The following is a 72,089-nucleotide window of genomic DNA, read 5'->3' as shown; positions in this document are numbered from 1 at the left end:
ATTTTCAATAATATCTGTGCAATATAAACTAAACTTTAAAAAAGTATCCCAAGGAAATTAGCCAGTAATTATGCAACCATGAACAACATACAAAAAGCGTACACAAGCGAAGAAAAACAAACTATAGAAAATCAATACATACAAAAAAGAAAAAAAAAGAAAGAAAGACAGAAAAAGTAAGAAAGAAAAAAGAGAAATAGAGTAAGATCACATAACAAACGATATGTAACAATTATGTAACTCCATATTATAATTATGTAACGACAAACGATTGCATTATGTTACACTTGCTACAATTATGTAACTACAAACGATATGTAACAATTATGTAACGACAAACGATTGCATTATGTTACACTTTGCCAATTAACAGTTGCATTAACAAGATGTAACTTTTATGCAACTTTAACTACAATTATAAGGCCAAGACACTTATGTAACAGTTGCATTAACAAAATGTAACTACAATTATAAGGTCAACACAATTATGCATTACCACAATATTTTGTAACAATTCATAAAATGTTACAATTATGTATTACCATTGCACAATTATATGCGTATGTCTGTTATACATACACATCTCACAAAATGTATACAACTTGTTTAAAATGTAATATTACTAAATAATCACTATTTACTATAAATATTATATGTATACAATATTCATACAATTATGTTACTTTTACAATATTATGTATTTCACTTAATTAGCTTATAAGTTCATTATAATGTGTATATCATATGTATTAATATGTTATGACAACTGTCGATGGTACGCCATTTTCGCGCAGCCGAGCATATGTTAGGACTCCATATTATAATTACAAATCATAACAGATAGATAGATAAATAGATAGATAGAGAGACAGATAGAAGCAGGGAGTCAGATGATGAGAAGGTATTGTGTCTGCGAGAATCAAGCAATGCTAAACATGCTTACACACTCTTAACTCAAGGAATGCTTTGTAGGCACACGACAGCACCTAGTGACCATACACACACATACACACATACTCACACACAGGCTTCTAGAACTTTCCACTCACAAGGAACACACGTGACACAACCTCTGCTACACCAGAATTTAGGAAAGAGAGCTCAGAAGGAGACAGGCCATAGAACAGGCAGGTAGTGGGGAGAAGGGATTAGCAACTTGAGAGAGAGAGAGAGAGGGAGCAAGAGCGAGACAGAGAGATAGCTAGCGGGACTCTATACTTCGCTCTGTGTGAGAGACTTGTTAATATTTCCAAGACAAATAAAAATAGTCCCATACTATTCTTTACCTCTCCTGTCACTACATGACAAATGGGAAAAAAGATTAGCTACTCACGAAGCTACCCCAGTATAATAACCGCTCGTCCACAAGTCTAATATATATATATAACTCAACTACAAGTAACCACAAAGGAACTACAAAGTCTTTTATGACATTCCTATTTTAGCAGGGGTCATGTCACGTGGAGTATACTGATGTGAAGTTTCTAGAAGCCTGTGTGTGAGAATGTGTGTATGTGTGTGTATGGTCACAAGGCGCTGTTCGTGTGCCTATCAAGCATTCCTTGAGTTAGAGTGTGTAAGCATGTTTACCATTGCTCGATTTTTGCTGACTCACTACCTATCTCATCCCCTGACTTGCTGCTTCTATTTGTCTATTTATCTATCTATCTATCTATCTATCTATCCATCATGCTATCTATTATGATTTGTAATTATAATGTGGAGTCCTGACATACGGCGCCTCCTGGTTCTCCACCCTCGACCTCCAGTCAGGATATTGGCAGGTCCTGGTGCGACCGGAGGACAGAGGCAAAACTGCTTTCTCGACCAGCAACGGGAAACATTATGAATTTAATGTTTTACCCTTTGGCCTCTGTAACGCCCCCGCCACCTTCTCAAGACTAATGGAATCTGTCCTCAACAGCCTCACATGGGAGATCTGTCTAGCCTACTTGGACGACGTCATCGTTTTCAGCAAGACCTGGGCCGACCACCTTCAGCACCTTCACTGGGTTTTCACCTGAATCCGACATGCAGGCCTCAAACTCCGGCCCTCCAAGTGCGTCCTGGCCACCAGAACCGTCTCATTCCTGGGACATGTCATCTCCCAGGCTGGCATATCTCCCAACTTAGACAAGCTCCACACCATCATGGACATACCCCCACCACAAGACGTTCACAGAATTTCAGCCTTCCTCGGCCTAACGTCCTATTACCGACGTTTTGTGAAGGGGTTCGCTCACATTGCCAGGCCACTCCACGACCTGACCCATAACTGAGAGCCGTTTGTCTGGACGGACGAGAGCCGAGCCGCCTTCCAACAACTTAAGGACAAAATCGTTTCCGCCCTAGTCATGGCATTTCCCACCTATGCCTTCCCATTCCGGTTCTACACTGACATTTCTCTGATCATGATCGGCGCTTTGCTGGCCCAAGTCCAAGATGGCTACGAGCACATCATTGCCTGCAGCAGCCATACCCTCAATCAGGCAGAAGAGAATTATACTGCCACTAAGAGGGAGTGCCTGGGCATCATCTGGGCACTCGAACCCTTCTGGGTATACCTATCAGGGACTCAAGTTACTATCATCACTGATCACCAGTCCCTCCAATGGCTGCAGCAGTCTGACACCCACGACACCCAGCTCATCAGATGGCGCGAAACCCTGGAGGAGTTCAACTATGAAACCTCCACACCAATGCAGATGCTCTCTCCCGGCCCCCCATCAATACCGTCCAGCCAGAACCAGACCTTCTCCAACAGTGGCATCATAAGGAATGACCCCCCTGGATCCCCCAGCATCTCTTCAAGAAGCTATATCACCAGGGTGACCACATGGTCACTCCGTCCGGACATATCATCCTAGCCCCTGACACCACCCTTGACACCCTCCAACACCTGCATACCCACAATGGCATTCACCTGGGCACGAAAAAACTCCTGCAGGTCTTTAACGACACCTACTGGGCGCCCAATCCCTCCACCCTAGCCAAGGAGATTATCCAATCTTGTTGAGCGTGCACCTTGGGTAAGGACATCACCTGTACCACCGGTCCATCAGGAAACATTACTCCCCACAAACCTTGGCAGCTGTTGACGATCGACATAGTGGGACCTCTACCCCCGAAATCAGGCAGTCAGTACGTGATCATGTTCATTGAAACGTACTCCAAATTCATCATAGCCTGCCCAGCAAAAGAACGCCATGCTGTCGCAGTAGCTGATGCCCTGACTCAGCATATGTTTCCATACTTTGGTATCCCACAAGCAATGCACTCCGATAATGCACCAGAGTTCACCAGCAAAATCTGGGAGGAGCTGGCCCACATATTTGGATATAACATCTCTCACTTGTCCCCTTACTGGCCCCAAGGATATGCCATCTGTGAACGGAGCCATCGTACATTGATGAATCAACTCCGTTCCTGGATAGAAGCCACCAAAGACGACGACTGGCCCACCCATGTAAAAATCATGCAATGGGGCATCAACTCCTGCCCCCGAGAGGACAGAATTTCACAGCATGAGCAAGTGTTTGGGGAAACACCTCTCCTCCTACTCCTCTGGCATCACTTACAGCCCCCCACCTCTACTCCCACATCTGACCCACTACACCATCTCAAACAGCAGCTAACCCACCTTCAAAACAACCTGGACCTCCGCCCCGACACCACCTCCAACCCCTACAAGCCAGGCAACACTGTTATGATAGCGCAACTCCCCACCCCCCACAAACTCGAGCCGCTCTTCATGGGACCCAATACCATCATTCGCATCCCTAACCCCAACCAGGTAACAGTCGAATATCACGGCACTTCTTGCACTCTCAGAAACCATCACATATGCCCCTTTCACCTCCCACCTCCCCTGCCCCTGCCCCGTGCCCTGCCCCACCCACTAATCCCGCTCCGCTTCCCTCTGCCTCCTATGACTGTTACATCTCCCCCTCACCATCTCTCTCTCTCTCTCCCCTTCCCCCGCCACCTGCACCTCACCCCCCGCCACGCCACCTCATACCTCACCTGACAGCTCACCAACACCACCCACTTCTGACCTCTCCCCCACCTCCTCGCCGCCAAAACCACCCCATCCCCCACGCCCAGCACCACGTGCCCCGTCCACACGCTTGCACCTCCTCCACCCACCACACCCCCGCCCCAATCATCGCCCACCCCTAGTCCCAAATCTCCCCATCCACAGCCCATACACACCCCCTCAACCCCGCCTGCTTCATCCCCCACACCTGACTCCACCTGCGTTGCCCACACACCCACTACACCACCACCCACTAGGCCTACACCCCACTCAACACCCTGTGCCACCCCCACTCCTACCACCCACATCTGCCCTTGTACACCCCACACACCTCACACACAAGCTGACACAGCACACCCACATCACCGTCCACACCCACCCTTAACGCGCCCCATCCCGTTGATGTATGGGTACGTTGCAACATTTTGCATTTGCCAGTCCCGGCAACGTACTGGTACATCGTGCAATTGCAAGGTCCCTAATTTGCACAATTTTCAATTTTCGCGCGTGATTTTTCGCACGTATACACGGGACACCTTCCTCTATTCCTCTACAAGATGCCAAGCAGGGACAATGCCTTACACCGCATATCCTCCCCCCTCCCCCCCTCACGCCATTGTCTCAGCAATTCACCTGTTACCAGTGACCTGGCCAATAAAGACATTCAGGGCCAGAGTGATTCCCCAATTGATGACAATGTGGAGGACAAAGTTTACATAGCATCAGAGGAAGAAACAGTCAGAAATAATGATCAGGTAATGTGGCAAAAGAAGGTCAGGTATGGTGATGAGTTAGTGAGTGAAACAATGCTTATAATGCCTATATTACTGTTTGAAAACCAATATACAGTACTCTCGTACTACATATAAATTCGTACCAAGTAAATAAATAAATACTGTTTATGAGTGGTGTGAAATAGTTACCCTCCCATAGAACTCGTTTTCTTTGGTGCCAGCCTTGTTAGAAAACCCAGTCAGGTAAGGAGGTACTGGTACCTGGATCGAGTATTTTAAACCTCAGGTGATCGATTTCTCTATGAATTTTCGATGTTTCTCACCAAAAGCGGAGGTTTTAGCCAAAAAAAAAATTTTCAAAAATACCTCGGGACTGGGGGGTGTCAGAGGTGCGAAAGAGCTCGGGACGTGACGGGTTCAAACAACCATCACACGCTCCGGCTGCCTCTCCTGCCCACCCGCCTGATACACCAACATTCCCACCCCACCCACCTTGCCACAAAATCACACCCCCCTCTCCTTCCCTAAATCATCTCACACCCATGCTACACCAGGCCCAAATCCCAGCCACCTACACTCCCGAGAGACATCGCACCTCATCACTTCAGCATAAAACTCCACACTCGGTGTCCATCTCCAGCATTTAGCACACCCCTGCACAGAAGACAACACCTACCACCATGAGGATTCACCGAGCCGTATGAGCACCGCACTTCGGATGAAAACATCAAGTCCATGGACTCCCACCTCCTACAACTCCTCCGCTCCTCCACCGACCCATCCACCCTCTTCATCACCTGTGACTCTCAGCTACACGAGAATCCTGCCACCACAGCCTGGCACGCCCTCCTCCAACACCTGCAGCCAGTCTACCACACCTACAACACCAAAGTTTACCACCTCCAGTCACAGGGACATGACTTTTCCCCAGGAGACAGTGGCAAAATGCAGTGCAGTCTCACAGAGGGCAACCCAACACCCCCAGAAGGAGCCTACGGAGGGGCAAATACAGTGCAACTGGACTCCGGGCAACAGGGACATAAGTCCACCCAAGCCGCAGGCCCCTATGAACCAGAGCTCACCTGCCACCACCATAGCAGGAAAGCGACACTACCTTCTGGGCAAGCCGACCACCAACAACCATGGGGTGGGGCTATTACTCTAGCTCCAGTCAGCACCTCTGAGATGGCCGGTAGCTGCTCAACGCTCCTACAGGAGACGGTCTGCAGCTGCTCTGGAAGTAACGAGGAGATGGCCGGTAGCTGCTCCCACCTTCGTCAGGAGACGGCCAGGAGCCGTTCTGAAAGTGCCCTAAATGAGACGGCCTGTAGCCATTCGACCCTCCTACAGGAGATGGCCTGCAGCCGCTCCTGATGTAACAAAGAGATGGCCGGTAGCTGCTCCCGCCTTCGTCAGGAGACAGCCGGTAGCCATTCTGAAGGTGCCCCTCAAGAGACAGCCAGTAGCCACTCGACCCTCCTACAGAAGACAGCCTGCAGCCGCTCTGGAAGTAATAAGGAGACAGCCAGTAGCTGCTCTGAAGGTGCCCCTCAAGAAACGGCTGGTAGCCGCTCGACCTTCCAGCAGGAGACGGCCGGTAGCCATTCTCAAGGGAATTAGGAGATGGCCAGCACCCACTCCGGAGGGAATAAGAAGACGGCCAGTAGCCACTCCTGCCTTCATCAGGAGACGGCCGGTAGCCGCTCCAAAGGTGCCCTTGAGTAGGCCTGTAGCCGGGCCTTTGCGATGGCTGGTAGCCGTGCCCCTAGAAGGCCACGGCCAGTAGCCAGGTCATACGGCAGGAGACAGCCGGTAGCCACTCCTCCGTCAGGTGCTGACTCCTACCCACGAAATTATGACCCAGAGGGAGATCCCAGCCTGGAGGTGTATTGGAGAGGCCCTGTAACTACCATCGGGCTCTTCTCACTGCAGCCGGTTCCTGAGAGGACTCGCCTGATAGACCCCAACGTAGGCCGACGCCGCAGCCCAGTCCTGACGTCATCCCAACTGCCGGAGACCACAGCCCATGGGACCTCCAGACCCCCCCCAGGACCCCCGGGTGAAACATCCCTACACCCCAACGCCGGAGATCTTCTTCCTCCATCAGGTGCCTGAGCGAGAGGTTCACACAACTGTTTGGCCCCAGCCTTGAGGGCCAGACTCCCGCCCCAAGCCCTGAAAGTGCGGGACCCTTCGCCACCAGCAGCCCCTGACGAGAGAGGGCGCCCCTTCTCGTGATCCCGTGGCCCCTGAATACGGCGGAACTCAGCCCCGTCAGTAGTGAGGCTGAGCCGTCCCCGCCGCCCTTGTACCTGCCCACCATTACGCCCAGTCCCGAAAGTGAGTGTCAGTGAAAGCACAGTGTCAGTGATATAGTGAAGCGAGGGCAGACCAGTGAGTTATCCGAATATGGGAAGTCAGTGAGAAAAGCATCAATAGTAATATAAAAGGGAGGTGGAATAAATAACAGTGAAACAGTGAATACAGTAGGGCAGTGAAATAAATGTCTGTCTAAGAGAACATGCTACCATATAGTGACACTGCCTCACCTTAAGAACATACGGAGGCCCCAGTGCAAGAACAATAATTAACGACACGACAGACGAACCAGTGAGACTGCCAACATTGAAAACAGTGCCACGAACTCCACCCGATATACAAAACCTAGACTTCCCCAAGTAATAGTGTTTAGCTTCACAGTCCTAAGACTCCTGATTGTAGTGCTATTCACCTTACCCGATCTTGTCCCAAGTAGTATCCTGTGCAATACTAACACTCATAATCTAGGCCTTAGGATTATGATTGTTCAGCATAATGACTCTTCTGACATCTACCCATTCCACTATAGAATTTAGCAATACACATGTAAGGTTGTTACCTTGAGTTTTTGTGTCTGCCTCTTTCTTGTTTGTCTGAGCTACGGTATAGAAAGAGAACTCAGCTACACACTAGGCGTTAGAGGGACGGGAAGCCGACCCTAAAACACCTAGCATTACAAGTAAAATAGTAGAGTATTCCTCCAGAACAGAGGTTATTACCCTGTGGTTCGCACGGGATACTTAAATGAGTGACGAAAAGGTATTAAAATCTACTGAGAGAGAGAGAGAGAGCACGATAGTTATCAATGCGGGTATCAGGTTGGTTCATGTTCAAGCAGCAGTCCTGAGTGAGGATGGAGAGTACTGAGTAGTCTCACAACAGTCCTCCAGCAGCAACTGATGCACATACTCGTTGCCCCACTGTCTCCAGATATTTTTGTTTAACTAAATGAGGGATGCTCATAACATTTCTAATAGTGTGTTGGTGGTTTTGATAATACGATGATATGTATGCTGGTCATTTTTTTTATATAATAGGGTAATGAAATCATTACTTAGTGATTGCCATTATAGCACTTTGAAAACTCATGTTTATGATCACCGTCGTATGTGTAGCAACTCAGCAGCAAGTCATGTATTTTATTGGTGTTAGTGAGAGTATGCACTCACTAAGTGCTTTCTAGTTACTGTTGTTCTTTTGACAATGGTGGTTATATGACTGCCTGAAGTTGTTTTTGCTGTGACCATACGGCGATGGTAATGGTGCCTGATGATGTTTTTACAGTTCAATTCTATGACGGTAGTGATATTATTGTTATCCTCGGTTCCAGACACGGTGAGGGTCTGGGTTCTTTATTACCGACCGGGTCAGTATCGGCATGGAAGGAAAATACAAACACCACAGGTCAAAAGCACACTTATATATTATCACAAGTACACACAAGGTTCTATGATCAAAACAAAGGAACTGCAATGACTAAAAATAACAGATACAATAATTACTCTACCTAGTTCAGCAAGTCTTTACCCTTTACACGGAATTAAACTTTCCTGATACACAGTGTTACAAGCAAAGCTTCACAGGAATGTCAGGCAACGCACAGTGTATCCTCTCTCTAATGCGTATGTCAGTGTATCTCCGGTCCTTAACCCTAGGTATCTGCGTGACAGTTACGAGATCCTAGCTAATACAATGTATCTGCGTGACAGTTACGAGGCCCTAGCTAGTCTTAGTCCTTCCACACTTTCCGGGGAAGAGGCTATATAATGTCTGGCGCTAGGCACGACAGGTGTGTAACGCCTGGGACGATTATATATCCTGACCCCGAAGTCTAGGTGTCCGCGTGACAGGTACGAGCCCCTAGATAATATAATACACCCGAATGGCCTGGGTAGTGTCCTAGCTAACCTTATTCTACACACGCGGTTCAGGGGACGGAGGTACATGCTACCTTGCACTAACCGTTATGGGAGGGGGGGGTGGAGAGTATGGGGAGGGCGAGTACACTGGGGAGAGTGGGACGGGAGAGGGACGTGGGCACTGGGGAGGATCACACTGGGGATTGCGGTTCCATGAGGGAGCGAATAACACTGGGGGGGACAGTCACTGTAGGGAAACTGTCCCGTATATGGGCATCGGGCACTATGAGCAAGTAATAGAGTTCACTGTGGCATACTGGGGGTGAGTCACACCGGGTAGGGTTGAGAGAGTGTCTTTACAGCTCGAGGACAGGGAGAGGACCTTCGTGTGGACCGAGACACTGGGGAGGGATTTGGGAGGGTCACAAACAGGAATCTAGCCTACTCAAAGTTCTGGCGGAGTGGAGGGCAAGCCCATGGGGCAGGAAGGCCTATTTCAGGAGCTTCAGGTGTCACCCCGGCATGGAAGGTGGGGTGCCCAGTGAGAAGTACAGGGGCTGGTGTTCCACAGGGTCGCCACAAGTCCTCAGGGAGTAAGTGGGTGGTGTGTGGGGCGGCTCCCTAGCCGCTGTGGCCCGGCAGACTCTCGGGTCTGGGGCTGAAGAGGGCCAGGAGGTGCACTGCTCGGCGCTGGCCCTTCATCGTAGTCGGGGTCCTGGGGGAGGGCCTGGGGAGGCTCTGGGTTGGGGTTGGGTGTGGAGAGGGCGGTGCCCGGGGCGAGATGCCAGGGCGTCCTGCTGGGGCGGCCATCCGAGCAGGGCTGTGGTCTCACCATAGGGAGGAGGCCATCAGGGGTGAGCTGCGGCCTCTCGTCCTGGGGGAGTCCGTCAACACTGGGGGCTGCAGAGACGGGACACCGGCTCTTGGGGATATCACATCTGCTCCGGCCTCTGGTGGAGTCCCTGAAACGAGACAGGAGTCATCTGCCAGAGGGACACCTCACTTTGCCACTGGAGGGGTGGTCTGGGTGGGAGGTGCCTGTCTCTACCGGAGCCTGGAGATGGACTGGGGGAGGGCAGCCAGGGATCAACTCTCCAGACTCCACAGGCCCTGATGGCGGGGAGTAGACATCCGTTGGATACGCCCAGCTATTGTCACAGCTCCGACAGGGGCTGTACTCCGGCCGTTGTCCCGAAGGTGGGAAGAAGGTGCCTGATGGATACGCCCGGCTATTGCCACAGCTCTGACGGAGGCTGCTCTCCAGTCCTTGGTCTGGAGGCAGGGAGAAGGCACCTGATTGATACGCCCAGCTCTTAATACAGCTCCGAAGGAGGGTGTTCTCCGGCCTTTGGGTTTGGGACTCTTGTCCCGGAGACAGCACTAATGGACGATGATGACTCATCTGCTGCTCCTGGTGGGGGATAGCAGCCCTTAAGGCTCCTCCTGAGTCCTCTGTCAAACAGGAGACTGGTCCAGGGGACTCGGCATCTGAAGGTCTGCTTGGGAGCTTGTCTTTACAAGTCCCACCCTGATTCTGGTGAGCGTTCCCTCTGCTGGAGTGTAGTGTCCTTTTCCTGCATACTGCCGGGTGGTCTGGCTGCGGGGAAGAGGGTCATCGGGATGCAAGGGATATAAGATATTCTCACCCAGAAGCTGTGACAGGTGAGCCAGCCTCCCTGTCATCTCCTAGAGGGGTGGGTATTGCTCCCTCGGACTCTTCTCCTGGGGTGGTGGTGTCCGACTCACCCCGCCACACAGGTATTTCATTTATAACAGTCTGTCAGTGTCAATGACTTTATGTATGGCTTTGGTTATATCAGTAGGCCTATTCTTATTACAGTTCCAGATACCGCTATGGCCTTATCAGTGAAGAAACGTCAGTGCGATGCAAGCTACATTCTGAATGGAGGCACTACTGTCGTCAAAAATAGGTGCGAATTTTCATAGTGTTTTATGCCACAAAGTCTTATCACTGGAGTGCATAGGACCAAGCTTTCTCAAGCGACATTTGACTAGTTGTCATCCGAATCTGAAAAGTAAGAATGCTTCCTTCTTCAAGCAAACGGAAGGACTGAAGCGAGCACACTTTGATCATTCGGGTCAGTTCAGTCAACAAAATGAATTTGAGTTATGTGCATCGCACATGGCATCACTGAGAATTGCACACACACACACATACACACACACACACACACACACACACACATAAAAAAAAACTCAACATATTGCAGAGCAGCTGACTGTCCTTTGCTGTAAAGATATAGTCTGCTGGGGATGATGCTGCCAGGTCAATCAGTACCCATCTCAAATGGTAATGTCCATTGACGAATGCTAGATATATCTGAATATATCAGACAAGTGGTTGCTGAAATAAAAGGGACATCTTTAGGAAAATTTGCAATCCAGCTTGATGAGTCCACTGACATAGCAGTTTGTGCCCACCTCCATTTATACGATACATAAATCAGTGGTGGAGATTTCAAGGAGGATTTTTTGTTGTCTTGCTGTGAGTCGACTACAAGAAGTGAAGACATTTAACATGAAGTCCCAAATTATTTTTAAAGTCTGAAGGACTTTATTGGAATAATATAATTTATGTGCGTGCACAGCTGAGAGAGCACCAGCAATGCTCGGCCGCTGATCAGAGTTTCGAGAAAGAGTGAATGAGGGTGAAATACCGGCCATGGCAACTGAGAACACCACTACACCCCCAGGAGGAGACTACAGAGGGGTATATGGCGTGCGCACAATGTCCGTACAACACACTGGGCCACGCGCTCCTATTCCTCGGAGTGCACCTGGCGCAACCACCCCAGTCTGAGTGCACTACCTTTCGGCGGAGCTAGCCCTCACTAGGATCGGGATGGAGCTGAAAATACAGCTCCAAGCAGCACCCCAGTGACGGCTGGTAGCCGCGCAAATCAAGAGATGGCCTGTAGCTGCTCTAATAACAAGGAGACAGCCTGTAGCCACTCCAGTAATAAGGTGATGGCCTGTAGCCATGCCCTTGTGACAGCCAGTAGCCGCGCACAAAAAAGGCAATGGCCTGTAGCCGTGCCTCAAGAAAGGAGATGGCCTGTAGCTGGTCCAGGTGCTGCTGAACTCCCCTGCAGAACCCGTGACGGCCTGAAGCTGCACGTGGGGAGAGAACGGTATGCCCCCTCTCCTTCTGCAGTTGCCTTGGAGGGCACGACACCGGCGACAGCCTGTAGCCGCTCCTTGCCTACATGTCACCCTCCATGCAGGACTTCGGCAATGGCCTGTGGCCATGCCCATAGGCAAGTGATGGCCTGTAACCGCGCTTTGTCTGCAGTCCCATCAAGAAGTCGGGCCCTGGCTACGGCTGGAAGCTGCACCGACAGGGAAGGGGTAGCCTGTAGCTGTTCTCTGTCTGTTGCCCAAGGGACCTCGGCAACGGCCGTTAGCCGTGCCAGGGAGGGACATCACCAAAGTCCCTCACCCCCTGTGACTTCACAACGTGAGGATGACCTGCAATCAGCTCTGCCTACTGGTGGAGGCACAAGTCGCATCTCTGTCCACCAGGACCGAGGCAACCGCCAGGAGGAGGACTTCCACCCCGAGGACTGGTGGAGAGGCCCGGTTTTATGCCCGGGGTTGTTCTTCATCCAGTCAGTCCCCGAGGAGGACCCCCACCTGACTGACTCCTGCCGGAAGCAACACTGCAGCCCCATCCTGACAGCAGCGCAGCAGGAAGGAGACCGCAGCTGATGGACCCTCGAGGGAACCCTCAGGACCCCTGGGCGAGACCTCTTCCTCCCCAGCAAAGGCGACATCCTTCCCCCACCAGGCACCTGTGGGAGCGCCTCCAGAAGCTGTTTGGCCCTAGCCCCGAGGGCCAGACACCAGTCCTCAACCCTGACAGTGAGAGGCCTTTCACCACGCCCAACCATAGCCCTCGACGAGAGACGACGCCCCTGCGAGTTGTGCCGTGGCCGCGGGACGAAGGGACTCCTAAAGGGACTCCACCTACTCCAGGCTGACAACTGTGAGTCCCCAGGCCCCCCCTCTTCCCCTTGCCTCGACCAGTGATTGTGATACATAGTCCCCACAGACAGAAAGTGAGAGGTAAAGACTGTGCAGTGCAGATAAGCAGTGAATTCCAGTGCTAGTGATAAAGATGCTTGTGACAGTGCATACCCACTTCGTGCAAAACGAAAGGCAAATCTCGGTGTCATAATAATAACTCTTGTGACAGTGCATATCCACCTTGTGTAAACCGAGAGGTAAAATCCAGTGACAACATATATATATATATATTCTACACTCATAGAAACAGAGTCAGTGCCAGGATAAGGACTCTTAGACAATCCTATGAACAGTAAAACCCATATTTCACCCTCTCACTGTGAAACGAGCCCCACATACAAGGACTGTGAAACTGTGTATTGCCTATTTACCCAGACTAAGCCCATTGTCTATCTTGTATCCTGCGCGATAAACGTAACCCATCCCCCGGCCTATATATTACCTTTGTATGGCATATCGTGTGAATTGTCTTCCCGTTCTGTAGTAGAGAATTTGGTATTATACATGTAAGGTTGTTGCCCTGTGTTTTTATGCCCTGTTCCTCTCATACTGTGTCTAAGCTCCAGTCTAGAAAGGGAACCCAGCTATACCCTAGGCATTCTTAGGGCGGGAAGCCAGCCTAAAAGCGCCTAGCATAAAAGAGGGGATTCCTGAGACAAGGCATCTTTATTGTATGTTTCACAGCTATGCTCTGGCATTTATTAAAAAAAAAAAAATAGGGTTAATATTAGTACTCGATGATGTGCACATGGTAAAGGTAAATACCATTAAGTCCAGTGCCCTAAATACAAGACTTAAGCCTACTGTGCCAAGAGTTTGGAGCAGATAAGAAAGGTTGCACTTTCACGCTGAGATTCGCTGGTTGTCACAGGGAAATGTGGTATCATGAGTAGAGTCACTGAAGGAGAAGCTTTCTGAATTAAGTTCATTACTTGCTTTCAGTTTCTTGTGAGTACAAATCTGAATATGAGATTTTAAGCAGATAAATTACATACACTTAAACTGTTTTTCATATATTCCCATATATTCTTGTACAATGCATATTTAGTAGTAAATATTAGATCAGGTCAACTTCAAGCATTTTCAGAGCAAACACCTCTCTCACCCCCCCGTGAAATTTCTTGTCATACGCTTATGCACTCTGACAATGAATGATTCAAACTGGGGATGTGCAAGAACCCTGGCTTGCCTACCAATTATATTTGACAGAGTATATTAAATTTAAGAATTTATGTGATACACCAACCCTTCCCAGCATAGTCCATAAAAGTTCGCTGTTGACTGTCAGAAATCATGGGGAGATCGATAAAGGGAAGGTAGAGATCACTGTTATGCTCTCGACATTTTTCTTGGATCTGGCTGGCCCCAGAGATCACATCTCTTGTACTTCTAGTCCAGGCCCTTAGGGACTAAATTGTGCAGATTTGTCTACAAGCACCAAATTTGGCTCAGATGTAGACCAGAACATACTTATTTCATTTTTGGAGAGCGCCAAGCCCAGCGCTCACTCGGGCCGCCATGTTGGCCAAATCCAAAATGGCTGCCAGTCGATACATGGTTGTATCACAACTTCATAACCAAAAGTCGTAGAATCATGAATGAACTCACTTTTTATAGGTTTTTGACCTCAAGGATTCCAAATCTGACCTCTGTTTTGACATTCTTGGTCATTATAACCCCCCAATGGCATATAAAACGTCAAATGAGATCAAAACTAAGCCAAGTAAACACAAAGTTTTATTTAAATCATTTAATGTTCAACTCCGGAAATACTCCAGGCCCTATATGGCAGATTTGTCTCCAAGCACTAAGTTTGGGCCAGTTGTAAACCAGAACAGACTGATTTCAATTTTGGAGGCCTTTGCCTTTTGATGTGAACAACATAAATGTGGGCACTTGCGAGAATGCTACCGCGCAAGTGTGTTACAAGGGTGCTGAGCACCAATCACATAGGAACTATAAGAAAACATCACTACTGCAAGATCTAATTGATTCTAATCTAGGTATCGTCATTGTTCACACATCCACCTTCACACTTGCACAACCCTGTGCAGCGGACTCCAGCCCTACAGCATTTGCAGTTTCCTGTGCAAGATCTCTCACAGCCACAGTGCAGGAGAATGGAACATGCCTTACTAGCATCTGCGAGTGATGTCCAGTATGGTAACCAGATATCATTGTCATCTTTCTCAGATGACCCCAACCATCGAACGTATCGATGCCGTGTGGGATAACTACCCCGAGGACAGCCTCAAAGCCCTCACTCATCAGCGACGTGGTACAGGTCCACGGACAAGGGTTGGGGATGGCAGCACACGGATCCCAAAGTATGACTGGAACAGTGGGTTCCTCAAACATGAGGATAACAAAAAGGAGCTATTCTCCTTCCTCAGTGAGGAGATTGTCAAAAAAGATGTGGGTGGGAGGCTCCTTCTCAGTACAAAGTTTGAGAATGTGCTATCCAATAGACCCTGTGATATTTCAGCTCTCCAACCATGTAACCACTCTGAGGCAGACACAAGGATATTCCTTCACCTGGCACATGCTGCAGCACAGGGTCACAGGACAGCTTATGTTCGTACCATTGACAGTGATGTGGTGGTTCTTGCTGTATGCTTTTTCACCACACTTGCACTTTCACAGATGTGGGTGGGCTTTGGTAGTGGAAAAAAATTCCGTGACATTCCCATCCATTATATCTGCTCTCACCTTGGACCCTCCAAGTCTCTGGCACTGCCACTCTTCCATGCCCTCACAGGATGTGACACGACATCACAGTTCATTGGATGTGGCAAAAAGACTGCCTGGGCATCTTGGCAAAGCACCCCAGGACTTACTGAAACACTGGTGGCCCTCACCCATGACCCCAAACTCTTAACCCTTGAGTCTTTGCACATGCAGAAGCTGGAACGATTTGTGGTAATCATGTACAGTAAGGGTTTTGGTTTGGCCAATGTCAACGAAGCCAGGCACCGTCTTTTTACAAGTGGTATAAAAAAGCTGGAAAACATACCACCCACTCAAGCAGCGCTGTTTGAGCACATAAAGAGGGCTCTGTTTCAGGCAAGCTTTTATTGGAATCAAGCAACCTCAGTTTGCCAGGAAATCCCCGACTTCAGTGATTGGGGCTGGCAGAAAGATGACAATGGTATCTGGTTACCATACTGGATATCACTCGCAGATGCTAGTAAGGCATGTTCCATTCTCCTGCACTGTGGCTGTGAGAGATCTTGCACAGGAAACTGCAAATGCTGTAGGGCTGGAGTCCGCTGCACAGGACTGTGCAAGTGTGAAGGTGGATGTGTGAACAATGACGATACCTAGATTAGAATCAATTAGATCTTGCAGTAGTGATGTTTTCTTATAGTTCCTTTGTGACTGGTGCTCAGCACCCTTGTAACACACTTGCGCGGTAGCATTCTCGCAAGTGCCCACATTTATGTTGTTCACATCAAAAGGCAAAGGCCTCCAAAATTGAAATCAGTCTGTTCTGGTTTACAACTGGCCCAAACTTAGTGCTTGGAGACAAATCTGCCATATAGGGCCTGGAGTATTTCCGGAGTTGAACATTAAATGATTTAAATAAAACTTTGTGTTTACTTGGCTTAGTTTTGATCTCATTTGACGTTTTATATGCCATTGGGGGGTTATAATGACCAAGAATGTCAAAACAGAGGTCAGATTTGGAATCCTTGAGGTCAAAAACCTATAAAAAGTGAGTTCATTCATGATTCTACGACTTTTGGTTACGAAGTTGTGATACAATCATGTATCGACTGGCAGCCATTTTGGATTTGGCCAACATGGCGGCCCGAGTGAGCACTGGGCTTGGCGCTCTCCAAAAATGAAATAAGTATGTTCTGGTCTACATCTGAGCCAAATTTGGTACTTGAAGACAAATCTGCACAAAACCCTCCTCATAACTCCCTAAGGGCCTGGACTATACCGTCCTTTCTGAATCCACATTGTGATTCGAGAAAGATTCTCAGTATGGTGTTGTGTGAACTAAAATTCAAGTAACATGATTTTGGATAAAAATTTTCCGGCAACTACTACGAAGGAAATGTCTTGGCTGTAGCCACGGATTGTTTTGCCAACTGTCATAAAATATTATGATGTTTGGATCTTTTAGTCCTGGGGTACGATCTCTGAGGCCCATATGGTGAGACTTAGATTATGGAGGCATCGAGTTAGGTGAGGTCTTCCATGCTTGTATGACGGTGGAATACCGTCAGATCCGACACTCTTGTCATTGAGACCTTTGACTGCAGTTTTCACCTCCTCCAGGAGTGGGGTTTCATCCAGGGGGTGGGGAGTTGGCAGAGGTGGAATGTTTTCCATTGCATCAGGTGTTACTGGAATCTCCTGGTTTAAGAGTACGTTGAAATTTTCAGTCCATCTTTCAGTAATCTTTTGACTGTCTGTAAAACTCAGAATAGCATTTCTCATTTGTGGACCCAAGGTAAACTTTAAGCGCTTAATAAAATCCACGAGTATTAGTGGCCTTTGTAAAGCCTTGGATTTCTTGTGCTTTATTTAAATTCACCAGTTATTTTCCATACTAGGAAGTATTCTTTATAATTCAGACCTTATATTACGTTAGTCGGCTTGTGACTGTGGGATTTGATAGAAGTGCATTGTGAGCAAGGTTTTTGGTTCTAAGGTAGTCAAGAATGTTAGAATATCAACCAATCTTGGTGACGTCATGTAGAGAAGCCTAGCGTTTCCTCTGCTACATCACTTATTGCAGTTGTAATTTTTTCCATTCATTTGCAACTGTGTCTAGGTCAGTTATTTCATGTACTGTGTGTTTTTCGTACATTTTGTTTTTAAGAGAGTTGGAGGAGTCAGGATTGTTGAGTTCTCTGATACTGAGTTTGCTCCTAAGGGCTGGTCTCGGTTTTTGGAGTTGATCTTAATACAAAGCTTGGACCTTATTAGCCTGTGATTCTCATGGTCCATGTAAGTAGCACTTCTTCCTTTATGTCATTTTGATGGACAATAACATGATCAAGGATGTGGCAGTGATTAGATCGAGGATGTTTCCATGAAACCTTATATGTTGTTTTCATCTGGAACAGAGTTTGTGATCGTACAGCCATGTTTCAAGCACAGTGTTTGAAGCCGGAGACCATTAATATTCATATTCCCTGCGCCATGCATACCAGATACTTCATCTTACATCTGAGTCAACTCTGGCGTTAAATCTCCTCGAAGCAGAATTCTATCCGTCGATGGTACCGTTTCGAGAGCAGATTCTAATAAGCTATAGAAGCTGTCCTTTGTTTCTTTACCTGCTTCAAGAGGGAGTGTGTATGCTCTGATTACACTAAAATAGCGCTTTCACTAGTGGCGTGCGTCATATCTTAAGTTTTTCATTTATTCCATCTGGCGTCTCTCGTATATTGTGAAGGATACAAATCTTTTTACAGCAAAGGCTACACAGTGACTGTGACGCATAACTTCTGGCAGATCCTTCAATAAATTGTCTTTTTTCTTATTTTTTCTTTTTTTTTTTGCTTATTTCTGTTAAAGAGTCCTCTCCACTTCGTCGAGTTTCGCGAAGTTTAGCAAGATCTATGTTGTGCGACTAAGGTAGCTCTTCTCCTGGATTTTTCAATTTCGCCTCTGTCTGTTGTTACGGAACAGAGAAAGATAATGTACACTTTAAGTGAGAATACGAAGAGTCACTACTGTCCCGTAAAGTTCCAGGTTCAAAACAAAAGAGTTAGGTAAAATTACAAGTTAAAGTTTAATGCTTAAATTAACAACAAAACATTCAGGACTCATAAGGATAATGTAATGGCAAATAAACAGGTTAAATGTATGGTTAACTGCAATAGCCTCTATTAACACGAAATTAGCAAGAGTAAATTTTATCTAAGTCAGCCCTGATAAAATGAGATACCAGATAATACTCAGTGAATGCCAGATAAATAATTACAGATACAAACTATTATCAAAAATGACTGACATAAAGAACCCCACACGAATTACAAAAAACTTCAATAGGCCTACAAATTAAACTTATGCTATACAGTACAAGAAAAAATGCAACAACAGTTATACTCAAATTACACACAGCTGCTAGATGGTTGGAGACTTCTTGAGCACTCACAATAATAATATCTGTACAGGGGAGGACAGAGATGTGAACAAAATGAGGAGCAGATCTAAGTGGCAATGATGCAGAGACTGAGCTCATTATATAGGGGCCGGCAGAGCTTGATACAACTTGTAATAAGGACGCGCAAATGAAGCCATGGGGACAAAAAGATGACAATCCCGCACTGAATAACAGAAATGTCGACTTACTCTACTATAACGGTAGAAGGGGGGGACTGAGGCAGAACACGCTCGTGATCAAACATGCAGCATACTGTGCGTTAAAATTACACAAAGGATGATGAAATCATAGGCTATGTAACACCTCCCCACAAAGAAAAAAGAAATTTACAAAGGAAATTTCTTATTACTCTAAAACAATCTGTCTAAAGTCTGGATGAGCAATCTGCAATAACATTTTCTTTCCCCTTGACATGTTGTATGTCTAATGAATACTCCTGAAGAAGTAGACTCCATCTTGTCAATCTCTGATTTTTATCTTTAAACTTACTAAGGAATTTCAGTGGGTTATGATCGGTATAAATGACTATGGGGTCAAAACCAGAACACAAATAAAATGAAAAATGCTGTAAACCCAAAATCAAGGCCAAAAGCTCTTTCTCAATAGTTGAGTAGTTCTTTTGAGGTGGAGTGAACTTCTTACTGTAATAAGATACAGGATGTTCAATACCCTGATCATCCTCTTGCAGCAAAACAGCCCCAGCTCCTGTATCACTTGCATCAACAGCCATCTTAAAAGGCTTAGCAAAATTTGGAGTAGCGAGCACTGGCTGACTTAATAGAATAGCTTTAAGTTTGTTGAAAGAGGATTCACAGTTATCGGTCCAGACAAATTCAACTCCCTTTTTCAGTAGGTCTGTAAGTGGTGATACAAGAATAGAAAAGTTAAGAACAAATCTCCTGTAATAACCTACCATTCCCAAAAATCTTTGTAGCTCTTTCCTACTTTTAGGTCTGGGAAGATCACTTATAACCTGAACCTTAGCTCCTGGTGGTGCAACATGTCCATCACCAATTACATACCCAAGGTACTGAACTTTAGCTTGACCAAACTCACACTTTGATAAATTAGCTACAAGATTAGCATGAACTAAACGGTCAAGAAATTTACTGACATGGCATAGGTGATCTTTCCAGTTGTCACTGAAGATTAATACATCATCAATATAAACAACACACCCTGCCAAACCCTCTGTTACAACATTCATGAGCTTCTGAAATGTGGCTGGTGCATTCTTCATACCATACGGCATTACTGAACATGCAAAAGCCTTTCCTAATGTTACAAAACATGAGATCTCCCTAGCACGTTCAGTCATAGGTACTTGCCAGTATCCCTTTAACAAATCAAACTTACTTATGTACCTAGCCTTTCCGATCTTGTCTATGCAATCTTCCACACGAGGGAGAGGGTAAGTGTCTGTTTTGGTTATCTGATTAACACGTCTGTAGTCGATGCAAAGCCTCTGTGACCCACCTGGCTTAGGGACTAGAGTGACAGGAGAACTCCACTCGCTCTGACAGGGCTCAATCATCTTGTGGTCCAACAGGTAGCCAAGCTCCTTCTGGATGAGAGGAACTTTCACTGGGTTCACACGGTAAGGAGGCAATTTAATTGGCTTTGCGTCTCCAACATCGACATCATGCATCAACACAGTGGTTCTTCCTGGAGTGGCACGGAACACTTGCGGGTACTCCTGCAGTAATGCCGAAAACTCCTGCCTTTCCTTGGGTGGTAGATGAGAAAGCTTAGTCTGGAGATCATTCATGATATCAGGATTCTTCCCCAAACTATCACTCAGGCTCATACTGCATGGGAGAGCTTCACTTGCAGACTCGGGTGGAACAGCTACAGTGCAGACTGGATTATTTTCGTCCCGCCTGTGATATAACTTTAGCATGTTGATGTGACATAGTTGCTTGCTCTTTCTACGATCTGGTGTGGCGATGACATAGTTGACATCACTGAGTTTCTTCTCCACGAAATAAGGGCCACTAAACTTGGCTTGAAGAGGTTGCCCATGAACTGGTAGCAGAATCAAAACCTGATCTCCTGGCTGAAAGTGGCGTAACCTGGACTTCTTATCATACCAAGTCTTCATCTTCTCCTGAGCAGCTCCTAAATTCTCTCTCGCCAGCTGTAAAGCAGTGGACAGCCGTTCTTTGAAATTCATCACATACTCCAGCAGGTTGACGTCATCTTCCTCCGACAGCCAGCATTCCTTGAGTAGCTTAAGGGGTCCCCTTACTTCATGGCCAAACAGTAGTTCAAAAGGTGAGAAGCCCAGTGATTCATTTGGAGATTCTCTTGCAGCAAACACAACGAATGGAAGACCTTTATCCCAGTCTTTCTGATGTTCCAAACAGTATTTCTTGAGCATCGATTTGAGTGTTTGATGATATCTCTCCAACGCTCCTTGGGTCTGGGGATGGTAAGCTGAAGACGTGATCTGGGTGATGCCCAACTCTTTCAGAGACTGCTTGAAAACGTTTGACATGAAATTACTTCCTCGGTCTGACTGTACCTCCTTGGGCAGACCAAACTTTGTGAAGAACCCTAGCATTTCCTTAACCACGTTCTTTGCTGAGATGTTTCTAAGTGGAATGGCTTCAGGATAACGAGTAGCCATATCAATCATGGTCAACACATAAGAAAATCCTGAAGAAGTCTTAGGAAGAGGGCCCACAATATCCACCAACACACGGGTGAAAGGCGCCTCAAAAGGAGGAATGGGAACTAGAGGTGCAACCTTTTCGGTCTGATTACACTTTCCCACAACTTGACAGGTGTGACAAGACTTACAATACCAGGAAACATCCCTGAAGATACCTGGCCAGTAGAAGTGTTTCAAAATGCGTGCCACAGTCTTCCTCACTCCAAGGTGTCCTGCCAAACTGGAATCATGAGCCACTCGAATGATATCCTGCCTACAAACACGAGGGATGACAACTTGATGTACAACCTCCCATTCACAGTCGGCTGATGCTGTTGGGGGTCTCCAAATCCTCATAAGTACTCCTGACTTTACATAATAACAAGTAGAAGCACCGGCTGACTCTTCTTCACTGTAAGCAGAGTTAGCTAGACCTTTCAACTCAGGGTCAGCAACCTGCAACTCAACCAACTCTTGACGAGACAAATTATCAACACTACGGGGTACTGCCTCATCTGGTGAGTGGTCCAAATTAGCAAGAAAAGTGTCAGCTAGGATAACATCATCATCATCATTATCCTCTAAATCACCAGTAACTTTAGACTTAGCCCTAGTGACAGCACATGCAGGGAACACATCAGGGACATCACAATCCCGGGACACAGCCACTGGCTCACTAGACAACTGAGGAGCTGGACACACTTGACTTCCACCAATATCATTTCCAAGTAAGAAAGTTACACCTGACATTGGGAGTGTCTCCAACCAACCCAACTATAACAGAACCATTAACAAAACCAGACTCTAAATTCACTCTGCACAGAGGAACAGAGAAGTAATTATTCCCTACACCTTGTAAGATTACAGTTTCATCAGAGGAATTAAAATTAGAGCCTAGAACACTGGTCAGCATAAGGGATTGGCAAGCACCTGTATCACGATATATATGAACTGATTTCCTGTCATTACTGTCCAGAGGACTGACAAAACCATCAGACAGGAAATTAGCACATGAACTCTTGAGAGTGTCACCCACGTTACTGCTCAAAAGAGGAGCTCCATCATGAGAATTTAAGTTACCCCTCAAAGCAGGTTCAGTTAACTCAGTTAAAGAATTCTGGGATCTCTCAAGAGTGGACACTAGACCAATTGACTGAATATTTAAAGACTCCTTTTTGTTCACATCACGCTGTCTCCTGAAACATCTCTCCGTAGTATGACCAAGCTTACTACAATAAGTACATTTACTTTTCTGAAATCTAGAGGTGAAGCTGGTATTTACTTCCTGAGAAACATCATCCTTATTCTCTTTCCTGTTACCTGTACTCTGAGTAGAGGCAACGTACTTACTCTCAGCTTTCCCTTTTTCTCTAGAATATCTTTTGTGAGTGAGAACATACTCATCAGCTAAAACTGCAGCATCAGACAAATTATCTATTCTTTTCTCATCAAGATATAGGCTTACATCTTTACTAATACACCTTTTGAAATCCTCCAGCAAAATCATCTGCTTAAATTTACCAAAATCAGAATCCACATTCTTAGAATTTAACCACTGCTCCAACAAATCTTCTTTGATTTTTGCATACTCAACATGGGATTGCTTATCTTGCTTGTAAGTTGTCCTAAATTTTACTCTATAAGCTTCAGGAACAAGCTCATAGGCCTTAAGAATCAAGCTCTTAACTACATCATAATTATCAGATTGATCCTGAGGCAAAGATGCATAAGTTACTTGAGCTTTACCGGTGAGAACAGTTTGAAGGGAGTACTGGCCAATACTCCTTAGGTCAATTAAAACCTGTAGCTACCCTCTCAAACAACTGAAAATACTTTGTTAAATCAGATTCATTAAAAAGGAGGGACAAGTTTAACATTTTTAGCCACATCAAAATCATCAGAGCTAGATGATCCAGTTCCACCTTGTTTCATGCGATACTCATGGTCTGCCTGAATCCTGGCAAGTTCAATTTGTGCCTGAGCCTGTACCTGTGCCTCTTCAATACGAGCATTTGCTTCCTTAACACGAGACTCCGCCTCCTTAGCCTTAGCCTCCTGCAGAGCTAGCTGTAACTTAGCTAATTCAATCTGCGTTTGCTCATTTGGAGGAGTTACATTAAACAAGCTTTTATTAATCATGCCAACAATTTGATCTTTAGAATGATGAGAGTGAACTGCAATTCCCAATTGTTGAGCAACAAGCTTAAGTTCATTCTTTGTTCTGTTTTCTATATCACACACTGTTTGCACATTTGACAAAAAATCTTTGGCTTCATCAAGTGTAGAAATAGTAGCCATCATGAATATATCACAGTCACAAAATATCAAACAATATCCTTATGATAATATCCTGAATATCATGATATGAGGTCGCCAAATTTATGTTACGGAACAGAGAAAGATAATGTACACTTTAAGTGAGAATACGAAGAGTCACTACTGTCCCGTAAAGTTCCAGGTTCAAAACAAAAGAGTTAGGTAAAATTACAAGTTAAAGTTTAATGCTTAAATTAACAACAGAACATTCAGGACTCATAAGGATAATGTAATGGCAAATAAACAGGTTAAATATATGGTTAACTGCAATAGCCTCTATTAACACGAAATTAGCAAGAGTAAATTTTATCTAAGTCAGCCCTGATAAAATGAGATACCAGATAATACTCAGTGAATGCCAGATAAATAATTACAGATACAAACTATTATCAAAAATGACTGACATAAAGAACCCCACACGAATTACAAAAAACTTCAATAGGCCTACAAATTAAACTTATGCTATACAGTACAAGAAAAAATGCAACAACAGTTATACTCAAATTACACACAGCTGCTAGATGGTTGGAGACTTCTTGAGCACTCACAATAATAATATCTGTACAGGGGAGGACAGAGATGTGAACAAAATGAGGAGCAGATCTAAGTGGCAATGATGCAGAGACTGAGCTCATTATATAGGGGCCGGCAGAGCTTGATACAACTTGTAATAAGGACGCGCAAATGAAGCCATGGGGACAAAAAGATGACAATCCCGCACTGAATAACAGAAATGTCGACTTACTCTACTATAACGGTAGAAGGGGGGGACTGAGGCAGAACACGCTCGTGATCAAACATGCAGCATACTGTGCGTTAAAATTACACAAAGGATGATGAAATCATAGGCTATGTAACACTGTTAAATTCTGATGTTCCAAGTTCCAATGATGAAGTAATTTTTGTGTGTTTTTTCATGTTTGTTGCCCAGACAGCTGCAGCATCCTTCCCCAGTTTGATGTAACAGTATTTGTTTGGGACCACGTTTTCTAGGTCCTTCCAAGCCTTGGCAAGCATTGGGGATCTGCTTGTCATGATGGAAGCAGTTTCAGAGACACACCCTTTAATCCCATCTCTCAACGACCATCAGTTTGCCACTGCCTACGTGCAGGTCGGAGCTAAACACTCAGCCTCATCCTTGACCTGTGTCCACTACTCTTTCCTATCGCCGCAGGACTTTAGCATGATGGAGGTGAGGAGGTAATGATGGATGGAGGAGCAAAGACCTGCGTAGTGAAAGGACCTGAGTGGAAGAGGTGGTGCGCAAACACACCTCCCACTATCTTGGCCTCCCTTAACACGTGCCAGACTGCCAGGGGCTTTATGAGCTCAAGATGACCAGCTGCTGAACAGGGTTGCAGGAGTCTACCAAAAGTAGGGTTCGCTGTGCTTCGTCTATTATGTGACTCTAAACACAAGTTTTTCGTTAGGGTTTACATTACACCATCAACTCCTAAGGCAGTGGGATACTCGTTGGCAGGTACCAGGGCACATCCACACGCCAGTGGGCCTGCACGGCATAACTCTGGAGCCTAATGCTGCGCCAAGATTCCCTGGTGATTAAGTCTGAGATCGCAAGACACTCAGTTACCGTGTGTAGCCATGAAGAGGCACAACAGAAGTTCTGGTGATGGAGAGGCTGTGTACTGGAAGAAGACTTAAGCACCAGCCCTTTTCACCAGAGAGGTCCTCGTAGGAGTGGAACCAACTGTACCAGTACTAACAATCTCAGGCTCGGATGACTCACTAACAGCTGGTGTTGGGTGAAACAGTGCTCAAAAGTTTTCCCAAGCATCAGCGTTAACAGGAGTAGGTTTTTAAAGTGCAATGATTTTACACAGCAGCTGCCACCTAGCAGGTAGTAATGGTTGCCAACCGGTTTTCCACAGTGGTTGCCAAGTGGTGTGCCACAGTGGTTGCCAAATGATGAGCTGCAGTGGCTGCCAACCAGAGTGTCGCAATGGTTGCCATTTGGTATACCGCAGTGGTTGCCAGTTGGTATGCCGCAGTGGTTGCCAGTTGGTATGCCGCAATGGTTGCCAGCTGGTATGCCGCAGTGGTTGCCAGCTGGTGTGCCACAGTGGTTGCCAGCTGGTGTGCCACAGTGGTTACCAGCTGGTGTGCTGTTAAACACTTAAATGCCGTAACAATCAGCCAGGTGCCCCACACAGCAAGGCACCCTTTTAATGAAAGTATGACCTATAGCTGCACATATCTAAGAATAGAAAAGTTTCATGTCAACCATAATGCATGCTTCGTAAAATAACAAAAGAAACAGATATTACGTACGAAGCTAATTTTCCAAACTGTTTTTGTGTTAACATTTGAAATTAAAAAGAATGCTGGATATTGAAATCACTTAAAGAAATACTCTTGATATGGAAATACCAACTTTAATTGGGAAAGAGGATTGCCTGTGTTCCGTGAGCGTTCATTCCGCTTCAAATACACTTTTTTTTTTTTTTTAAATCACTGAATCAGTATTACTACCGACCTGCAGATAGTCACTATGAAATTTTTCTGAGCTTGCCACTACGTCTTTTAATCGATCCAGTTCTTGTTATTAACTATACAGTCCGTCCCCTGAAACTGACTATCAGCTGATGAATGAAAAATGCTTATTGCCGTTTTTAATTAGCCACATAACAGTTTGAGCTGCTTATGAACAATATGTTCCGCTGATGCAAGAAGGATGTATGAAAAGTTCTGGCGACAATGTAAAAACATGCCACGGAACCATAAACGATTCAGTAAACATAGAGTCATTCCGTTCCCGTGGCATTTGCTGTTTCGCAGGAGGCAGCCGATGTGGGAAGTTACCGGTGCTGTTTTGCAGATTTTATGGGTGATGTGTTCTGCACTTGACTCCCTTCCTGCAAAGGACCATTTAGCGTTGCCATTCCTGTCTCATCCCGAGTTGTGAATAATGAATCATCATCATGACGCTTGAACAAGATTCGGAACATCCACTGGTGACTGAGGGTAAAGAGGAAAGAGCGGCGCTGTGGCCTGGTAGGTTGTGCATGTAGGAGACAGGGGGAGAGGGGTGCTGGAAGAACTGGAAGGAGAGGGAAGAGAGAAAACAGAAGATTAAGCGGGAACCTGTGTAGAGACCTGATAATTCATAATATAGAATGAAACCATGTTAATCTGAAAAAAAAAAAAATGTTAACTCCTTCATGATGAGGACTACTTAATATATTTCTGGATAATACCAAACGATATTCATTTAACTGGGACGTTAGAGTTGAAGGGATTAGAATCAGTCTGAATCAGTTACAACCAAACATAAAATCTACTTTCTGGTTATATTCTAGTTAATGCCAGGCGATTATAATTAGCCACATGGTTGAAATAATTGAAAAAATCGATTAAATCATACCCAGCTGTTATTTATGTACGTATTAATACTGTACATACCAAAACTAACACGGGTTGTATTCCATGTTCATGCCTCTGTTATCGATGATTAGTAATGGATATATTATCAGAAGATACGATCTGTCTATTAGTTCTACCATCTAGTCCTTTTCTCCCCATCAAGAGCGTTGAATCCGAGGGCTAAGCGAGTGTGAATAGCTTCACCGTCCCTGAGTGGCACAATGTGAGCAGTATGAATTATTTTTCAGATATGAACCCTTGAGCCCATCCAGTCGGAGCACCTTGCCGCTCTAAACCGCTAGGCATCATTTGGTTATATGGTTTCCATCCAACGTTGTAAATAGTTTCCTGTATTGCAGGAAACCATTTGGCTTGTCACTCGTTGTACACTGACTGCGCTGCGTCGAGTGAGTAGCTGGTAGGCGCCCCATCTGACGTATGAGATATGAGAATTAACCAAAATACAGCAACATTATATAATTTCTTCTCTTCCTACACTTGCATATGCTGCCACCATCATTAGTAGACAAGCATTCGTCTGTATGCTGTGTTCCAATGATTCTTAAAATGTAAAGCCTGAAATTAGGTGTTGCTTTGTGTGTCAGGTGATGTGAGATGGAAAAAGACATGGGTTATGTCCTGTCCTCTGCAGAAGGGACTTTAGGGCAGACAGTCACATGCTAAATGCCATTCTGCTCCTACAGTGTGACCCCCAGCAGTCAAATTTATCTCAGGTTATAGGCATTAATATACCATATGTAACAGTTATAGATATGTAATAATTATAGGCAGTAGTATATACCACATCACAATATGCAGTATGTAGTGTCTACTGGAGACATACACAGCTTCTTTTCACCAGGAATTCAATCCACGTGATATATGTCAACAATCCTGTTGCCCCGGGCCATCAAGAATGTCAGGACATACAGTGTATCTCAAACAATCTCTAGTTCAGACGATACAAGAATTTCGTGATACGAGCAGTTTAGCCAACTTGAGCCAGTTATCTGACGTCATGGACACTACCCACGAAAATCTACCAGACACTACAGCCCTTACTACAGCCCCACCAAGCCGTATATATTCTCAGCCGTATATAGTCTTTGATTTCGGAGGGCATAGTCAGAAAGCCCGAGAGATCGATCGAGGACAGAAGCTAGGAGATAGGGTCAGCTAGAAGGTTTACGCTGTCAATCACATCTCGATATAACTGTGTACAGTGAACTACGTAACCCAAGAGTGCCAGTAACTCACCTCATCAACGTTACAAGACAGACAGAGAGGCCAGTGAGACAGAGCGGCACCTACCCCGCAACGAGCACTCCAACGCCTCACGATTTTATCAAGAGCTGCCCACGTTAATCTCCACTTCCTGAGCTACGATTATCTACAAGGGCAGCACTAGCAACACTGGTGGTTGCTGCGATCTGCGGTACATCTACGATACACCTACAATCTCTCTCTAATTAACACCTGGACTACGTCTGTCAACAAGGTCACCAAGTATACTACAGTACTACTGCAGGTAAACAGAGACATGGGCCAAACACTCTCTAACAGTTGACCGGCCCAGCACACGAACTCAGATCCTCTCGTGTGTGTGTGTGTGTGTGTGTGTGTGTGTGTGTGTGTGTGTGTGTGTGTGTGTGTGTGTGTGTGTGTGTGTGTGTGTGTGTGTGTGTGCGAGAGAGAGAGAGAGAGAGAGAGAGAGAGAGAGAGAGACGGGGGGGAGGGGGAGAGTATAATATAGTGCTTTTCGTACCCTCGATGTTACCAAAAATTTCTTCTACGAGTAGATACGTAACTCGTACATTTACCCAAAAGTACTAGAATTATCAAAACACTCTCCCTGATTATACTGTATTCGCTAACACCAAGTAACGGAAGAGTACCGCATACTAGCCAGAAGCTTTCTCATTTTTGACAATATAGTTTTTTTTTTTCTTGTAAATTTAGAGAGCCATACGGCCATTTAAGAGTTTATCAACGTCCTAAACTTAATAACAATGACTGTAAGGTAGGTGTGGCAGGCAACACAAAAGTACAGTAGGAGCATCACAGGAAGAATGGTACGGCATGTGCTACATGTAAGAATGATCTAGTGACACCACTTAGAAATCTAACGTCACCAGACTCACAGGCCACGTGTATTTTAGACGACATTGTTTATAAAACTGAAGTGCATATAGAGTTTGTAGGTCTAAAACAATTAAATGTCATTGCATGATCCCATATCTTTATAAATCTGTAGAAATTAATTTGGTCTATATCTTTCTTATATTTGTACTTATATACATATGTTTATTATGATCTATGTCGAGAAATCACATTCTCTTCATGTGAACTAATGGAACACTATATTTTTGAAGTACAGCTTATACGTAACCATGCTTATTGGGCAGATGCGCTCACCGTCCACTCACTCGATGTAGTGCTGCTTTGGGTGTCTGCTCTTTCCTCTCTTCCATCCTTCCTCTTCTGTCTTTCCTTCACTCTTTCTTCTGCCTACGGGTGACCTTACACTCCCTCTTCTGTCTTTCTTTCCCTCATTCTTTCCTCTTCCTTCTGCCTATGGGTAACTACACTGAGTGACAAGCCAAATGGTTTCCTGTACACCAGGAAACCATTTAATACGCTGGGTGGTAACCATATAACCAAGTTATGGTGCCTGGTGGTTTTGTGGATAATTAAGGCGGTCCAATCGGACTGAACCTGTGTGGGTTTACATCCAAGAGATAGTTGGGGTTTATTGCTCACGTAATGCCACTCAGGGATGAGTGAGGCTGGTCACTCTCATCTTAAATGTCAGGACCAACTTGCCTAGCCCCTGGTTCCTAAGCTCCTCATGGGGCGACATAGGATTGGATGATGGATGGATGGATGGAAAAAATTCTTTCGACGCTGTCTCCTCATATGAGGAGCCGCAGATCGAAATTACATTAATTTTATCCCAGTCCTGTACCGCTTGCATCTGCTGACCACATGCAGCCGTCCAGCGTTGTTGCAGCCCTTGATGTACGATACACAAAATTTATATGCATTAGCCATCTTTTGCTTCCGTCATTCAGTTCGTAGCCTATACATGGTTTTGCCAGCAATACTGAAAGTTGTCTGTATATGTTGCATTGCTTTTTGCTGAATGGTAATCATAATTTTAAAATATGACTCACATTTCAGCGATCACAAATAACAGTTTTTATAAAAATTTTCATAAACTTACACTTTAAAAATTTTCGTATCATATATAATAAGTAAAAGAACTAGAGTATAATCGTATTTGACTATATCTGTCGGTCTGTCTACTATGTCTCTAGATAGATAGATAGATAGATAGATAGACATATAGATAGACATAGATATATAGATATATAATTATATATTAATATATATACAGTATATATAATATGTAATATATATATATAATAATAATATATTTAGTATAATAGTCTGTCTGTCTGTCTGTTCTCTCTCTCTCTCTCTCTCTCTCTCTCTCTCTCTCTCTCTCTCTCTCTCTCTCTCTCTCTCTCTCTATATATATATATATATATATATATATATATATATGAGAAAGAGAGAGAGAGAGAGAGAGATGAATACTTATAACACCGTATAATAGTGCCTAACAAAATTGGGACCTCGCTTACACACAATAGTTTAAAATTCTCTGATTCTCTCTCTCTCTCTCTCTCTCAAGAAGCATACCCAGTATTTTTTTCCCCTGCCCACCGGGAAAACTGGTTTAAGCTCAGAAAGTTTTCCTAGTGTATGTATTGAGCCACCGCCACACCACCACCACACCACCCCCAGCACCTGCAGCCACTACCACCACCACCACCACACTATCCCCAGCACCTGCAGCCACTACCACCACCACCACCACCACCACACTACCCCCAGCACCTGCAGCCACCACAACCACCACCACCACACCACCCCCAGCACCTGCAGCCACTACCACCACCACCACCACACTATCCCCAGCACCTGCAGCCACTACCACCACCACCACCACCACCACCACCACCACACTACCCCCAGCACCTGCAGCCACTACCACAACCACCACCACCACACCACCCCCAGCACCTGCAGCCACTACCACCACCACCACCACACTATCCCCAGCACCTGCAGCCACTACCACCACCACCACCACACTATCCCCAGCACCTGCAGCCACTACCACCACCACCACCACACCACCCCCAGCACCTGCAGCCACCACCACCACCACCACCACACCACCCCCAGCACCTGCAGCCACCACCACCACCACCACCACCACACTACCCCCAGCACCTGCAGCCACTACCACCACCACCACCACACCACCCCCAGCACCTGCAGCCACCACCACCACCACCACCACACCACCCCCAGCACCTGCGCCACTACCACTACCACCACCACCACACCACCCCCAGCACCTGCAGCCACCACCACCACCACACCACCCCCAGCACCTGCAACCACCACCACCACCACCACCACCACCACCTGCCATCAGTCAGCGTTGTCGTTTGACTGGTACAAGTGCATAGCCCCTCTGGCGGGATGGAGAGGGGGGGGGGGAGATCTAGGGTGTCTGACTCCTTCACTCACCACACCCTGTTTTCTCCTGTGACGATCTTGTTTAGTGTTTTGTCTTTCCTACAACAAAGATACGTAATTTCTGAAAGGAAAACAGAGATGCATGTTTGAGGTTTCCTATCATATCAACTGGACCCAAGTGATTAAGTTTTGTAGTGCATGGTTGTAAAGTAACCTGTAATAACAATGTACCTGTACTGCTTTGCATAGTGCTACAAATAATATACACATGTCATCTTCAAAGGGTAAATAAGTAAATAAATAAATGCCTTGGACCTCCTTTTAGTAAATGCTGGATCAGTCCCTGCTCAGAATTGTCTACGTTGTGGTTGACAGTTAAAAGAATAATTTTTTAACTTTACGGATGTGTACAATAAAATAATAATAATAATAATAATAATAATAATAATAATAATAACAATAAAATTATTATTATTAATATTATTATTATTATTATAACAGACTTGGTTACTTTCTGATGCAGAATACGATTAATAATTCGTTACAACCGCATGGTCATTATGGAACATATAGGGACCTGCTGACTTTATAATTTAACTGTTTCAACGCCATACACCATGGACTAAGGCATACTGGCAAGTTATCGGTAGTTTTTCCTCTCTCTCTCTCTCTCTCTCTCTCTCTCTCTCTCTCTCTCTCTCTCTCTGAGTATATAGATAGGTAGATAGATAGATAGATAGATGTATCCTGTTTTATTAAAGTTTAATGTATGCAATTATGGTGTTTGCCTGCCATGCAGGCTTTGTTACTTCAGATAACCTTGATTCAGGTAATGATAGTTATAGGCTACGTCGTCATATGTCTTGTGTCTGACACAGTGGGAATACTTTCTGATTTCTTAGAACTTCTTTGAAAAAATCGGACTTTCCAGTTCTGTTACACACACTCGCGCTGGTGCACATATACAGAGAGAGAGAGAGAGAGAGAGAGAGAGAGAGAGAGAGAAAGAGAGAGAGAGACAGACAGACAGACAGACAGACAGATAGATGGATGGATAGATACGGTTAATAATACTAACTTTATAGCCTAGTGACTTTCCAAAGGTATAAACTGATGCTGTGCTGTAAACTATATAAGGTCAGCCACGTGCAGCACTGAGGTGTGTACGGTGGTGACGCACGGGATTGCCGCTGTGGAGCTGGAGGGGTTTTCCATCCCCGGTGTTATGTTAACAAGGCCAACCCTTCATTCACTCCCTCTCTTGCGTTTCTAGTGTCAATCTTTTTTTTATGACGGATACATTTTAATCCATGGTATATATGTATCATCAGCAAGGACATCAGTTGACCGCGTGCCGGAGTACTCTAGTCTGCCATATCCGTCTGAATCAGTCGAAATAGGCGCTATTTTCTTGTGTGACCTAAGTAACGGAAAGTAATCTAGTAGTTAGTTCAGGTCACTTCTGGTGCATGCAACTCCTCGCCATCTCTTCCAACCTACCTTTCCATCCCTTTCGGCGTCGCTTTTGATGAGGTGTGATCAGACCAGTAATCACAGATACTTATAACTAAGGTTCTTCGAATTTCGTGCAACCAAGACTTTGTATTCAGGATATGAGAGTGATCCAATTCCGTCAGGCAAAAACCAGCTGATTACGATGGCCGTCGTTTCTGAAAACCTGGCCCCCTTAATGGCATATTCCTTGGGGCTCCATTGCCGCCACGTTAGCCCAGTTACAGCAGGTGAGATAGGCCTCGTCATGGGAGCATTTGGCACCATCATTTTGGTTTATTAATGGATGCACCTCCTATGACGCCTGTCCTCCACGAGGCTAAGTCCTCAGTTCACCTTCGTCACTTTTTCAGGGCTGCCTTCGTCTACGTCGACTCCTGCAGAGAGAGAAATATCTCTTGGAAAAGAGAAGTAGGTACAGTGGGTAGGGTAAGTGGGTAAGGGAATGCTACTGTAGAAGGTGGGAATGGAGGGGGAGGTGCTTCTGGAGGTAGAGAGTGACTAGTAATTGCTAGGGGAAGGAGAGGAGAGGGGGAGTCCCCATGAGATGAGGAAAGGCCGCCTTCTTCAGGTTACTGGTATATCGATTCTAGTTAGTCAGCTGGGAGGAGTCAGATCTATACCCTTGCTTTGGAACAATCAGCACGATGTGGTGGTGGCCGTGTAACCACACTGGATCATTCTAAAAGGTAAGCAAAGGCGCTTGACTTGTTGGCGTGTGTGTGAGGAAGTGTGGGGATGCAGGCACGGCAAAACGGTACTTCGTGTGAGTTCCATTTCTGTCAGGTCATTCAAGGCCCTTTTATGTTTGGTAAGATCCAGTCAGATCAACTTAGGCTCATTCAGGTTATGTTAGCCCTTGCTAGGCCAAATCAGGTACTACTCAGGTCCAGTCAGGCTAGTTCAGATCTTTTTAGGTACAGGCGTTGGCTACATCAGGTCCTTTCAGGACCCTTCAGGTCCATTCATGCTTTATATGCATGTCATTTCAGTATGGTCATACCAGATCAGGCCAATTCATGCTCATTCAGGCTAGTGGAGCTCCATTCAGGCTGCTTCAGGTCCAGTTAAGTCACTTCAGTTCTTTCAGGCAATTACAGGTACAGCAGATTCAGTACGATTCTTATCCATTCAGCACTACACGCATCAGTCTTTGTCCATTTTGATTCTTTTGACTTGTTTCAGATATGACCAGATAATGGGCAGAACAAATAACGACTAGTTCTGTCAGTTCAAAACCAGTCACGTCCATAAAGTTTAGTTGGGAACTTTATATCCATTAAGGAAGTAAATCAGGCCAACTGTCATATTTACGACAGCCAAAATCAGTCTGATTTTCCTACATCTCATTCGCATTAGATATCTTCATGTCACTTTGGGTCAGTCAGATTCATTTAGGTCACGTCCTGTCAAACATATGAACCAGGGAACGATTTTAGCTGTTTCAGTGGAAACTAAAAAAAAAAAAAAAAAAAAATCAACGTATGTCAGTCAGGGTGATGGTCGTATGCTACAAGTAGGGTCGAAGTGCCAAGAGACAGCTGGGTGTTTTCTGGAGACAGGCCAGCCTTAACTTAGACTCTCGACCTTATAACTTAAAGGGTGGAAAATGAGACACAGATACATTATCTAGTCATTTGTCTGTCTGTCTACAAACACAAACACACACACACACACACACACCCACACACACACACACACACACACACACTCGCACACACACACACACATATATATATATATATTTATATTTATATATATATATATATATATATATATATATATATATATATATCATCATCATCATCATGAGCCGTTTAAGTATCCACTGCAGGACCAGCCTATCCCGACCGAAGTAGGGACGATACAGCCAATGTATCTCTACCATGTGGCTTAGGCTGTCTGGTAGAGACTGTATGTAGGGTGAGAAGTGCTTGTAAGTGTAATTGTAGTGCTGGAGTTCCTTTGGATGTGTGTGTAGTCTGTGAACCAAGTGTAATCGGCCCGCGCAAGCCGACTGGGTGCAAACATACTTTACAGTATGCGACACTGGTTCAATCACAGCACCCCTAGTGTCCGCCAAAGCAGTACATGGCCGGGAGAAAGCTTCCAAAGTTTATTACCCTGGCAGGGTGGAAACCCTCGCTCTCCAGTGTGCGAAAACGCACACTTTACCACTGTATCACAGAGGCTCCATATATATATATATATATATATATATATATATATATATATGAAAAGTTTTTAACGCTCTAGGCGGGAAATCGAACCCGAGACTTCTAGACAGAAGTCAGGCACTGTTACCACTAGACCATGGCGTGATAAAAAAGCTAAGCCACCTGAATTCAACATAACAGTTCCTGACTTCAGTCTACAGGTCTTGGGGTCGATTCCCGGCTAGAGTGTTAAAAGCTTTTCACATATGTACACACGTGTAAAGTGTATTTCTCCAACATATAAAATGGAAGACGCTTGTGTTCTGGTTGGGATAGATTAAAACTGCTGTCCCTTGCCGAATTGCATGGGGTTAAGCCAAAATCCTGATGTGTCTGAAATATGTATCATCATATGCGTTGGGACTGAGATATATCCTTCCATAAAGGATTTACCTGGTTCGTTGTTGAATTCAGGTGGCTTAGCTATTATCGTGACACGGTGTAGTGGTAACAGTGCCTGACTTCTGTCTAGAGGTCTGGGGTTCGATTTCGGGCTGAAGCGTTAAAAACTTCCCACATATGCACACACGTGTAATGTGTGCTTCTCATATATATATATATATATATATATATATATATATATATATATATATATATATATATATATATATATATATATATATATATACTGGATTAAAAAGGAAGAAATAATCAGTATGGTGGGCAGTGGGACAGGTGGAGACGGTCACTATGAACGGCTGATGGATAAAATTTCGATCAAAGATATCTCCTTCAAACCTGAAGAGGGAGATTAAAATAAAAAAAAAAAAAAAAGAAAGAAAGAAAGAAAAGGGCGTGGATGGGACAGACTGTGATGGCAGTGATGAAGGGTGTAGTAGAACTGTAGTTTGGATGGTAAAGTTATATGCAAAATCAAGAAGAAAAGAAGCAAATATGGATGGATTGGGCAGAGACGGGTGGGCAGGATGGGCTGAATTGTTGGTGGGTGTTGAGATGTGAGGGTAGGAAAAAATGTGATAATGGGTGTCATAGGTAGAACGGTAAGGTGTAAATCAAATATTTCTCATACAAATTATATAATGAAGGGGAAAAAATGTGACGCTGGATAGAGAGAATGTAATGGAACAAAGCTGGGAGAGAGGTGGATGGTAGGGCACAGCTATCAATATGGGTATGAAAATTTAAAACGCAGCATTTTTCTGAACAGTATGAATACGAACACTGGCGACAAGAAAATGGGCACGACAACCCCCTGATTATAAAACTTATGGATCTGCTTAACCCTGACAGTAGGCTATTACCTGAACAATACTATTGAGTTCATTAGACAAAATGTCAAACTGATACACCGGTATTATTCCATAAAAATGTCTCACATTACGCCCTGGTGATCATATGCAGTGTGTTATCTTAACTTCATCACATCCCCGAATACGGTAATCTCCCTTAGTTATCTGGTGTTATGTTATTGTACTCTTCCCACTCCATACCCCCCCCCCCTACTCATCCTTTCTTACCTGATCCCGGGGCTTCCCCTGCTGGCTGTGACGTCGATACCTCGCGGCAGTATAATGGGAAAAGTCACATTTTTCATATTTACTAAAATCGGTGAATAAAGTATTAGCATGTGTTATCATCGCCCTGTCCAAAGTTTATCAGAAATTTGTTTAAACTTACACTTATATTTACCGTGAACTGTACAAAAATCAATAATTCTCCCATGACCGCGGCAGGCTACAGAGATTATCCTACATTTGGCAGCGGAAGTTCAGCCGATCTCTCTATATATATACGAGACGCAGCCCACAGTCCACAGTCCCAGTGGTCGGTCATTTTCCAGTCAGGTAAGTTGTAGGCTACTTCATACCTTTTATTACTCAAAGAGCTAACCACGAATAAGATTCAGTGACTAATAGAATAACTACACACGTATAAAAGGATCAGTAAAGTTACTCACAATATGTAAAAGCAGATTCCACCAATTATTAATGAGATAGATATAAGTTTGATAAGTAGGCTACATCTACAAGTACAGAGCAGTCGATAAACATATCTGTGGCATTTGATGGTGATATTTAATTGATGACTCTACTGACAATTCGGTGGACTTGCATAATACAGCTGGGATGATACTGACACTGAATTAAACAAGCCTACCAAGCCAGTTTTCCAGCGCGTAACCTTTCCTGCAGATAATGAAGATATTGGTGTCCGGTGTGGTGGTGGTGGTGGTGGCAGTTGTGGGGCTAGTGGCTGGTGCTCCTCAGTCCAACGCACCCCCAGGCTGTACTTTCCCAGCACCAGTGCAGCCATCTTGCAATGATTACTGTCCTGTACCGGGCAAGTTCGGCCAGTACTTCTGCTGCGACTCAAAAGGTAGATATCTTTGGGGTTAAGATTTACTACGAGCAGATCAAGTTCCATTTGGTTAGGGTACACCAGATTAGGTAAAGTTAATTTAGATAATGTGGCTTGGATTAGGGTTAAAGTGATTAGGTACAGTCGCGAGCAGATGAAATGGAGACACCAGCACACACACCTCTGGGTCGCTTCTACCCGAAGAGTTACAGGAAATTAGAGAGGGAGGGGGGTGTATGGAGGGGCTGGTGGTGGGAGAAAGATCAAGAGAGGGAAGGGAAGGGAAGGGAGGAGAGGAGGGGCGGCAATAACCATGGCTGTCAAGGTCTTACTTTATCTTTATTATGGATTAATGTTTGATTTTGGGAAAGCTTAATTAATCATGATGTCAATCACATCACTGATAATGGGTTTTAATTTAAAACTGTTTTCACTTGAAGCGAGAGAGTAGTTTGTTGTGTCATAGATGAAGTTGGCACCTTTGCAGCTGAACTGTGGCTTCATAAGATTCTATACAACAGCCAAAGCGTTAACCTAATGGTTCATATTGGCCAAACCGAGATGAAGAGGAGTTCATCAGCACTATGGGTATCACACAAGGCTGCTGCTCACGATGGAGAGACGATTGCCAAATTATAATAGGCTTTTCTGTCTCAAAAGTATCTCTCCCCAGGTGCGAGTTCCATTCGAGGGGTTCATTGGTGAGAGGTGAAACTGGAAGGGGTTCAAGAGGGAGGGGGTAACACCTGTTTGAGCGGTGTGGTTGAAAATATTGGGGAATGAGGAGAATAGTAATGTAGTCATAAGCCAAAGGTGAAGAAAATATGTGCACGTCGGGTTAACACTTGTCTGTGATGGTTCTGGTGCCCAACAATTAATGGATGAACATTTTAATAGGTTGATTGTGCTCGTCATTCAGGATGTCAGCATAAATATGTCTTGCTATATGTCATCAGACTCTAGCCATGATTATACACATTTTTTATCTTGGGAATGCTAGGGATCAAAAGCATATGAAACCGAATTAGATGGATTTCACATTTACAAAGCTATGTATTGATTTTTAGTTAAGTCATCATACGTCAGTATTTGTTCGATATTACAACTGTAATGATTACAATTTCTTTAATGAATGGGCTATTTTCAGTGCTTAATGTGTTTTAGCAATAATTATTAATAATATAAAATACGAGAACCACAGGTATTCATGTTTTTTATGATAAAAGAAAATTGTGAGGAACGGAGTGAGACAAACCCTCTTGCAGAATATAAGCTCATTTCTGGTGAAGTGAGGGTTCCATTCATGTGAACCGCAGTTCCCTTTATACACACACACACACACACACACACACACACACACACACACACACACACACACACACACACACCAGGAATGTTGCCAGAATGGGAATAATGACTAACAAACTCGTCAATATCAAAATGTGATGCCTGGCAACCACCTTCATTCTCAGACAGCCAAGACTGTTTCTCCCTCCCCTTCCACTCACCAAAAGCTCTCCCCCTCCCCCCCTCCCTCCCCAGCCTACCATCTCCTTTCTTCCACTCTCACTCCCTGTCCCTCTTCAACTCGGCGTAGTCATTGTGAAACTTTAGGTTAACGATTTAGCTCTTGCCTTGATTCTTATGAAGCCACAGTTGAGCTGCGAAGCTAGCCATATCTTCATGTGTAATACAATATATTGCTCTCTCGCTTAAATGGAAAACAACTTAAAGTTACAAATCCATTACCTTATCAGTGATATGTATGACATCATGATTAATTAAGCTCGGCCAAAGTCAATCCTACATCCTTAAGATAAAGTAAAACCTGGACAGCCATGGTTACGCCTCTCGTACCCTCCCCTGCCCTTTCTCCCTCCACCAGCCCCTCCATTCCCTCCCCCCCTCCCTTCTTCCTCTCTCACTCCCCTCCCCCCCACACCTAGTAACTATAGTCGGGTAGAAGCGACCCAGAGGTGTGTGTGCTGGTGTCTCCATTTCATCTGCTCGCGACTGTACATAGGCCGACTAAGTTTGGCTACTTAAGATTAGATTAGCTTACCCTAGATTATGTTAGAGTCTAGATTAAGTTTAGTTACAGTAGGTCTGATCATTTTAAAGCAGCTTTAAGTCTGTCTCTCGTGAAGGGACAGGCTGAGAGTCCAACAGTTAGGTAAATAATAATGTATACGAGTATTACCTCAGCAGCTTCTTAATTGAGAAAGGATACCCGACAGAAAAAACAATTACCCACTCTAATCCTCATTTTGCCAGTACTGGTGTCAGCTAAGTAAGAGGCAAGGTATATGAAACAAGTGTAAGGCAGCCAATATGGAAATGTTTTGCCCTCATTAGAGGGCACTGTATATAGTGCCTTAGGGTGGAATGGGATTTGAAGTAACCATATTTCCTGAAACTAAAACCGGGACACATAGGCCTACCATGTATACTGAAAGAACTCTAATCCACACACACACACACACACACACACACACACACACACACACACACACACACACACACACACACACACCGATTATACAGACACAGCCTACAACGTACACGAACAGTAGCCTATTTAGCTCATCACAAAACAGTTTGCGTTCTTTTCTTTTAATGTTCGTACTTTTCACCGGATAATATTTGCTTTAGCATTTCTGGAGCTGATCTTAGTTTACTGTAGAATTCCAGACAGGTGTGCATGAAGTTAACTTTCGTGACTAGTAAAGCTTTGAGGGTTGGGACTCTTAGTTGTGATTTTTCAAATGTCCATTGTTTCTTCACCTGGGAGAAAACACGTTCGGTAGATGAATTTGTTCCAAAAAGACATAGAATGAATTAATTTTAACATGTGCTGGTAAGGAATACCTCTGTCTTTAAAGTGAGTGAACATTTCTGCCCAGCACTGGTCTATACGTAACATACTTTTTCCTCAGTAATATAATTCTCGACATAGCAAAACTCGTCAGATAACTTAGTATCAGACTGTTAGTCACAGAATTTCTTTTCTCCAGCAAAATCCATTGTTTTTTCAACGTCTTGCAATTTTGATGTTTGCTTTAATGAGGCCCACTGTACATGAGCAACGTCTTGTGTGACCTGTCCACTAGTCAAAGTACGGAATGCACGTGTAGCTGTTTTCTTCAGTTCAGATGAGTCAATCAGTCCATCTTCAAGTTTGCATGCTAAAACCCTTACTGAATGAGGAAAAAATACACTGTCTTTCTTGGAATCCAGATTCTGCTTCAAATTATTAACTGCCATCATAACTTTCACTGCTGCTGTCTCTTCCCCCTCAATACTTGCTATGACGTGATGGAAAGTGGCGGTGCACAAAGTTAAGCCAGAATTCAGCACAGAGGTAAAAAAAAAAAAAAAAAAAAAAAAATCTTTAGAACCACAGGGCATATGCTTTAGCTTAGAAAATATGACTTTAAGCCAGGAAACATTCTAAGAATTCTCTCGATAGTAGGCATTAGTGCCATCTTGTTTTACTGTACTTCAGTAGTTATTTATACTCAGCTTCCAAAAAATCGCATAAGTCCTTCAAGTCTTTAACTGTATACAAATAGAAATATGAATATGTTAACAACTGTTTCTACATCAATTGGCATCCAGTCGCAGGCACTCTGCACAGCATTATTTTTACCACTATTGGGGCTTCTGTAGCTAAGGCACCACTGCTAAGCATTACCTCTGTGCGAGTACAACAATATTCAAAGCAATTTGTACTAAGTTCCACAGCGGTGAATTTCGTCCCTTTCTTAACATATGTCAGTAGTCCTCTACCCTCACCATCATGATGTCGCTCAACTATGTCATATCCTAATTTGTACTCTGCTATGGTTCGCTCATACTTGTAATGCTTTGGTTTTACCTCTTGTTGGGCAATTTACCTAAGAAGTAAAATTATACTAGGGAAAATTACTGATCTTATCAAAGAAATGTGTGATCATTTTGCTACTATTTTATACAGGTCGATATTAAGATACTTTATCTAATAATTATGTAAAAGCTAATTTCCAACAAATTTGGCATCCCTTCTCTCTCTGTTTGTCTTTCTCTCCCTCTTCGACCCCCCCCCCCCTTCTTTTTTCTCTTCCTCCGCATAGATATCATATTTTCACTTTCATTTGTTAGGCTCCCCATTCTCTCTCTCTCTCTCTCTCTCTCTCTCTCTCTCTCTCTCTCTCTCTCTCTCTCTCTCTCTCACCTGCGCTGGCGCGGGACGGTGAAACTTCCTCCTTAACTCTCTATACATTGGCTTGACCAACGCTGCGCCGGCGAGTAGCGGGGAGCCAGGGCAGACTGGCTTGGGAAGCTGTCATGACTATGGCATGATCGGTGTGCGTCCAGGAACCGTTCCTACACATCCGATCTAAACCAATCAGAATAATGCACCATGAAATGCTTGACTTTCTATGTTTTTATAGTACTGAACGTTTATTCGTTCGCTAGTGACGTGGGACATTTCGGGACAAATTCTGAGGACATATCGGGACCGGAGCTCTATAATGTGAAGTGGCTTCCCGATAATTATCGCCACGTAGTTTGTGTGCCCGCCGCCAGGGCGGCGGTGATGTAGTGGCAGCCATGTTGATGCACCTCGCCTGATGCCCGCGCCTTTTGAAATCAGCCGATGAACCCAGAAAATATAGTGACATGGTCCACTGCGCAGCCAACGAATGCAAAAGTCGGCACAGGAATTCGTTGAAGAGAGATGGCACTACATTTCACAGGTAAGAAATACACCTTGCTGTCATAAGATTATTGGTTATGTTTAATGGCAGAGAAAAAGATTCTTCCTTCTCAAGTAGCACTGGTATCAGCATCTAATATACTATAGCACTAGCCGTGTGTGTGTGTGTGTGTGTGTGTGTGTGTGTGTGTGTGTGTGTGTGTATTTTGGGCGGCCGAAACTACACATTCAAATTGCACCAAAATTGGCACAAAAATCGCAAAAAATTCGCTGATGTGAAAAAAAAACTTGGTCCCATCACGATTGAAAAACTTATACTATATTTAATGAGCGATCACATTTTGACCAAGAAACGCTGCTCCCGGTGCCCGGCATAGGATCTCTGCAGAATTTTTTGCCCATAGGTACAACTAAAATATACTTTAGCAGTAGCTGTGTGTCTGTGTGTGTATCGGACTTGCGTTTGGACAACTTGGGTTCCATTCCAGAAGCTGCAAACAGTACGATCAATTGGTTAGCTGCAAAAAATCCAAGTGACAACGTTAGACTATAACAGCACATAAACGGACCATCATGGGCCCTTCGATGTCGCCTTGACGGCTGATAGTGACAACATTAGATTAGAACAGCACATAAACGTGACTCAGATTACCTGAAATGATCGCAACATGCGTGCGAAGCGCGAGGAAACGAGTGAGAAGCACGAGGAAATGAGTGTGAAGCACGAGAAAGCAAGCGCGCAGTGCGAAAGCCCTCCGCAGGAGCAAGTGCAAGGGACCCAAAGGGCCCACAAGCACTTGTCTACTATACTATAACAGTAGCCGTGTGTGTGTGTGTGTGTGTGTGTGTGTGTGTGTGTGTGTGTGTGTATTTTGGACAGCCAAAACTACACATTCAAATTGCACCAAAATTGGCACAAAAATCGTAAAAAAAATTGCTGATGTAAAAAAACTTGGTCCCATCTCGATTGAAAAACTTTTACTATAATTAATGGGTGATCATATTTTGACCAAAAAACGCTGCTCCAGGAGCCCAGCATAGGATCTCCGTAGAATTTTTTGCCCAGAGGTAGAACTAAAATAAACTGTAGCAATAGCCATGTGTCTGTGTGTGTACTTCGGACTTGCGTTCGGACAACTTGGGTTCCATTGCCGAAGCTGCAAAAATAACACGATCAATTGGTTAGTTGTAAAAAATCCAAGTGACAACGTTACATTAGAACAGCACATAAACGTGAGAGCCCTCCGCAGGAGCAAGTGCGAGGGGCCCTCCACGAGCACTTGTGTAAAAGCTATAATTGTTTGAGCACTTCTATTGGCAAGAGAGACAGGGCAGGCCTCGTCTATGAAGGGCCAGATTAACCCTGCCGTGGCCTGGTAGGGAATGCAGACGGTTGGCCTGCAATATATAGATCTCATTTTTCCGTTATTTCCAGTGAAATTTTGGCATGACCTATAATGGCCTTTTTTGATGGCCTGATGGGTGATGACCCTTATATGGACGCCCAAAGCGTATATTTATTCCGCTCTGGAAGTCTGGATGGCCTGTGACAGGCCGTGGCCTGGTAGGCAGTGCCCCATTTTACCTATACCTGGTAATCCGACCCTGCTTCTATGCAAGGGAGAGTGTAGTTAAAATCTGTCATGAAACTGAGAAATGCTTCAAATTTTGCAAAAGACACACCCATATGTTTGACACCTCCATTGAGGACAGCCATGTTCACAAATTAATGAAACTGGTATCGCAGTGCAACAGTAAGGGTACATCACACTAAGAAATCTATCCCAGAGGAAGCTGTTGGTACTAAGTAAGAGCAGCTGGCCAGGTTGTATGTATTTAAAAACCAGTAAGAAATAATTATGGATGTATGTTTATGTATAGGAAGGGATGTTTTAGTGCTGTTAACAGCTAATAGATAATGAAAAATTTTTATTGCTTATAATGTGCTTATAATAGTATATGATGGCAAAATATACATTATTTTCATATGTGCTCTTTCCATCGACTTCAATTTAATTTTTACTATCATAATTAAACAAACATTAGGTTAAAGCGGTCATAATGAGAAACAACAAGCAAACAAAGAAGTATATTCTCCACTGCAGCAAACTACGACGTTGTTTTATTCACACCCTTGGCTAAATGTATCATATAATTCGTGGAGCTAGGCAGGAAAAAAATCATAATCTATATATATTTTTGTGTTATGTATACATAGAAGCAACAGCGAAACAGAGACAACTAGCCAAGAACAGTGTTCCAGTTGCATTGCCAGTGGTGGTGACGAGTCCGGGTGTTTCAATATGGCGGCCAAAGTCACATGCTCGCTGTGGAGATAACCCCTCCATATTTTAGAGCTCTGTGATCAGGACGCTATCAAAATGCGGGACTTTTGTTGAAAAATCGGGACCTCTGGTCACCACAGATATAGAAGATAATTATAAGAACTCCGTGACGAGCTGGCGTCATCACCTCGTGCTGTGAGGTGCCGTGTGAATGAATGAAAGTGAAGCGGTGAGAAGGCTGGGATAGGTTGTGTTGTTTTCTGCCAGAGAGCAACAGAGCGATGTGTGGAAGGCGAAGCAAGAGTATCACAGGTGGCGGGTCATGCAGGGCCAGATGCACAGTGAATGACACCAAAAGGCCTAACAATGGTGTTGTGTTGCCGTAATTTTACCCGATCGGTCCAGGTCGCGTGAGGCCGGGGTGGCAATATAAACAATATCGACCTCAGTCGCAACACACAATCTAGATATTTTTCCAGTATTTCAAATACAGTGTATCTATATCTTTTTAATCCCGGGAGGGGTGGCTACAAACGAATCACCTACATGTCACCATGTCCACCGTTATCAGCCTGCCCTTTCTCTTACACTCCTCTCTCATATACTACACCACCGCATCTCATCGTCGGTCTCCCCCCCCCCCTTCCATACCTCGCATAAACAATCCTAGTCAGCTTCTCATTCCATTTTCTTCACATGGCCAAACCACCTCAAGATTCTTCCAATGCTTTCTAACATATCCACAGCAACATAATAATGCTGCCGCTTTTTCATTTCTGTCTGTCGTCACCTAACTCCACATGCTCGTTTCAGATGACTCATTTCAACTGTTTTCCTTTTTTTACTCGTGCCTTCCAAGAGCATCCAAGCTTCGTTTCTATACGTTAAAGTGAGAATCACAGTACAGGTAGCCTACTGTCATGCAGCGACACTTTTTTTACTTCCATACTCGTTTCCCCATTTCTTATCACTGCTCTCAGTGAACCAGGAACCATTCTTCCATAAGATACCTTATAATACACTTCACCGTCAATACTTGTGCCCTACTCATCACACTGCCTAAATATCAGAAGGCATTCACATTCACCACTTCCGGTTGCTATACATTTCGCCGACGGGCGGACAGTTTACTGATGGACTGTTCGCCGATCAGACCTTTCGCCTGCGGACAGTTAGCCGAACAGACGCTTGGAAAAAAAAAAAAAATGAAAGGCAAGGAAAGAGGTTGGAATACAAATGTGTGAATTATAGCAGACTTGTATATAAGGGAAAATGTTTAGAGTGAAAAGAAAAGATCAGAAAAGTAAAAAGAAAAGCGAAAGGTGGAGGCAAATTCCATGAGGCACTTAACAGCGCTGCCTGTCGTAATTTTGGCCTTTGACCCTGTTGCTGGTTACTCACCCACTATCCTGATATGTAAGATCCCTGTCTATACCTATAAAAGGTACCAAAGCCAACCCACCCCTGAATCGCATCTTGTTTATATTTCTGCCCGGAATCGTGCTAAGTCTGTTCTTCGCTCTGCTAAAACTAATATCATCCGTACCAAATGCTCTCAGCTCTCCAACTCGAATTCTTCCCGCTCCTTCTGGCACCTTGCGAAAAACCTTTCTAGCAACTTTACCTCATCATCCTTCCCTCCTCTTTTCTATTCTGATGGCTCTGTAGCTATTTCTTCTACTGATAAAGCAGATCTCTTCGCTCAGACTTTCTCCTCCAATTCCACCTTAGACGATTCCGGTGCTGTTCCTCCATCGCATCCTCCCTCTGACTTCCTCATGGCTGACATTAAAATTTCTTCAGCTGATGTATTTTCTGCCATCACTGGCCTCAGTACTAACAAGACATATGGGCCTGATGGAGTCCCTCCTATTGTCCTCAAGAACTGTGCTTCTGTGCTTACACCCTACCTAGGTATACTCTTTCGCCTTTGTCTTTCAGCTTGTACATTTCCTTCTTGTTGGAAGTTTGCTCTCATTCAGCCAGTCCCAAAGAAGGGTGACCATTCCCAACCCTCTAACTAGCGTCCACTTGCTTTAACATCCTGTGTCTCAAAAGTTTTCGAGCCTATTCTTAACAAAACAAAAAAATAAAGCATCTTTCCTATCACAACCTCCTTTCTGATCGTCAGTATGGGTTCCGTCAGGGACGCTCCACTGGCGATCTTCTCACCTACCTTTCAGACTCCTGGTCATCCTCCTTTCGGGACTTTGGCGAAAGCTTTGCCATCGCACTTGACATCTAAAAGGCTTTCGATCTAGTCTGGCATAAATCTTTAATTTCCAAACTGCCCTCTTACGTTTTCTATCCTTCTGTCCGTGCCTTCATCTACAGCTTCCTTTCTGGTCGTTCTATAGCCGCTGTTGTAGACGGCCATCGTTCCTCTCCTAGATCTATCAACAGTGGTGTTCCTCAGGGCTCTGTTCTATCACCAACTCTCTTCCTTTTATTCGTCAATGATTTCTAAGCTGTACATCTAACCCTATCCACTCGTACGTTGATGATACCACCCTTCACCTTTCCATTCGGTTCCTCCAACGTCCATCCCAGCAGTTACTTCAGCAAACAAGGGATGAGGCTATGGCACACCTAATGTCTGACTTGGTTCGTATCTCTGACTGGGGTAAAAATAATCTTGTTGTTTTTAATGCATCAAAGACTCAGTTTTTACACCTATCCACCCGACAGAATCTCCCACAGGAGTACCCACTAATGTTTAATAATATCCAGCTCAAGCCTGCATCATCCTTGAACATGCTTCGGGTTTCATTCACTCGGGATTTGTCTTGGAAAGATCATATTACATCTCCTGTAAAATCAGCTTCCAAGAGATTAGGTGTGCTAAGCCGACTCCGTACCTTCTTTACCCCTGCACAGTTGACTTTGTACATGGGTTTTATTCGTCCCTGTGTTGAGTGCAACTCTCATGTGTGGGAAGGCTCCCCACATACAGCTCTTCTCAACAGGGCAGAGTCAAAGCCTTTCGTCTCATTAACTCCCCTCCTCTTACTGGCTTCCTTCAACCTTTGTCTCTTCACTGCACTGTTGCCTCTATTTCTTTTCTTTCGCTACTTCCATGGTCACTGCTCTTCTGAACTGTCTGCTTGCATCCCTCCACCTCTACGACGGGCGTGTAGCACCCGTCTAGCAACAAATTCTCATCCCTCTTCTGTCCAACTCTAATGCAAGAGTTAACCGTTACTCCCAGTCCTTCATTTATGCAATGGGTCAACTCTGGAACTGTCTCCCTCTGTCTGTATTTCCTTCTTCCTATGATCTCCAGTCTTTCAAATGCAGTGTGTCCAGGCATCTCGAAATGAACAGATCTTGAATTTGGCTCACTTTTGTATTGTTTTTATTTTTTTTCTTTGAAGGAACGGTTTGCGGGCTCCTGGTCTGTGGTTCCTTCTTCTTCGCATAGAAAAATTCACATTACATTGCATCATTTCAATTACCACACTTGCCTCCTCTATAGTCATTATACCTCCTGGTACCAACCCCCAAAAAAGGATGGATGGACACCTGAGTTGAGTGGCACCAGCTGCCCGCACCAGCTTTCAAATCCTCGCTGGCTGTTTCATTTATAGCAGTACTAACCACTCGAAGAACGTTAGTAGTACTCGCTTTGCCAACAATAAAAAAAGTAGGATAAGAGAAGCTGCTGATGGATGGAGTGGACAGCGGCGAACAGGGCAACGGTGACAGAGGGGAAGTCGTTTGGTGAGCAGATGCCAACTGACAGAACTCGGGTAACTCTGCCACACTGACACCATTGACATTTGAAGGGAGGGGGGGAGGAATTGTAACTTGTACATCAAGGACAGACCTCAGTTATAGGCAACTGTGTATGTAAATCACTGGAGCCAAAAAAATAAAGTGGGGGGGGGGGCAACGATAACGGGTATATATTACTAAAAACAATGAAATTTTTTACCATAGTGGAATGGGAGTATAAAATCTGTTGATTTACAGATTAGAAACCAGGCCGGGAACAGGGAATTGTACTATTTCACAGCTTATACTGGTCAGGGGTGACTTCCTGATTGTAACTAAACTCCAGTTAATATATCTGGATCCTCATGTACAGTAGGGCAGCGTCGTCACCCTTGAGAGAGAGTGGAGAACAAGGATGTCCTTGCTACTAGGTGTAGTAAGTGATGGTGATGCTCAGAATCAGGACAGGGACCTGTCGTTTTCTTTCACACCCAGTTAGTGGAGGCAGATGCTTCATGTGAATTTTCCTTGCGGAAATGTGGTAGAATAGTTCTGTTAGCTCCATAATAGAGTCTTGCAGGCGCACCTGCTTCAGGAGTGCAACTACTAAGGATTTCAGGGGCAGTGTCCAACTTTTTTTTTTAAATAACATCTCAACAAAGCGTCGGACAAGGATTTAACTTTGGCAGTGCATGTTTGAGACCCCGACCTAATTTGTAAAATTATGCTTTTGTACCAAATGTGTATGATTAAGGCATTTATAAGAGTAAATGTAGGGTAAACTTAGCTAAAATCGTCAGAGGCATGTAGCGAGGCTAGCTTCAGTCACGATACAAGCCCCGCCCACAATTCGGAACGTGACGTGAGAGAGATTATTTACGTATCATGGCTTCAAGTTCCGGAATCTGATACCTGTACTCTCTCTCTCTCTCTCTCTCTCTCTCTCTCTCTCTCTCTCTCTCTCTCTCTCTCTCTCTCTCTCTCTCTCTCTCTCTCTCTCTCACGCACACACACACACACACCGAAGTAATATTTCACCCCTACTATACATTCAGTATGGTCCTTATATGAGAAGAATGTTTGCGAAAAAAAGGTTTACTTGGAGGAAATTACTTATCATTTACGTGGACAATACGGCCATTGCTACATGCTCGGTGCATGTAACATAGAGCAGTGGTTTATTAAACTTGTTCACTGTGAACGCCCACTATCATCTTTAAAAAAATATATTTTTTAATAATAAAATAAAACTGAAAAGTAGCATTTTTAATGTGATTGATTGGCATGATTTAAAAGGAAATATATTAAATTCCTAATGCGGCTTGAGTTCCTGGCTGGAAATCACCCAAACCCCAGGTTATAAATCAGTGACAGAGACATGCATTATAGTAGTCTGCGATAAGAGGTGGAGACATCAAAGGTATACAATGATGTAAATAACATGCTCAGCACAACCTTTATTCATCATCACTATCCAGGCTGAGGTCTTCTATGTCTTCGTCATCGCTGGCAAGGTCAATGATGATGGGTCCCACAGAGTCGTGGATATTGTCTGATGTCCAGTATCCGACCTCGAAGTCTCGAGATCGTCGGACAGCAGCTGCCCACACCTCTTGGGTGGCACACAGTCTGGCTTCAGCCAGTCTGGCCTGCAGGTCGACCCTGGTGAAGCGTTGCAGGGAGGAGCGTACGTGTCGCTTCATGCAACCCCACACCTGCTCGATGGCATTGAGCTCTGGGTGAGCGGGTGGAAGGCGGACAACCTCATGGCCCCACTCACGTATGATGTTGTCCACCTTGTACTGGGGCGTTGGTCGGTTCTGCTGGCAGACGAGCAGCAGCTCAGGTCGTGTGGCGGCAGGTGGGATGGGGAGCCTGTGTTGCTCCAACCAGGTGATTAGGTCATCTTTCTTGGTTGCTGTGGTGGGACAGCGACTATTCTCAGTCAGTTGGCTGTGGTAAGGTGCGTTGTCCATCACCAGGACCGACGGCTCGGTAAGCGATGGCAGGAGTTGCGACGTCAGCCATCGGATGAAGAGCTCGCCTGTCATCTCTCCGTGGTAGTCGCCGCTGGTGTTCTTGGCTGTGTAGCAGAGGAACGAACCCTCAACGAAGCCATTGGCCTTGCCAGCTGCGACCACCACGAAACATTCACCTTCACCAGGCGGTACCTGACGACTGTACATATCGCTGCTTTTATCCTGAGTTGTGTCCACCCATTCCCTGCTGTGATTCATCCTGGTGGTAAACCATGTTTCATCAACGTACACCACCTGCCTCCCTTCTTCCCGGTGGTGCCGCAGAGCCCGGAGAGCGGCGATCCGGCGGCACACGACGTCCAGGGATTCTTTCCTAACATACACCTTCCTCTGTGATGTCTTGTAGCGGAATCCCATGTCGTGCAGGAGCCGCCACACCGACGTCTCCGAGGTTACATCTGGGATGATGCCAGCCGTCTTCAATTCCTGCGTCAGGTTGCCAACCGAAAACACTCTTTTGGCAGCGAACTTGGCGTGGATGAAGCGGCGAATGGTGCCCACAGTAAAATTATCAAAGACAGGCGGTGCTGGAAGTGCTGCCGGTGTCTTAGGCTAAAGCGTGGTTCCGCGATCCACGACCTTCCTCACCGCCGTCGCGTCATACCAACAACGTGCGCAACACGCTCGTGAGGTCTGTGTAGAGAAAGGCCAATATGTATGTAACATTTGCCGCATGATGATGAAAATTTACGCAAATATATATACAGTATATACATATATATATATATATATATATATATATATATATATATATATATATATATATATATATATATATATATATTATATATATATATATATATATATATATATATATTATATATATACTCGTATATGTATTACAGAAATGCATTTCATTCTGTAAGCACAGCCTTGCCAAGTAAGACTAATTCACAGTGGTAAGGCAAAGAGGTTTTTATCATCATCTTTTGAGGTGACAGGTCCTTTGACAAGTACAAGGTAATAATTGTGCTTGTTATGGCATGGAAAGCACAGTATCATGCAGAACAATTACATTTCGATCTGTGAATGGTGAACATATTTCATTATAGTAGTCTGGTTCACCACCCCTTGGCAGTCAACAAATGAATTTCTCCATATTATTTTATTTTTTATCAATTTTTGTTTTCAAATTACCTGTTCAAACTTATCAAATTCCTCATGCGGACCCTTTCGCGGTTGTATACCGCGAAAAACCGCAGCACAAAAGCAGTCTTGCAACCTCTAGGACAATAAGAGATGCTCGCCATCGCTGAAGTTTCGGTTTGGTAACGTCTCGCCTGTCGACGGCTGCCACATCTGTTCGCCCAGCGGTGCCGGCTCAGGCAGTGATTACTACTCTTCAGAAGTGAATAAGTCATATTGACGTCACAATATGTGTAAGAGGGTGATGCATATACTATGTACTAATAGGGAGTCTGGAGGGATGTACAGTCACTCTAAAAATCAGCTGCAGCTCAGAAATATGAGTAACCCTGAGGCAATGAATCTGAAGCAGCTTACATAAAGACAGAACTGCCACTTGCGTCGGTGATTACTACTACGTCACACCGACGTCACGTTCCGAATTGTGGGCGGGGCTTGTATCGTGACCGAAGCTAGCCTCGCTACATGCCTCTGACGATTTTAGCTAAGTTTACCCAACATTTACTCTTATAAATGCCTTAATCATACACATTTGGTACAAAAGCATAATTTTACAAATTAGGTCGGGGTCTCAAACATGCACTGCCAAAGTTAAATCCTTGTCCGACGCTTTGTTGAGACGTTATTTAAAAAAAAAAAAGTTGGACACTGCCCCTGAAATCCTTAGTAGGCTTGCCTTTACTCTGGGTGAAGATGGCGGATCAATGGGCATGCTATAGAATACAAGGAGTTATGAAGTTGAAAACTTTATATTTCTAAAGTATAGTAAATCCTTGTTTTTCGCTGCTTGGATGTTCCGCCAAAACCTCGCGAACTGTGAAACGTCGAAATGTGAAGTTAAGAATCAATGGGAAAAATAGAAGAGCGTTCCGGTAGGATACGTACCTACCCTATCAGAAAGTACTATAATACCAAATGGGCCCTACCCAGAAGAGTGTTTGCTACTGCTAAAACAGCATAACACAATAAACAAGTGTCTGAAAAGACATTAAAACTGTTATGAAGAGCTGCAACACCAAAAATCCTTACCAAAAATAAAGTAAAGACTGGCTTGGGTGGCAAGTGAAGATGTGTTGAGAGTGGATGGGCTAATTCTCGATGTCACTAACCAAGGAAAAGCTGCCACTTTTCACCAGATTATTTAATTTTCGACATCGAAGTAGGTCAACTAAACCCCGGTCATTTTATGTGCCCTCTTTGTCACTAAAAGGAAGGGAGAAATTATAACAACATTATTTTACTCACTGCTACAAGGAAGAGAGGCTGTAATATAGTCAAATAAAATCCAAAATTAGTGGGCTGAGTCTACCATCTCTGTATTGGGATGGTTATTATTCTTTCCTTCTTTCAATATCGATAAGTTTTATTTTACATCCATTTCAGGTATTTGTCCATCAAAACAAAAATAAATAGTATTACCGGATGTAACGATTCTTTGTTAAGAAATAGTAGCACGACACAGCTGAAGATCGTACGTTACGATCACAAACAAAAATAAACTCACATGTGTCTACTGCCCAGCTGGACCTACTGTGTATTCACGACACGGCTGAAGATCGTACGTTATAATCATAAACAATAACAAACTCACGTGTGTCTACTGCCCCACTGGACTTGCTGTATAAAGATCATGGAAAATTGTTGCATAGAAAAAAGGACAGTGCCTAGACTGAGCATCGGTACGCATCGTCTGTTGAGTGTCGGCTGCTGGCTGGGATCATCGAATTGTGGGGAACTTCGCGAATTGTGAGACAACTCGGAAACTTTTCTTGCGCGAAAAACGAGGCGTCGAAGTAAAATGCGTCCAAATACGAGGATTTGCTGTAGTGAGTTTTGCTGATCCAGGCAGTAAAGGGACGAAATAAGTCATGGGAATTGTGTCCTGTCTTATACGGGTGATGTTTTGCTCTGAGACCCCAGAAGTCTTAAATGTTTTCCTTATTAATGAGTCAATTTGAATGAAATTTCATTACAGTATGTCCATTGTTACACCAAGTTTGAAAGCTATCTCTTACAGCACTGAAACATTAATAAAAGGGGTGTTCCAGACTAGGGAATTTTTGGTGCAGCTGATCCACACGGATGGCTGCGTTCCCCTTCATAATATTTACGTGATGTGTAAGGATTATTTTTAAATTATTTTTTCCTGATGATATCCCCGCAGCCAGGAAAAAATCTTGAGTTAAATCAGTAAAATTTGACATTCACAGTCATTTATAAAGTATGGCATAACCCATAAACGTAAGGTCAAGCATTTGACGGGAAGGGGAAGGAGGGCAGAGGGAGTAAAAATGATTAAGTCGAAGCAATTAATGTGCTTCGTATCTCATGTTCAGATTTGTATTCACATGAAAACTAATAGTGAGCAGTTAATATGTATCATAACAAACTTTAAAAAAAAATCAGTTGACACATTAACCCTTTAACCGCAGGTGTCATTCCAGAATGACAATGACAAAACTGGACCAAACCGCGGGTGTCATTCTGGAATGATCGTGAATATTTTGAACACCGCGCGTTTTTCCTGCGCGCAAAGTGTCTCACGCAAGAGTAGCTGTCGAGTTCTTTCACGCCAGCCATCCCACACCTCCCTCCTCCAACCTCGAGGGGGCCCCCCCCACCCCTGCCCTGACCCGCATCAGTCAGTATCTGTCCAGCTCTGTGCGTGAGAATGGCGCTCCGTCCCGACTCATCGTCGCTCGCTTCCTCCTCGAAAGTGATTAGTGCTAGTGTGCCTTCTACCTCTACACCGGTGAAGGAACTGCTGACGGCGAGGCAGAAGGGGTTGAGCACTCCTGAAATTAGAAATGAGCTGGACAAAACTGTAAGCACTACTCTTGATTGTGGCAGTGAAAGTGACACACTCACAGCAAGCAATGACGATTTGGCAGTGATTGGTGGTGAACCCTTTTCCATTGATAGTGACAGTGATGAAAGTGATCGTGTTGTTTCCCCCCCACCACCCCCAACTTACTCTGGGAAAGGGAAGGCGCCTATGGGCAAAACTGGTATTGCACATGGGAAGGGAGTGAAGCGCAGGCTTACGTCTCCCACACCAGGCCCTAGTAAGCATTTCCCATCAATTTCCCGTTCCCCTAGCCCTATTGCCCTCACATCATCATCATCATCTGCTGTGCCCTCTCCTCAGTCTACATCATCTGAGGAATACGAATTCCCAGAGCCTGCAAAGCGAGGGAAGGCAGGCCGTGCAGGCCGTGCAGGCAGGGCAGGCCGGCCTAGAACAAAGGGGATGCGTGGCAGTTGGAGGGCAAAGCTGGGCGATAAGCGAGGTGATAAGCGAGGTGATAAGTGGGGAAGAAAGGGTCAAGTTTCACCACGCACCAGGTCAGAAACCCCCCCGCCTGCCCCCGGCTCAGCTCTCTCACCCTCGCCACCCCCCCACTCACCGCCCCCGCACTCACCCCCCTCCCGCTCGCCTCCTGCCTCACCTCCTGCCTCACCCATTGCCTCACCCATTGCCTCCACCTCAGCTCCTTCTCACGGGGAAACGAGTGCAATGCGACCTGCCACTTCCACTGAACCACGCACAGGGAAGGTTGATGCATTTGTTTGGTCTGACGGTGCAGATTTTCAGCCACACAATCCGCCGTTTGATATGACAAATGTTGGAATACAGCCTGCCTTTCCATGCAACGCAGGAGATGACTTTGTGAACTACTTCCTGGCCTTTATGGATAATGAAATCGTGCAGCATGTCAGCGATGAGACCAATAGGTATGCAGCTCAGTGTGCAGCAGAAGGGCTGGGACCTATTGGCTCACCAAAGCAAGTGTCGTGGTTGCCTATCGGAATCAGAGAGCTGTATGTGTTTTTTGCACTAATGTTTCTGATGCCCCATATAAAGAGACATGAGTTGGAGGAGTACTGGCTCGTGGATGACATTACTACTATCCCAATATTCGGGAAGTATATGTCACGGGATCGGTTCCGACAGCTGCTTGGATACCTGCACTTCGCTGACAATGCAAACCCGTCCCAAACTGACCCTTTGTGGAAAGTGAGGGATTTTCTCAACAGGATTTGGGATCGATTTATGCGATTTTCCGGCCTATGCAGAAAGTCGTCATAGACGAATCCCTGGTATTGTTCAGAGGACGTCTCAAATTCATGCAGTACATCCCCAGCAAACGCCACCGCTTTGGGATAAAGTTCTTTGTGCTGTGTGACTGTGAGACGGGGTATATCCTGGATTTTGTCATCTACTCTGCTAGTACAATGGACGTGAACAGGAAAGACCCCCTTGGCTTCTCTGGCTCCGTTGTAAAAATGCTGATGGAGAGGTATTTTGGTGGTAATCATGTGCTGTACACAGACAATTACTACACAGCACCGAAACTCTCCAAATACCTGGCTGAACACGGCATTGGCACTGTTGGCACTGTACGGAGCTATAGGAAAGAGTGGCCAAGTTTCCCTGAAGCATCATCATCATCCAAGGGAGATGTGCACCTGAAGAAGTCAGACAAGCTTCTGGCGATCAGGTGGCATGACAAGAAGGTCGTGAATATGATCAGCACCATCCACAAGGGGGAATTGCAGAGAACTGGGAAGGTCAGCTACAGGACGGGAGAGCCAATCATGAAGCCTGATGCCGTCATTGATTACAATGTCAATATGAGACTTGTTGATAAGTCTGATATGATGATTGGCAAAATCGACTGTCTCAGGAGAAACACCCGATGGTACAGGAAGGCTTGCCTGCACATGCTCGATATGTGCATGCTCAACGCCTTCATTCTCTACAAGACACAAGTCGGGGGCATAAGGCAACCATCACTGAGACAGTTTTCCAAGACTGTCGTGCAGCAGCTGCTTGCACGATTTGGTCAGGTGACGGCATTGATCTCGGGGCGACACTCTGACACACAACCTGACCGTCTTGAGTGCCGCAATTACATGAGCCGGCACCAGCTTGTGATATTGCCTCTTACAGCAGGCGGCAGGTTGTCACAGGGCCGCTGCAGAGTATGTCATAACACCACACGGAGGCCTCGGACGAGAAAAATGAGCACACACCAGTGCCTGGAATGCCAAGTCGCTCTATGTGTAACTCCGTGCTTTGCCGAGTACCACTCTCTGAGTAAATACTGAAAGTGACAGTGATATATAGTGATGCGACAGTGACGTGCTTTGCCAATAATTGTATAATGGATAATGTAGTAATAAGGGATATTTTGCCTAGAAAAAAATGTAAATATTGGCCAGTATAATAAGTGATATTGTAATAAGAGAATCTGCGGCACTTGTGTAATTCTGCGGCACTTGTGTAATTCTGTGATGCGCCAGTGACGCAATATAGTAATAAGTGCAGTGTAAATATAATGTATATTGCCCAGATTATATGTAAAATAATATTAGAAGTTAGAAATAATGAAAAGATCGCCTGAAACGTCAGTGAGCGGGTGACGCCGCAGTGAAGAGCGAGCGCAACCGCAGTGAAGTGCCTTTTACCTACCTCAGTGAACACAGAGTGGGTGTTTATCGTATGTATAGTGTTCATATATGTTTATATTACTATTATGAGAGAGTGGTTGGCATTTGGTACTGGTGTTTGGGGCGTAAAATAGTTATTTCACACCCCTCACTTCTAACTGCTCTGCCCGTCCTGTGAAAGTCAACAAAGTCATGAAACCTACATCAATGGAAAGCTGAAGGTTAGTACTTTCTAATGGTACCTTATTTTTTTCTCTAGCTTTATTCTGTGCAGAGTTATTATGGTTTAAAGGTTTGTTTACATTTGGCTGAAACCCCCGCGGGGGAGGACAGTCAGACCAAAACAATACCCGCGGTTAAAGGGTTAAGGAGAATACCTTCTTAATAATGCAAACATTAAAACTTTATCCATAATTCCTTTGAAAAGTACCAGCAAACCATCAGAAGGATCTGCCCTGAAAAATCAGCTATTGCCCTAAATAAGACACATTTTCCTTGTTCTGGGGGACGGCAGTCCCCCAAGACCCTCGCCTCGTACGCCTATGGCATAACCACTGAATCAGTGCTGTTGGCTGACTGACAACACTCATTGCCGCGTTGGAGAGGGAGCAGTATTTCATTTCCGGCTAATGTCTCTTTAAGTGCAAATGTTGGGGAGTTTCTCAAAGACAGTATGTGGCTGATATAGACTAAGTTTGAAAGTAACGGGTCTCATTAAAATCCGGTAGATAATAACGAATATATTGAGGTTATTCTGGGGCCTCAGAGTGATGAATCATCCCGTATCTTGGGTTGCGATGGGTCCTATCAGAGGCTGCGAAGGTCATGTTGGCCAGGTTAAGAGAGAATCAAGGGGTTGTGATCGGCACAATGTCCATTGGTTTCAGCCTTCAGCAACTGTCCATTGGTTTCAGTCTTCAGCAATGGTGATCCCGACATTCCTCAAGCTGACATCACGGGCATGATTCGCCTGTGAACCCCATGGTGAATGTCTCCACTGCTTAGTTCGCCACGCCAACATAGTATCCCTGTACATAGTTTTGCACTTTCTACTTGTCCATTGTTGTGGCAGTGCTGACTTGCTCTCTTTTCCTTGGCTACATTTTTTTTAACACTCTGTTTCTCTCCTTATAACCACCAACATCCTTCGTCATCCATATTTTCAGTTTTCCTTCTCACTAGTAAGTCTTTTTTCGGTTGTTACAGGTACTCACTTAGGAACGTGCCCCGCCACAGAGCTGAGTCAGACCGAGATCGATCTGCTGTGCGACACGACTCAGCACAACTACCCCTACCACCTCAACTGCAAGACTGACGACGACTGCCTTATATTTGAGAAGTGCTGCTACGTTCCAAGCAACCATCACCTTATTTGTCGAGCATCGGTGCTGTGAATACACCAGACAATAATGATAAACCAGATACACGTGTCAAAACCCCTCACACCCACACATAACACTGGCAGGTAAAAGAGATGATCCTGATTCACAGCCGGGACAAACAAAGCTCGTATAGATAGACAGATAGATAGATAGACAGATAAGTGAAAAAAAATTATTCCAAAGAAATCATACTTACTACAGCATAATGTTCTTCAGAGAGTAATAAAAACCACAGCAAACATTGATATCTACAGATATAATAAAATCACAATTCATCATAATACACCTAATAACGAACCTCTGACACTCACCTACTGATATTAAGATTCATGAACAGTTGCATGGCAGCCACATCGTGTTGTTCCCAGCAGTACAGATTGTTGTAATAGTTCTCATTCACTGCCTTCCTTTATCACCTGTGGTTCATCTGACATATCCTGCAAATAAATTGATTGCGTTCCTTAACATTCCTTGTCGGTGATGTTGTTGGCGTACAAGTAATTGTTTGCCCTACTTTTGTAGAACTGCCGAATAAACAAAAAGTGTTAACGGCACTTTTCTTTACTGGGAATGAAGGTTAATGTGTTGCAATTTTGAGTGTGTAAGATAAATTGCTCGTCCTGCAGAAGCTTACGTTGCCTTAGTGTAATGTATGGTCGACAGGTAAAGGAGGAGTGGCGATTATGGAAACTTTATAATTAGGCCCAGACTCAATACACTGGGTCGTTTTGACTCGCGACGTATGTTAGTGATACCACGTCAGTGTGTGGTCAGTGGTGTCGCCTTGGTCTCGACCTTCTTTGGTACCTCTATCGTCGTCTCAAGCACAAGTTAACGGTAGATATAATGAGATAATGAGATGTTCAGGGAACACACAAACTACAAGAAAAAAAAAATAGGTTAAAAAAAAAAAAAAAAAAAAAGAGGAGGTTAATAAACTCAACTAAGCTGATGTACTAAAATGTAGATGGAGTGGTGTGCAAATTATGAAAGCGATAAAAGACTACACCAGAGAAAAGGAACCTTACATTATTCGTCTAGCTGAAACAAAATTAACCCCAAGGATATCTAATGACTCCTTAAATTTTGATGAATACAATATTTGGAGAAAAGATAGAAATTTGAAAAAAAGGAAGAGTTACATTAGCAAAGAAAAAACTCCAAGTCAAAGAGATAGAACTAGACATATCATCACGAGGTAAATTAATTGCAGTAGAGATTAGCAGATCTGAAGGGATTGTGGCAAATTTATATATGCCACCCAAGACAACACATGGGATAGAGGTGAATGTGAAGACCTGACAGAAAGTACAATACAGTACAGGGTTTAAGAACCCTACTATATAGGGTGGATGAAAAATCTGAAAGAATTATTTACTAACTGGAGATTTCAGCACAAACAGAAATTGGAACATTAGATGTAAAAACCTATGAAAGCTGTTGGGGTCAACAGCTCGTGGATCTTATACAGGAGTTTTTCCTTGCACAATATGTAAAGGAAAACGCCAGACAAAGGGGACCAGAAGATCCCTCATTATTGGATCTTATATTTACTAGGCAAGAGAATGAAACTGGCTATAAATTATCACACTCCTTTCGACAAAAGCGACCATGCAGTATTAGGCTGCAGTTTTAGAATGACATATGATATAGTAAGCGATAATGGAAATTACAAAAAGAGGCTAAAAAATGGTCGGATTGTGATTATAAGTTAGGAAGTTCAACCCTACACACAGCAGAAAAGGAGAAGAGCTTGGGAGTAACTATCAGTAACAGACGATCACCGGCTGACTACATTAGTGAGGAAGTACGAATCATATACCCACTGCTTGTTAATATGAGAACAGCATTCACATAATAAATGAAGAAATGGTGAGATAGATAATCACATCATTCATTAGGCCAACTCTGGTGTATGCAGCTGTAGTCTGGAATCCACAGCTTTAAAAACACATAAACAAGATTGAAAAAGTAGAAAGGGCTGGTAAAAGATGGGCTCCAAGCTTATGGGATCTAAACTGTGAAGAAAAAAAAAAAAAAAAAAAAAAAAAAAGGCTACCATTACCACAAGAGAGAAGGAAAAGAGGAGACTTAATTATGTTGTATAAATGTATCGCAGGAAAAGAGAAAACAGACATAAATGAGTATATAATCGATGGGGAAGCAACGTCAAAACGACACTGCAAACAAATTAACAAAAAGAGGGGTGATAAATCATCATCATCATCATCATCTAATCCTGTGTTGCCCCATGAAGGGCGTAGGAGCCCGGGGCTGCGCAAGTTGGTCCTGACATTTAAGATGAAAGTGACAAGCCTCACTTATCCCTGAGTGGCATTACGTGAGCAATAAACCCCAACCACTCTTTAGATATGAAAGCCTGCACAGGCTTAATCTGATTGGAGCGCCTTAATTACCCATTAAACCACCAGGCGCCATAATTTGGTTATATGGTTACCACCCAGCGCAGTAAATGGTTTCATGATGTACAAGAAACCATTTGGCTTGTCAGTCAATGTAGAGTCACACATAGGCAGAAGGAAGAGGAAAGAATAAAGGAAAGAAAAAAAAAAGAAGAGAGAGCGTAGAGTCACCCGTAGGCATAAGGAACAGGAAAAAATGAAGGAAAGCCAGAAGAGGGCGAAAGGAAAATAGGAAGGGAGGAAAGCGACATCACCCGAGAGCAGCACTGCATCGAGTGAGTGGATGGTGAGCGCCCCCACCTACCACTACTATGTAAGGAAATTCATTTTCCCAAATAGAGCAACTGATCAGTGGAATGCACTTCCACATGAAAAACTGTGTGTCAGCACTATTCACAAATTCAAAGGCATACACGATAAAAATGTTTTAAAACACGGGTCAGTACGGGGTTGACTCATTCTCGTAAAGATACAATTAGGTAAGAACTGTTAGGTAAGAACACACACACACACACACACACACACACACACACACACACACACACACACACACACACACATATATATATATATATATATATATATATATATATATAAAAATATATATATATATATATATATATATATATATATATCTATCTATCATCCAATCCTACAATGCCACATGAGGAGCGTAGGAGCCCGGGGCTAGGCAGTGGGTCCCGACATTTAAGATGAGTGACCAGCCTCACTCATCCCTGAGTGGCATTACATGAGCAATCAACCCCAATCACCCCTTGTATATAAACCTCCACCAGCTCAATCCGATTGGAGCGCAATAATTACCCACTAAACCACCAGGCGCCAAAATTTGGCTATATGGTTACCACCCAGCATAGTAAATGGTTTCCTGGTGCACAGGAAACCATTTGGCTTGTCACTCAGTGTAGAGTCACCCACAGGCAGAAGGAGGAGAAAAGAATGAAGGAAAGAAAGACAGAAGAGGGAGTGTAAAGTTGCCCATAGGCAGAAGGACAAGGAAAGAATGAACGAAAGGAAGACAGAAGAGGATGGAAGGAAAGAGGGATGGAGGAGAAGAAAGGGCAGACACCTGAGAGCAGCACTACATCGAGTGAGTGGATGGTGAGAGCCCCCACATACCACAAATTACACTTACAAGCACTACAATTACACTTACAAGCACTTCTCACCCTACATACAATCTCTACCAGACAGACTAAGCCACTTGGTAGAGATACATTGGCTGTATCGTCCCGACTTCGGTCGGGATAGGCCGGTCCTGCAGTGGATACTCAAACGGCTGATGATGAGGATGATGTACATATATATATCTATATATATATATATATATATATATATATATATATATATATATATATATATATATATACGTACATATATATATATATATTTTTATGCGAGGAAGAAGGAACCAAAGGCCATGAGCCCGCAGTAACAGTTCCCTCCAAGAGAAAAACAAAATACAATAGAGAGCCAAATTCAAGATCCGATCATTTTGAGATGCCTGGACACACTACGTTTGAAAGACTGGAGATCATAGGCAGCAGGAAATACAGACAGAGGGCGAAAGTTCCAGAGTTGACCTGTTGCATAAATGAAAGACTGGGAGTAACGGTTAACTCTTGCATTAGAGAGTTGGACAGAAAAGGGATGAGAGTTTGTTGCCAGACGGGTGCTACGCGCCCGTCGTAGAGGTGGAGGAATGCATGTAGACAGTTCAGAGGAGCAGTGACCATTAAAGTAGCGATAGAAAAGAGATAAAGATGCAACAGTGCGGCGAAGAGACAGAGGTTGAAGGGAGTCAGTAAGAGGAGGAGAGTTAATGAGACGAAAAGCCTTTGACTCCACCCTATTGAGAAGAGCTGTATGTGGGGAGCCTCCCCACACATGAGAGTTGCACTCAACACAGGGGCGGATAAAACCCCTGAATAGAGTCAACAATTGTGCAGGGGTAAAGAAAGAGCGGAGTCGGCTTAGCACACCCAATCTCTTGGAAGCAGATTTTACAAGAGATGTAATATGATCTTTCCAAGATAAGTCCCGAGTAAATGAAACCCCAAGCATGTTCAAGGATGACGCAGGATTAAGCTGAATATTATTAAACATTAGTGGGTATACATGTGGAAGATTTTGTCGTGTTGAAAGGTGTAAGAACTGAGTCTTAGAAGTATTAAAAACAACCATATTATTTTTACCCCAGTCAGAGATACGAGCCAAGTCAGACATTAGGTGTGCCATAGCCTCATCCCTTGTTTGTTGAAGTAACTGTTGAGATGGGCATTGTGGGAACCGAATGGAAAGGTGAAAGGTGGAGTCATCAGCGTATGAGTGGATAGGGTTAGATGTACAGCTTAGAAGATCATTGATGAATAAAAGGAAGAGAGTTGGCGATAGGACAGAGCCCTGAGGAACTCCACTGCTGATAGATCTAGGAGAAGAACAATGGCCGTCTACGACAGCGGCTATAGAACGACCAGCAAGGAAGCTAGCGATGAAGGCACAGATAGAAGGATAGAAACTGTAGGAGGGCAGTTTGGAAATTAAAGATTTATGCCAGACTCGATCAAAAGCCTTTGAGATGTCAAGTGCAATGGCAAAGCTGTCGCCAAAGTCCCGAAAGGAGGATGACCAGGAGTCTGAAAGGTAGGTGAGAAGATCGCCAGTGGAGCGTCCCTGACGGAACCCGTACTGACGATCAGAAAGAAGGTTGTGATAGGAAAGATGCCTTAAAATTTTTCTATTGAGAATTGACTCGAAAACATTTGAAATACAGGACGTTAAAGCAATTGGACGATGGCTGGAGGGTTGGGAGTGGCCACCCTTCTTTGGGACTGGCTGAATGAGAGCAAACGTCCAGCAAGAAGGAAAGGTACAAGTTGACAGACAAAGGTGAAAGAGTTTACCTAGGCAGGGTGTAAGCACAGAAGCACAGTTCTTGAGAACAACAGGAGGGACCCCATCAGGCCCATATGCCTTGTTAGTACTGAGGCCAGTAATGGCAGAAACTACATCAGCTGAAGAAATTTTAATGTCAGCCATGAGGAAGTCAGAGGGGGGAAGTGATGGAGGAACAGCACCGGAATCGTCTAAGGTGGAATTGGAGGAGAAAGTCTGTGCGAAGAGATCTGCTTTATCAGTAGAAGAAATAGCTACAGAACCATCAGGTAGAAAAGAGGAGGGAAGGATGATGAGGTAAAGTTGTTAGAAAGGTTTGTGGCAAGGTGCCAGAAGGAGCGGGAAGAATTCGAGTTGGAGAGTTGAGAGCATTTAGTATGGATGAAATTATTTTTAGCAGAGCGAAGAACAGACTTAGCATGATTCCGGGCAAAAACGTAAAGATGATGTGATTCAGGGGTGGGTTGGCTCCGGTACCTTTTGTAGGCCCTCTCCTTGTTGCGGACAGCATTAGAACAAGCGTGATTAAACCAAGGCTTTCTTGCTTTAGTCAAAGGATATGAGAAAGGAATGTATGCTTCCATGCCTGAGAGAATAACCTGCGTAATCCGCAAGGCACACTCAGATGGCTCACGGCCATGGAAGCAATAATCATTCCTGGGAAAATCAAAGAAGTACTGCCTGAGGGCCTTCCAGTCCTCGGCTCCAAAATGCCACAGACGACGTTTCCCTGGAGGGTCCACAGGCCGTACCGGAGTGATAGGACAGGTTAAGGTGATAAGGTTGTGACCGGAGGAGCCCCAACGGAGACAAAAGATTAACAGAGTAAGCAGAAGGATTAGTTGTGAGGAAGAGGTCAAGTATGTTGGAGCTGTCTCCAAGGCGGTCAGGGATACGGGTACGGTGCTGTACAAGCTGCTCTAGGTCATTAAGGATAGAAAAGATGTAGGCTTGTTCACCAGGTGGATCAGTGAAAGGAGAGGAGAGCCAAAGGTGGTGGTGAACATTGAAATCTCCTAGAATGGAGATTTCAGAGAAAGGAGAAATGGATAGAATGTGTTCCATCGTAGAAGTGAGATAGTCGAAGAATTTTTGATAGTCAGTAGAATTAGGGGATAAGTAAACAGCACAGATATATTTAGTCAGAGAATGACAGGAAAGCCGAAGCCAGAGTGTAGAGAATTCAGAAGAATCGAGTTCAGGAACACGAGAGCAAGATAAGTCGTTGCATATATATTGTTACATAGCCTATGATTTTATCATCCTTTGTGTAATTCTAACGTACAGTATGCTGCATGTTTGATCACGAGCGTGTTCTACCTCACTCCCCCCTTCTACCCTTATAGTAAAGTAAGTCGTTCTTTCTGTTGTTCAGAGCAGGATTGTCAACTCTTTGTCCCCATGGCTTCATTTGCGCGTCCTTCTTACAAGTTGTATCAAGCTCTGCCGGCCCCTATATAACGAGCTCAGTCTCTGCATTATTGCCACTTAGATCTACTCCTCATTTTGCTCACATCTCTGTCCTCCCCTGTACAGTTGTTATGTCATAAAGACTTTGTAGTTACTTGTAGAGAAGTATATTTTAGACTTGTGGTCGAGCGGCTTTTATATCTTGTAGTAGTTTCCCCACCAGATGTCATGTAGTGACGGGAGAGGTAAAGAATAGTATGGGACTATTTTTATTTGTCTTGGAAATATTAAACAGGTATAATAGTATAAGTCCTGGGTAGCTACCTCCCTGTCTCGCTATCTCTCTCTCTCTCTCTGTTCTAAGGCTAATCTCCGTCTCGACCTCTCTCTAGGGTCGCTTGTCTCCTTCTGTCTAGCCTGTTCGGTGGCTAATCTAGGTCTGAGCTCTCTTTCCTAAATTCTGGTATAGCAGGGGTGGACTAGATCTTTGTTCACGAGAGGACTGCTGACAGCTAACTGCATCATCTCCTTACTGGCCGCTGTCGTCAGCTTTCCTCAGTGTTAAGAGTGTGTAAGCATGCTTAGCACTGCTCGATTCTCGCAGACACAACACCTTCTCATCATTTGACTTCCTGTTTCTATCTGTCTCTCTATCTATCTATTTATCTATCTATCTAGTATGATTTGCAATTATAATATGGAGACCTACCACATTGCTCGGCCGCGCAAAAATGGCGTACCATCGACATTTAATAGTTATAATATATTAATACATACTACATACACATTATAATGAACTTATAAGCTAATTAAGTGAAATACATAATATTGTAAAGTAACATAATTGTATGAATATTGTATACATATATTATTCATAGTAAATAGTGATTATTCAGTAATATTACATTTTAAATAAGTTGAATACATATTGGAATAAATGCATTAAAGTAAATTATTTAACTGTAATACAGTATGTACTTGGGTTATTATAGTGAATTGCATACATGCAAGAATAAAAATAGTTTAAAATTAAGATTATTGTAAGAGTTATTAATATTTCATTCAAAGATAATGGTACTGGTTTGTCATATATGGGTCATTCTTCTTTGTGTTATTATCATTATTATTATTATTTTTTTTTTTTTTTTTTTTTATATATAATTAATAATATATACAAAATATATACACTTCATTCAGGGTGGTTAACTGTGATGTTAACTCTCCCCCCACTAAACAATGACTCCAAATTAGCAATTCTTGCATGCATTCTGTGCATGGCCAACAGCAATACTGCAACCACAATGCAGATAATTATAAAGACAGAAGGTGCTTGGCTATACACATAATATGGGTTGAACATACTCAAACTCAGATCTTCCCAGGGCTTCATAGTTTCATTGATCAGTTGCATAGTTTCAAACTTAGGTGAAGTCAACTTAATACTTGTGCTCATGTTTAAGTCCATATCAGGCAGTGGGTGGAAATGTTTGTGTGTATGATTGATAATGGCGTAGTGATTGATGGTGGAAAAAGTAGACATGGATGGTGTAAATACCGCACAGTAGTCTGGTGCTATGTATAATCCTGAGGCTGATGTATGAGATGGTGGTATATCTGGACAGACTATGTAAACTGATGTGTTATGAGGGAAATAAAAAAACTGCGAGTGTCCAATGCGTTGATGGTGTACAAGTTTATCTGGAGCAAAAGTGAAGTTGCAATGATGATGAATATTGTTATTGCTGATGATAGCCATTTCACAAGGGACCGTATCAGTAGGCTGAAACGTGAAAATGTACGCAGGACAAAGATGAACAGCATGTAAGGATGTGCGGCACTTTCGCTCAATCGTTGACTCACTTGCGAAAGTGACAGTGTCTCGTCTCTTGGAGACCATGATGAGTTCGGTGTCTGTGTTGATGTTGATGATGACTAAAGTGTTGTTGTTTCTATAGGGGAAGGGGTGTATTTGGTATACTGTGAACAGGTCTTCCGTGATGAATGGTACATGAACTATCACTGATGTTGGTGTTAGTGTTGCTTCCAAGTACGGGTAATATTGCATAAATTCCCTACTGCGGAACAATGGCTTCAATTTATGTTTATGTATGCCTTGACTAACTATCTGACGTAGCTCATGAACTGGGAGTAAGTCATTTGTGATCTTGCCATCACCAGCATTCGAAATTCCTTGCATAAGTGCCCTGAAATGATCTCTAGTGTTCTCTAATTGTAGTAGAATCGTGTCAATATGTTCTGTGATGATGGAGAAGTGCTGGAAAAGGGTAACGTTACCCTCCAAGTCATTTATTTTATCTATACTCTCGAGAGCTACGTTTTCTGCTTGTTTCAGATTTTTCACAATTGTTTTCATTGCTGAGTTCTGTCCTGTGATGAATTTATCTTGGTATGTTAGTACCTGAGCTATCTTATTAAATTTTTTGTTTATTTCTTTAAGGTCATCCTCTGTAGCCAATCCAAAGATGTTCCCAAGAATTGCGCCGCCCAGATCGAACAAACCGCGCTTTTGGCGAGTACGTGTGATATTGTTCCTGTCGCTCAGCACCTCTGTTCCATAAGATGGGAGATCTTGGATCATGACGAGCATAGTTGACTTCGCCTGTTCTAGTTTCCATTTCGCTAACTTCACCATTTCATCCACTTCCTTGGTGATATGTGATTGTGAAACATAATTCCCTATCTTGAAGTCCAGAGTTCGCATCGGCGTCGCAAGTCTTTCTATATAAGTAGGTAAGTCATACAAGTAATCTAGACTTATTTCAGTACTCATGACATCCTTGACGATTGTAGTCGTGGCCGTTGGAGCTATGAGGCATCCTTGTCGTACTATATGCTTGGGGTCTAGGTGCGCATATACTCTTACTATGTATAGGAGAATCCATAGCATAAGTCCCTTCATCGTAACCTACCGAAAAAAAAAAAAATCTATTAATTTCCTATAAAGCTGTGGTTGATTATAGTGATGATGTGCGTTACGGTTGGCTGTTATTTCATTTATAGAAGGAGTTTAAATCGATATTTAATTCTCGTAAATGATGTACTGTAGATTTCATTGGAACAGTTGCACCTATGTTCGATTGTTTGGTATATGACCTTAATTTCTTTTTGTAATCATTGTTGTGTTCTTGCTTGGTTTCTTGAGGTACGTTCACCTGTTCGGTTGTATCCGAGGCTGAATAATTATGTGATAATTCCCTTGAAACTCGTTTTAAATGGTCAATATGAACTTGTTTTTCCTCGCCACTTGAAAGTGACTTAATTAAAACTTTGTTTGCCTTTATGTTAATTACTCTGTATGGGCCCTCAAATTTAGGGGATAATTTATTGTCTCTCGTATGAATGACACCGTAAACAATGTCTCCTAAGCTGATAGGTGAATCTTTTGCCTTTTTGTTAAATGCCTCCGTCATTTCTTCCTTGGACATCGTTAATTGTTTTTGCACTCTTTTGTGAATGTCCTGGAATTCACGTAAACGGAGTTTAGAGTAATCATCGTAATTGTATATAGGCATGCTGTCACCTTCTAGGAGCTCATATGGTAATTTTTTATCTGTGCCATATATAATGAAATGTGGTGTGTCACCAATGGATTTATTTATAGACCCATTAATGGAGGCCTCTACTCTGGGAATCCAATCATCCCAGCTTGCATAATTTTCACTGAGAATGTGTCGTAGCACATCTAATACCTTTTTATTTTGTCTCTCTACCAACCCATTCGATGCTGGGTGATAGGCCAAAACGTTAACCTTTTTAATGTTGTATTGTTTACATATTTCTTGTAAGATCTCAGAATTAAATTCTCCTCCATTATCACTTATTAATACCTTTGGGGTAGTAAAGCGACATATTACATTATCTGTTATTGCCTTTGCTACTGTCTCTGCTGTCTTATCTTTAATTGGAGCTAAAATGACATAACGGGAAAAATGATCCGTTGCTACGAATAAGTATAGGTTATTATTGTATGATAATGGCATCTTGAGTAAATCAACAGCGACAACGTCCCATGGTTGATGTGGTACTGGGTAATTACCCATCGGTGCAGGTGTGATTGGGTATCCTTTGTGTTTCGCACATGATTCGCATCTGTCTATATGATTGTGTATATCTCTTCGTAATGAAGGCCAGTAATATAATAGCTGGGCTTGGTTGAATGTCTTATCCTTTCCAGGGTGTCCTGCATGTGGGCTGTCGTGTATCATTCGTAATACTTGGGGTATCATGTCATTAGGTACTACCAACTGGTTAGTATTTCTTTGGCGTTTTGGTTGTTTAGAGTTAATTTTGTATAATGTATTATTGACCATTGTGAATTGTTCAAGTGGGACATGCAGTTTGGGTAATTGTATGTCATCTCCACTTTCTAACTTGTATATTACTTTTGACCATACTGGGTCAAGTCTTTGTGCCTTTGCGATATCCTCGTGGTTTGGGATATTTCCTTTGAGATCTAACGCCGCGACCTGAATTGTGTTCGGGTTCCTAGATAATGCGTCAGCTACTATATTCATTTTACCTTGTATATAATGTATTTGTACATTGTAGTTTTCAACTGTACATTTCCATCTTGCTCTCCTCCCAGAAAGGAGTTTTTCTTTAAACATACCCACCAGTGGTTTATGGTCGGTGAATAAATGGATTTCGTAACCATATACCAAATCTCGAAACTTTTGTAATGCAAAAATCACTGCAAGTGCCTCTAAGTCTGTAGTGCTATAATTTTTCTCCGCACCTCTTGTTTGTCTGCTGGCAAATGCAATTGGTTGATTCTTTCCTCTTTTATCTTCCTGCATCAGTACAGCCCCTAATCCTTTAACTGATGCGTCTGTACAAATAAGAAATGATTTCGTGTAATCTGGATATGCTAAACAAGGTGCATTCGTTAGTTTAATTTTTAGATTGTTAAATGCCCTTTTTTGTTCTTCTTCCCATTGGAATACAGCATCTTTTTTGAGTAGTTGGAATAGAGGGAAGGCTATATGAGAGAACTGTGGTACGAAGGACCTATAGTACCCAGCCAGACCTAAAAATTGTCTAACTTCGTCAGTCGTAGTGGGTTCAGGAAAATCTCTCACTGCCTGTATTTTGTCATCAGTGGTGTGAATACCATCAGAACTTAATTTGTGGCCTAAGAAATTTATTTCCTTAAAGCAAAAATTTGCATTTAGAAAGTTTAATTTTTAATCCAGCATCACTAAGCTTTTTGTAAGAGTAAGTCTAATTTCCTGAGATGATCCTTAATATTCTTCGTTGCGATAATAATATCGTCAAGATAAACAAATATTCCTTGTCCTAAAATTCCGGACAATACGTAATTCATAAGACGCTGGAACGTACCGGGGGCTGTCCTCAGTCCCATTGGCATTCTTGTATATTGATAATGGCCTCTGTTTGTTGAAAAGGCAGTGTATTTACGTGACTCCTGAGATACCGGAATCTGATAGTATCCGTTTAGGAGATCGATGGTCGAGAATATATTATTCTCAGGACCAATATTCTGTAGAACATCACTTAGCAATGGCATGGGAAATCTGTCTGGGATGGTGTGATTATTTAGTTTACGGTAATCTACTACCGCACGCATTTCTCCATTTCTCTTGGGCACAAAGAAAAGGGAGCGTTCCACGGAGAAACTGAAGGCTCAATAATTCCAAGCTTTAACATTTCATCGACATACTGATTTGCAAGTGTACGTTGGGAGTGTGGTATGCGATAAGCTGGTACGAAAATTGGTGGTGTTTCTGGGTGCACATTAATCATGTGATTAATCAAGTTAGTACACCCTAATCGTTCTCCGGGCAAGGCTACGGTGTCCCTGTGTGTTTCCAGCAGGGTTAACAAATCATTTTCTTCGTCAAATTCACCTGAGTGAATTAAATTCTCTTTATTCTTTCTCTATCCGTAGATTTTATCTCACTTGTTACTCCACCAATATTTATTTCCTTCACAGGGGCTAAACATTTTTCAATATTAACTATGCAAGTTCCCTTCTTCAACTGAACTTCCCCATTCATGTGATTAATAATGAATATCTGAGTTAGCCCTTCGTCGTTCGTATGACATAATGCGTTTTCTACTGACAATCCTTTTACTTTACATAATTCTTCTAAGACAAGAACAGTACTATTCCGTAATTTGCTCTTTATGGTAACCTTCATGTATGAATTAGGTGGTATAACCAAATCATTAGTGAGATGGGCTGGAAAAATTGATAAATCAGTACTGTTATCTGGGTCACTAATTCTGGAGGATGGGGTTGCTGGTGTAAGTGGATCTATACACTCATCTGTTTGTGTATGTTTGTTTAAGCCTTTAATATTACCAATTCTTTTTGGCTCTCTTCTACCAATCGGTGAGGGCTCTGAAAGTATTTCCTCTATAAATTCATTATCAAAGTCTATTCCATTCATTTGTGGGAGTATAGTTATGTTCTCAGTTCTCATGGATCTTAAGCCCAGTAACATATGAGCTTTAATTGCTAAGTTTTCAACGATATAGAACAATGCAGAGAATGGTCTTGTAGT

General features: G+C 43.8%; 1 protein-coding gene across 1 annotated transcript; it reads left to right on the top strand.

Moving 5' to 3' along the window:
• Nucleotides 1–32,803: 32,803 nt before the first annotated feature.
• Nucleotides 32,804–59,329, top strand: LOC145415013 (uncharacterized). The gene is made up of 5 exons (XM_080284430.1): nt 32,804–32,855; nt 33,664–33,812; nt 37,449–37,559; nt 37,908–38,091; nt 58,617–59,329. Exons 1-5 carry the CDS (start codon nt 32,804–32,806, stop codon nt 58,802–58,804), a joined length of 684 nt encoding a protein of 227 aa, XP_080140556.1. The 3' UTR covers nt 58,805–59,329.
• Nucleotides 59,330–72,089: the final 12,760 nt, after the last annotated feature.

The sequence above is a fragment of the Coenobita brevimanus genome, chromosome 101, assembly GCF_032717465.1.
Source record: "Coenobita brevimanus isolate Jiangsu-jjx chromosome 101, ASM3271746v2, whole genome shotgun sequence".
Taxonomy (NCBI): Eukaryota; Metazoa; Arthropoda; class Malacostraca; order Decapoda; family Coenobitidae; genus Coenobita; species Coenobita brevimanus.
This window is presented reverse-complemented; position numbering and strand designations above follow the sequence as displayed.

Excerpts from the sequence above, each read along its gene's own strand:
- LOC145415013 (XM_080284430.1), top strand. The coding sequence starts at position 32,804 with ATGGTGTTTGCCTGCCATGCAGGCTTTGTTACTTCAGATAACCTTGAT. Across the intron at positions 33,813-37,448 it reads CATTTGGCACCATCATTTTG|GCTACAGAGATTATCCTACA; the intron begins GTTTATTAATGG and ends TGACCGCGGCAG. Across the intron at positions 37,560-37,907 it reads GTCGGTCATTTTCCAGTCAG|ATAATGAAGATATTGGTGTC; the intron begins GTAAGTTGTAGG and ends CCTTTCCTGCAG.